Below are 72089 nucleotides of genomic sequence, written 5' to 3' on the forward strand. Positions count from 1 at the left end.
ACATTTCATGTTCGCAATTTTTTTCATTCATACAATTTTAGTTTGGCTCTTCGCATTTTTTATAAAGTCAAGCATGACTCTAGCTCTTTTTCTCATACTTACAATTCAAGAAACGTTGCGTATGGTCTACGTTCCGTTCCCCTATCTACTGCAAGACCCAGAACAAATTATGGTAAACCAAGCACCGATTATCAAATTATAACATTGTGTAATGCCTACCAGTCTCTTATTCAGATTGCTTTAGAAAGTTATAGTGTTTCTGTATTTAAGAAAAAACTGACGATTCTTCCCCCCCCCCCCGGTCAAATTTCAGCTAACTCTGTATACTTAGTTTTTTGAGTGTGTGTTTGCTTTCTGCTTTTTTTTAATGTGCATATTATGAAATGTTTTGTTTATTGTTAATTCATATTTATTATTGTCTATCATTAACTATTTTCTATTGTGATCATGTTTGCTCATTGTTCTTCATCTTTTGTCCATTCGGCCCCCGTTTCCATGATGTCTTGATCGGGGTGTAGGCCTTGTCAGGAGGCATGCTTGGTCTACCTCCTTTAGCCTCACCTCGAGGCCATATTGTATATAATATGGCCAAATAAACATACTACTACTACTACTACTACTACTACTACTACTACTACTACTACTACTACTACTACTACTACCACCACCACTACTACTACTACTACTACTACTGCTACTACTGCTACTACTGCTACTACTGCTACTACTACTGCTGCTACTACTACTACTACTACTACTACTACTACTACTACTACTACTACTACTAGTACTACTACTACTACTACTACTACCACCACCACCACTACTACTACTGCTACTACTGCTACTACTGCTACTACTGCTACTACTACTGCTGCTGCTGCTGCTACTACTACTACTACTACTACTACTACTGCTACTACTTCTACTACTACTACTACTACTACTACTACTACTACTGAAGAGTGGTTTATTGGCACGTTGAAGCGCCGGCAACGAAGACCCGGGCGCAAGTCGTTTAGGAACCAGCGAGGCGAGAGACCGGCACACAAGCAGCAGTTCTCCAGCACGAGCCTTTCACGGGCGACGCTAGCGCTTCGTCGTCGTTGGTGGCGGTGCTGGATCATCTTCTTCATTCCACTACTACTACTACTACTACTACTACTACTACTACTACTACTACTACTACTACTACTACTACTAATACTACTACTACTACTACTACTACTTCTACTACTACTACTACTACTACTACTACTACTACTACTACTACTGCTGCAAAAGCTCCCTTTTCCGTGAGCGCTGACCCTTTGTGATAAGAACAGTCCAATCTAACGATGAAGATTGATTTAATCTTTTTATCAGTGCAATTTCATATTTTTCGTTGACTGCCTGGCTGCGATAAACTCGTACTGAAGAGGAGTCATGCGCTGCTCAAGACCCCGAGTCGGTTTCTTGCTAGGGTGGAAAATGTTTGGCTGTCTATTTTTCCTGCTTGCCAGACTTTCCTTATGGTGCATCAATACTGCTGCCGCTAGGTGTATCGGTTGACGTGGCGACTGTACAGTGCATGTCAATCATTATTTCAAAATGCATCACTATTCCAGTATATGCGACTAATTCATGTAGATATTTTAGTAGAAAAACTTCACTTGTGAAGATATATTCCCAGCATTTACGGTAAACTCTCGAAACTTAACACTGCCTGCCACAGGTACCTAATCTGTAGGTGTCCACTCTGGCCTGTGACCGGCCGTGACCTCATCGCAAGAAAAGAAAGAAGTGCTGCTCGGTAGAGTGAACGCGTGCTGCAGTGCGAGACAGCATTCGGTCTGTGGAACCTGCAAAGGGAAACCCCAGCAGCGGAGGCCAGCTGGGCTGACCGTGCTTAGCTGCCCTGAATCGAAGTCTCAGCAGCAGAATTCAGCTAGGTCGTACATGCTGAGCTGCCCTGTCATGATCTACGAGGTCAGGGCTTGGACGAGGCTACTGGCTATCGCCGGAGCTACGGCCGTCGATAAACCAACCACATCCGAGCATCCGACATGATCATTCCGACCACTCTATCATGGTGCAGAATTAATGAGAAATTGCAAAATTCGTTCGAGGAGAGCTGGACCATGATGCTCGTAGTTCTTTCTGTAAATGTTCATTTGTGTTTCTCCTTTTGCATTAAGCGTCTTTATGTATCGCATAGAAGACATACCTGCCTCAAGAACTAACTCCTCGTTGCGTTATAGCCCACAGGTGCCAGCTGCAGCACATCCACAAACAGCAGTTTTTCTTACTTGCGCTTTATAGAATCCAAATTCTGTAGGTTTTCGTCCTACGGAAAGACTCTGGTGTTGAAGCTCGTGCCGAAAAGAGTAATTACACCTGGAAACAAGAAAGACTTAGATGCTTCCACAATTCTCCAGAATAGCGATCAGGTCAAGGCGGTTTTGAAAGCGGTACTTGACAACAAAGTCATCTAATTCTCATTAAGTTAAAGAGCCATTTAGTGACCATGCACTGCACTGAATGGGATATTACAACCTACCTGACGGAAATTGAACGCCCAGCATCAGAAGTTGTTTGAAGGGGCGCCAAACGGAGACCTGCAGTTGTCGTCGCAACGCACCTGTGCCCCTTTGTATCAAGAATGTGTGCGCCCAAAAATCGTGACTGCACTTCATTGCTGAGGAGGGGAGGCTTTATAGCAGTAATGCTGGCCGCAGTCAAAAGAGCAATACGGCCGCATGTACCATGTAATAACAACTCTGAAGGGAAGTTTGCCACGCCAGGAACTGAAAAAGAAGGTGTCAGAGTGGGTGGAAACTTTGTTGGGGCAATGTCTACCGCACAACAAGCAACAGGACGAAGCAAGGGCGGGCCAGGGCTTCTGCAAAGCAAAGGGAGAGCAGGATCACGTTCACGCATAGAGCCAGAAGCCGCGAAGCGACAGACTTCTAACAGAGCTGTTTCTAAACAACCTTTATGGCACCCTTTGACATAAGACTCTAAAAGAAGCTGGATTATTTGACAAGGTTTCGCTGAAATTGGTCGCTTGATCACGTCACGAGTTCCCGTTAGCACCGAGCCAGAGCAGAAATCCTCTTCATGGAAACCTGAAGACGTGTTTATCACATCACACTCAACAGACACATGCTTGCCGATACTCAACATAGGTCGGATTACGAAAACGAATAAAAATGATGGCCCGGAGCGGCTGAGAGCAGTAGTGGCGCATGAGTGCCTTGACTCTGGCTGCACTACGGCGGGCGCGGAGCTCGGCGTGCATGTTCTCCGGGACTGGCGCGACTCTGATCTTAGCTGCGAGTTTCGGCGGGATGGCGTGTTACCTCTGCTGCAAAGCAATGGTCAGGTTCGGGTAGCCTAGTCGGCTCAGAACGGTTGGACCTATTCCCGTGTCTCGAAGATGCGTGAGCAGGACGATTCTGTGGGCTTCCACCAGCTTTTCTGCCGTGTTGTGTAGGCCCAGCTGGAGAAGGCGATGTGTCGAGGTGTAGGGGGCAGTCCGAGGGCTGTCTTGACCGCCTATCGCAGGAGGAGAAAGATTCAGCTCGTTTCAACTGAGTCTTTGATAAGGTGCGTGGGACGTGTCACGGCTGGTTAGCAACTCCTGCACGACTCTCATGGTTTCACTTTCCTTGCACCACCCGCGTCTGTGGGAGATGCGGCGGATCAAGTGTGCCACCTGCGGAAATTGCTTCGGGACAGCTGTATAGTGTTGGTCGCTCGGCCGTGAGACTGTAGGTACAGACCCAGCACCCGGAGCCTATTTTCTCTGGAGTGGGAATGCCCTCGAGGTGAAGGTCGACATCGGGGTCATCGACTTGGCTTCTCGAGCGCTGCGTATAACGAGCCGTTCTGACTTCTCAGGTGCGCACTAAGCCCGCTCTAAGTCGCGTAGTTTAGCGTCACCTCTATGGTTTCATGAATATTGGATGTGGCCATCCGAGCCTGTCGTTATCCATATCCTGATGTCGTCGGCGTAAAGCGCATGGAGAACATCGAGAATTCCAGAGGCAGCAGGAAGGCCCCCGTCACAACGCTGAACAATGGGGGGACAGCATCGAGCCCTGTGGGGTGCCGCGACCTGTGAGGCGGATTGGTTCGCAGCGCGCGTCTGCTATGCCCAGCGTGGCGGTTCGACTTGAGAGGAAGGCCCTCACGTAGTATTAAGTGCGCTGCCCACAGTGTGATCTCGCTACGCCTGCCAAGATGGCATCATACGACACATTGTTGATGGCACCATTCAGGTCTAAGCGAGCACCGCACGGGCCTGGGCCCTACCAGAATGATCTATCACTTCCTCTTTCAGCTGAAAGTGCGCGTCTTGGGTCCAGAGATGTGCCCGGAACCCGAACGCGGTGTCAGAGAAGAATACATTAGTTTCAAAGTGTTGGTGGAGCCGGTTGAGCACGACGTGTTTCATCAGTTTTCCAACGCACGAGGTCAGAGATACGTGACGAAGGTTCTGGAAAGCCAGCGGCTTGCCTGCTTTGAGAATTAGGCTGATGTCAGCCTGGCGCCATTCTTGCAGAAATATGCCGGGCCACAGCGCTTCATTATGGTAATCTGTCACGGCGGTTATTAAGGCGAAAGACTTTAATGGCTCATGCTCGCGGAGTCCGTCCATGCTCGCGGTGTCTGTCCGTGCGCTGGAATTGTGCCAACTGTGGCCTCTCCTCCGCGCAGCGGTGCAGTCTTGTCCCCTCCTTAGCAACCGGCGTGCCGGTGGGGGTGCAGCTGTGCCTAGCAGCCGTGACGTCACATAGTAGCGGTAGAACGAGCGCGTGCGCGTTGACGAGGGCAGCTGCACCGCCGCTCCTTCGCCAGACGTCTCGTTGCAGTCCAGTGAGTGAGACGCATGGCTCCGAAGCGGCCCAGTGATTCTGCGCCAAGTAGTTTGGGGAAGCGGCAGTGGGTTGACCACAAGGCTTTCGCCAAGCACACTTTAGAATTTCCAAATTGTATTCGGTAATTTTTGAGCCATCGGGGATGTTCTGAAGCCTATTGTATGAAAAGGCGTGCACCCGAGGTGCTGCGCTCATTGTCAGGTTCGGGAGCACTCCTCCGACTTGAGACTCTCTAATGTCGTGGTCCAGGGGGTGCGTTCGCTGTTTTATGGTAGTCTTGATACTGGTGTCCGGGACCCGTCAGTATGTAGCGCGCCTCCAGGGCATGCCGCAGTCCGGCATCGTATTTCGCTTCCTTATGTACCAGCTTGGCAACTTCTTCGGACGTTTCCAGTCGGGTTTTGGACGGGTTGAGGAGGGCGTGGAGGGGCGACTACGTTTGGGCCGTTCTGTGCCAATTAATGCGTCAGCTCCTCCGCGGAGTGCTCTGCCGCAATAGAGACTTTGCATAATCATTGCTAAGTGCGAGCACCACACCAAGAAAGGCATTGGTAGCCCGACGATGGCTTAGGTGGTTCTCCTCATTGGCTGCGGAGACACCGACGAAGCTCAATGGACAGACCAGTCAATAAAAGCTGCACTAAAAATTTTATCATGAACGCACAAATTCCTTACGGAGTTCCTTTGATAAGGGCCCGAGAGGCAGCTTTCGTTGAGATAATTATGGGACTGATTCGCACTGCGCCAGGAGAGCAGCTTTCATTTCATCAAAATCAAGAACGGCAGATGTCCGATTCACCTAGGTAAAATAGAAATGAAGCCGAATATTTTATAGTAATGCCATCGGGAACGCCTCTGCTTAATGCAGGTGGAACCATCTCTTCTTCTGCTTCACGTCCTTTAAGATCACTTTCAGAGGTTTTTACAAAGTGAATTATAAGTCTCAATCATTTATTGGTCGAAAGTTTATAGGAATCCCCCAATGTGGAGTAGATTTGTAATAAGGCAGTAATTACTCACTTGCATCCACCCAAGCCAAGCGGCGCTTGGGTGGATGCTTGAGTGGATGTCTACTTTTTAGTGGATGCAAATATATCATACTGCCATTTAAATAATTTATAATTACGGTTCCCCTATTTCTTTTTGCTTATCATTCGGCACGGAACATATGCGTGAAATAAGACGAAGAAATTTTATAGTCATCTGGAGGGTCACGAGGAACAACACAGTGTTTCGGATTCATTGTAGGCTTCGATGCTCCATGGCTTATTCAGTTGTGGCAAGTAATCCGGATAGGAAATTGTCTCCAAAAAGCTTCTCACAATCCCAATAGCGCTGTGGAAAAGCCTGGTATCGTCTGCACGTGTGCCCTATGCAAGCAAGTCAACTGAAAACACGAGAAGAATAATTCAGATACGCAAGCTAAATAAAAACAATGGTTTAAGTTTGAGGCAAGCTCACAACTCGTTCCTAGGGCAGCAGTTCCACCTGCCAGTGACTCAAAGAGAGAAAAATGTCCCGGACTAAACAGAGAAGAAAGGAGTCTACGTTGAATCTTGTTTAACCTCTTTAAAAATAAATTCCGTGCTTTTTCTCAGCGCACAGGTTTAAAAAATAGTTTCAGAACAAACATTTTTAAGCACATCTGCAAATAATCAGAGTTGGACTCAATAAAGGCTCACGGTATTACACTGGTATCTTGAGGCATTAATCCCTGTCACGGACTTACAAGTGATTCGTTTATGACAGAGACAGGCAAAAAAACTTACGCTCGCTGGGAATTAAGCAGTCTTTCCGTGCCATTCTTCTTTACGACCTTCAAATTAACACTGTTGCACGCTTCTGATTTGCGCCGAAAAATTTTAACTAGTTCTATGGTTTTAGTTTGACACATTTCTGGAACGCAAAGAGCTATCTTTAGTTCTTCTGTAGCTACTCTTGCCATCCAAGTTCGCAGAACAATAATAGCGGCTTCCTTTCCTGACTGGAAGCGCTCTTCCATGTGACTACCTGAGAACCACTAACACTGTGAACGGAATCCCGGAATAGACTGCATGCAATTAGGGGAACGCGAAGTCAACGTAAGGAAATGTGCACTGTCCAGTAGTCATTGCCACGAACACCGATGAAGTAAGCAACTGGCAGGAGTTAATGAATTACTGCAATATTATACTGAGGCATGACTGAAAGTGTTTACGCCATGTCCAACACTATCGGGTAAAATTTTTGAAAATTGGAAAATTGTAAATTACTCTTACGGAAATATTGAAGGCAATGGTTCATTCTTCTGATATGTGGCAAAATATTACTTTTACAGTGTTTTCATCGATCGCATCGAACAGTTAGGACTGCCTTAGAAAACCAATATAATGCTTTTTATAATAGCAAAACGTTAGTAGGAAAACAAATGCAAGACTGCCGTCGGGTGATCTGAGTATATATTGATTGTTATAGTGAAATGCTGCTTTATAGAACAAAAATTGCGTTCGTAAAGGATTTCCCACTCAAAAATGTTTTTGTCCAGAATTGTTGGTTATGGCCCCAGAATGTGAAGCTTGGGCCATTGAGTAGTCTCGAATATTTTTGGTCACTGCGAGCAGTGTGAGCACTGGTTACAGTCAATAGGTCCACAGGGAACCGGCTTCAGTACGGAAGCCTCGTTCACTGAGCAAAAAAGGAAAAGTACAAAGCTTCGGTGAGTTTAAGTAACTGTTGCTGCCGTATTGGAATCAGAGACGCAAAGCTGTGTTCGCTACAATGAAACGCTTTTGTTTTAAAGGTGCACTGAAGAGGATTCTGAACATGTCTTTTTGCCGCGGGAGCTCCATCCACACGTTCCTAGCATTCTTAGAAACAGTGACTTATTGCCCTGTGTGGCCGATTTCCCCAATTAAACCGAATTAACGTCCGGCTCCCGCCTTTTTTTTTTTTTGAATTCTGCCTCGTACGGTGGGCGGAGTCGACCAACGCGTGGAGCGCCTTTCCCCCAGTCCCGTGGCGGCTTTGCTTTCGCTTTATTTTGTTTTTTAGGTTTTCATGAATAAATAGTTTCATTCGAAAATAATATAGCTAATATAATACGCTATAGATAATAATAATATATAATAATAATATAGATAATACGCGCGGCCTATTTGCTACTACGGACTACTACGTATTACTCCGCCGATGGCAGAGCGGCAAGCCGCCACGGGACTGGGTGAAAGGCGCTCCACGCGTTGGTCGACTCCGCCCACCGTACGAGGCAGAATTTAAAAAAAAAGGCGGGAGCCGGACGTTAATTCGATTTAATTGGGGAAATCGGCCACACAGGGCAGTACATCGCAGTTTCTAACAAAGCTCGGAACGTGTAGATCGAGTTCCCGCAGCAAAAAGACAAGTTCAGATTCCTCTTCAGTGCACCTTTAAATAAGGAATGCATTTAACCGCTACACTTTAAGATCCCTTGTCCACAAATATTTTGTGCGTGCGGTTTTTGCCCGTCCACACCTGTTGATAACGCGCTCAAATAAAATGCGTAGAGGAAAATTGGACTTAAGTGAGATTCCAACCTATGCCTCCTGTGTGCTACGCTGACACCCTGGCCAACCACTGGCATTATTTGTTTATTTTTTTTTGAACAAGGTATTTATTACAGTGAAGCAAAAAGGTTCTTGGTGGCGTTTTATGTGAGATTTGTGCCAAGCAAAGAAGAAACTGGAGACTGATATTATACAACTGGTCACTGGTCATAATTAAAGAAGACAAAACTTCGATGCGGGAAAACATATGAACGAAAAGCAAGGATTGCACACGTCCACAATATAAAAAGAAAATTGCACGGGAGGATACAAATAGGGTATTAAAACGCTCGTGCTGACATGAAGCGGATGAGATAAACGCCACAAGAAAGGAGGCGCTCCTGCCAGTCCTACTGGCTGGTCCATTGCGGAGCGTAGTCAAGACGTATTAAAAGAAGCTCAGCAGGCTTTGCAACGGTCCTTTTGTCTCCTGCCGCACCAGTAGCAACAAACCGCATGACCAGCTCTGACAGCGAACATTATTCGAGCAGACCTTCTGCCGGCTGTGTTCATACCTCCGACCTCATATAGGATGGAGGCCAACGCTCTGACTGTCGACGGTAGGCCAACCGCGCCTTGCGGAAAATGACAACATAAGATTGAATTTTGCTCGTACATTGTGTTTCAACTGAACAGAAAAATATTTGGTTATTTTTCTTTTCGAACGCGCAGTTTTATTTCTTCTTATGCGTTGCCTTTTATGAGGTTCCAGGAATTTTACTCCTACATTGTGCTTCAATTGAATAAAAAATGGTTAGTTATTGCTTCCTTTCGAACGCTAAGTTTTATTCTTTGGTATGCGTTGTCTTTAGTGTGGTGTGGCTACAAGAATTTTACTCGTACATTACGTTTCAACTGAATAAAACATGGCTGGTTATTTTTTTCTTTTCGAACATTCAGTTTTATTTTGTATTATGCTTAGTCTTTAGTCTTATGTGGTTCCAGTAATGTTACCTTTTGTTATTTGTTCCCTACAGCGCTCAATCGCGCGTTTATGGCCTCCCTGGCACATGCGTCTCCCCGTGTTCCACATGCTTCTCCTGTGCGAGTTCATTCTCTCGTGTGTCATAGATTTTTGTTTGTTTGGTGGTCTCGTTCTGCGCACTAAATGTGTGTGCTTATGTCTACGCTGGTTTCCACAGTGATTTCTTCATCTGGCCGACTTATCCTCGAACACCTGATGCTGTTGGAGAGGAAGATTTTTAACAGGAAAAATAAACACTCCCGCCAAGACGCCGTGAACAGGAAATTTGCTTCAAGCAGACATGACGTAAGTGTTTTGTCACCGTTGCTGCCACATTAGTAATCACTTTGACGCTGCAAAACAAGTGCATAAAAGTTTTCTTAGTGGCCATTTCGGTGAAAATACTCGCGATGTACCCATGACAAAAAAACACAAACACAGTACGCATTTATTCCTGCAGAAGGTTAATCCAGGGGCAGCACGGACTAGACCAGAATTTTTTTCGTTCTCAAAGAAAAATGCTCGTGGTATTCTAATGATAACCAGCTTCTTCCTTCAGCAATTTTTGAAGATACTTCTAATAGATGCATAAAAAGAATAGTAAAAATTATACAAATCTTCGTTCCCACACAATTGTCCTATTCCTTGAATCTAGGGAGGGGAAGATCGAGAGGTTACAGGAATTTTTCGTAGTCATAGGAAGAAACAATCAGCTCGCCGACAGAGCCCATGCTCAAAATTCACAACGTATAGGTGCCGAATCAAGTTTCTGTTGCACCCAAACGGAGAAAAAGTAACTTCGCCAAAGTCTACGCCTGAAGCGCCCAGCTAAAGGTTGAGCGTTGTAATTTAGTATACGGCTGCCAATAAACCCACTTAATTTCTGGGCTCGTGCAAAACGGTCGATAACAGAAGAAATTAAAGCTGTTTTCTATGTTTTAAAAAACCTGCAACCGCCTAATTTACGCAGAGTACACTGATCGAACTAAAACTAGCGCACAAAACAACTGCAGGGCTTGTAAAGACTTTGAGACGGATCGTATTTGTCCCGCCAACATGGATAAAATTGGGATGCGAGTGCTGTCGTAATTAAACATCCCACTCAGCGCTGTGAGGTTCCGGTTGTTAGCTAATGGTGCGATTATCCTTGCATATGTTCTTCCAGTAATTTCTCCAGCGTATAGACACCGAAATGTAATTTAGATTCGCAATTTTTGGCACACACATGGGACCTTAGGGTTCTACGTCGGTATGGCACAATCCCACAATAGTCACAAACTGCTGATATCGTCCTCTGGAGCGCGGGTCACGGTCCCGATAAAGTTTTAGGCGGGAAGCCTCCTTTCTGCATGCGCGATGTTTGTGCTAGTAAACCAGGTGCGAATAAGCAAAGTGCTTCGTGTTCATGCTGTCTTGAAGGAACCAATCGCAGACACCTTCCCGCGAGGAAATGTGCGGGGCTTATGTGAGAGGTTGTGTGCACTGGTCTCCCGTCAAACTTTCGTTTGGCGGCGGCCGAGACAGTGGTGGCAGGCTTCTTTGAAGATTCTAATAAGGTATTCTACATCACATCCAGCACCACATGAAAAACACAGCAGAGGCGAACATAGCAGAACAGGTAATCCGCCCATTATTGCAAACGGATGGTTTCACTCCAGTCTTTTGTAGGGGTGGACTTTGCCATTACGTTTCCAGTATTTGGCCGATTAGATGCGCTGCTTGGAACGCTGGGGTACGTGCATAACCCGTGCGAATGCGATGCAGAAAAGTGGTTTGAGGTCTCTTGAGTCCCTTAGCTATTAGTTGCAGCTCATACTGTGTGATCCTCCCCTTTAGGTCTTCTATTCTTGCGGAGCCGTCAGCGAAAATCTCGTTTGTTTATGTACCTTCCAGGAATATGTCTAAGGGGGCCAAGTGTGGAGACATTGGGTGCCATGGGACGGTGGCCGTTAAATACTATCCACTGCAGTCAAGCGAAAGTGATCGCGAGACAACCTGCCCTTCGAGTCTGGGCCCGCGGTGACGTCAGCACTACGTTGCAAGGCGCAGGGCGCATCTGTCTAGATCAGAGGCGCATATCGCTGATGAGTTGCACTCAGAATCTGCCTATCTCTGACTTTTTTAGCCTATATTAGGCGTTAAAGTTTGTAAATCAAAATTTTTGTCTTCGCTAGACTGTTTGGAGGACGATCTCCAATTCTGCTAATAGAGCACACACCCTAAAATAATTATTGAAAAAGTTGATTGGTGTGGTCATTTAAGCAGTGAAGTAATAAAATATTCTGCCTCATACCTGGTGCCCGCTGGAGCCTCAATATAGTTCCAGGCCTAAAGAAAGCCGAGCGTAAATTACGTTGAGTTTTGGACCTTCCAAAAACTCCGGGTATAGCGCTGTGCCGTGCCAGGGTCGAGCATGTCTTACAACCTCCAGTGACCTAAATATCCTGAGAGATGTTGATAATGCCGCCCCCCAATAGCTCATACGACGCCTCAGAACGCTGAAACACGCATTCCGCAGCATACCATACCTTAATGCACTGCGAACTAACGTCTCTACGCTCTGTAGATAATTCTGGTTGCCCTAGTAACCCCCTACAGAGAAAGTGGAATAAGCGAACACGTGTCTGTAGAACGTTTAGGGCCTTGTCAAGATTTACTGACATAGTAGGAGAACTTAATAGGAAAGAGAATACCAGTAAAGATGATGTCTCTGTTTCACGCTGGCTTCGGTAATCTGAAAAAAAAAATCTAGAATATTTGGAAACATTCCTTGCGGGTCGTTACCACTTCAGAAAAATATACCAGTATTTAGTGAATTAAAATTAACAGTTTTACATACTTGCAGTTTTACTATGTGGTATCATCAGTAATTACCTGCAGGTGGCGCTAGAATAAAAATTGGGTTTATTGTAGTTCATAGTCGACAGCACACTGCGCACATCAAGCAGAACAAAATCATCCCTCCATGCAGTTTAGCTTTATTATTCTGCATAAAAGTCTACCTGCAATGTCTGTTAATTTGGAGTCATTGTAAGAATTCATTACGTACGCCATGCCACTAGGAATAGAACAGTCACGCCAGTTGATTTTGACATGGTGTCAGCCCCTGGAAAAACACACATCGGAGAAAAATTGCCCGAAAATGTGAATACAACGCCACTCTCACTATAAGATACCTGCTGCGGTCTCAATATCCATGTACGACATATATCAAATATCCACGGAAGTGTTCCGTCACCTATGTGGTAATCTGATTAAGCCATTTGTGTACTCATGCCTAGCCTCACGACCAACGGAAATGAATTTAGTAGAGGATGGCTGCTGCAAAAATAGCTACGTGCCATAACGTTGTCTGATTATAACACAACTACTCGTTTCAACCTGAGCAGTAGGCCACATACGCTGCAGAGCTGATAACAAAGTTTTAATAGGGATAGTACATTTCGGGCCATAGAAAAGGAGAATTGAACGCGGTCTTGATTGTAAAAACATCCTTGAAAGTGTTGAGCTGTGCTGAATTGCCAGGTCGATCAATATTTTTGAGAGATCGAAAACAAGAGCTTTCCAAACTGCGCTTGCATTCTCGATCGTGGGCTTCTTAATTGGCAGTTGACTTTAGAGAATGGTATTTGCAGACGCGTACCACTAACCTATGTTTGCCGACTTTACAATTTTCTGTAGCGGTTACGCTTCAGCTTTGCGAGTTTAGAGCAACCGACTCTCCTCGTAAAATGCCTGCAAAACGCTCTTCTGGGTCATGACACGTGAAAAGTGTTCCCTATCCTCAGCAGTACACGCTTTTAGGCCGCCATCTGCAGCATAAAATATCAATAAATTTGCGTCGCACGGCTCTTTTATTTGGAAAACGGCAGAAACGAAAGCGCCCGTAGCTCGACTCTGAACTGTTATCCTGCCAGCTGTGAGGTCTGTCACGTACATTAGTGAACTTTCCTGCCGCCGGAAACCGTTATATAAAGGAGGGAAACAGAGCGAGATACATTTCTATCCGGACGTGCTTTATCGCCGGCAAAAAAAGAATTGCCCTAAATATCCGGCCAAATACATATGCGGCACAAAGAGAGTAGCAAGAAACAATCGGACTACGAGACCAAACTGCTCCTTATATGGCGCTCTAGGTCTGCATTTTATTCCTTCAAAGCAAGACGAGGGTTCGATCCCGGCCGCAGCGGTCGAATTTCGATGTAGGCGAAATTCTAGAGGCCCGTGTACTGTGAAATATCAGTGCACGTTAAAGAACCCCAGGTGGTCGAAATTTCCGGAGGCCTCCACTATGGAGTCTCTAATCGTCTTAGTCGCTTTGGGACGTTGAACCCCATAAACCAAACCAAACAAGAAAACAAAGAAAGACATTTCTCCGGCAGGTGACGCTACATGGAGATGGCAACAGATACGATCAAGTAAAACTCTAGTTTGGGCGAGTTGGTTCATGATGAAATAAAAACTGGTATGGCGCAAGAAACGGGGACACAGAAGGCACACAAGAAGGCGTCAGTCCTGTGTTTTGTGTGCCTTCTGTGTCCCCGTTTCTTGCGCCATACCAGTTTTTAGATACGATCAACCTTTCTCTGCGAAAGCACTACTCCAGGCCCACTAACCTCGGCCAGAATTTTGTCGTGTGAGCGGAGTAGCTCCGGTAAGCTCAGGTTAGTTTGGAGAAGCGTCTCACAAGCTGCCGCTAAGGGGAGGGGGGGGGGGGGGGGGGGGGTTGGGGGGGGGGGGGGTTGCTCGGGAAAGTTAGGAGTAGCGCCGCGCCAGCTGTAGCTAATGGATAGACGGCGTCACGCCAGTTGCCGCCTAGTGTAGAGGGTGATGAAGAGCAAGAAACGCTTTTGGGTGCACATGAACTTGCCGGAAAAAAAGAGAAGAATGAACACATGCTTTTTCAAGTCTGCTCGGTTTAACACGTTAAAACCATATCACTTTAATTTTATATCCATCAAATATGACAAATCTACAAATTTTAGAAGTAAATATTGATTTTGCAAGTCGAATTTCGTGTTACTCTTTCGTATGATGTCAACATTACTAAGATCCACTATGTTAATTAAATTCTTTGAAGTAGCGGATCGTTTGAAATATTTAATTGAATTAAAACAAAGCAACGCAGTTGTTTTAATCAGTGTCTGCAGAGGAGAGAACGAAAGAGAACGAAAGAGCTACGTCCTAGACTGATGCATCCATCTTTTGTTCCGACAGAATTTCTTCTTTCGCGCTTTCTTGGAATCCTGATGTCTCTTCCGCGGTCAAGAGCGCATTTGCTGCAGGGGAAATTAATGTTAAAATTTCAAGTCGCAAGCAGCTTGCACACGGTGTCCATTTTGGCGCAATGAAACACGATGGTACGAAAGGCAGAAATTGTACCGGCGACATTTACAACTTATAAGGAGGCGCATAATTTGCAGCGGAATTCGAGTTATCGGTGAAGCATTTTGTTGCAGAACATAAGGGCAACATAGTCACTTTTTCCGACGCGTTGCAATTCTGCGGAACTCATAATCATCATCATCAACCTGACTACGCCCTCTGCAGGGCAAAGGCCTCTCCCATGTCTCTCCAAGAAACCTTGTCCTTTGCCAGCTGGAGCCATGGTATCCCCTCAAACTTCTTGATCTCATCCGCACACCTAACTTTCTGGCGCACCCTACTCCGCTTGCCTTCTCTTGGAATCCACTCTGTTACCCTTAAAGACCAGCGGTTATCTTGCCTTCGCATTACATGCCCTGCCCAAGCCCATTTCTTCCTCTTGATTTCGACCAGGATGCCATTAATCCGCTCTGGGGCCCTCGCGCTCTTCCCGCTTGCGGTCTGTTAACGTTACACCGATCATTTTCTTTCCATATCTCGCTGCAATGTACTTAACTGATGCTGAATCCTATTCGTTAGCCTCCATGTTTAAGCCAGTGAAAACGCCTGGTTTAGGCAGGTGAGTACCGGTAAGATATGGCTGTTATATACTTTCCTCTTGAGGGATACTGGTAAACACCGACTCATTATCTGAGATAGCCTGCTATATGCACTACACCCCATTTTTATTCTTTTAGTTATTTCCCTCTCATGACCCGGATCAGCACCCACCGCCTGCCTTAACTAAAAGTATTCCCATACCACTTCCGGCACCTCGCTATCATTTGTCAACTGCTGTTTTCTTGGGAGGCTGTTGAACATCACTTTGGTTTTCTGCATGTTAATTTTAAGACCCACCGTTCTGCTCTGACTGTCTGGCTCATTCATCATGCTTTGCAGTTCATCTCCTGAGTTACTGTACAGAGAATGTCATTAGCGAATGACAGATTACTTAGGTATTACTTAGCCATTCTCCTTTAACTGTTATCACCCGCTGTTCCCAATCCAGGCTTTGGAACACCTCCTGTAAACAGGCGCTAAATAGCATTGGTGAGATCGTGCCTCCATGCCTGACACCCTTCCTTATTAAAATTTTATTGCTGAATTGATGAAATACTATGGTAGCCATGCAGTCGCTATGGATATCTTCCAGTATTTTCACATAAGACTATTCTACAAAGTGATTCCGCAATGCCGGCTTGAATGCTGACGTTTCAGCAGAGTGAAATGTTTTCTCGTAATCAATGAACGCTATATGTAGGGGTTGGTTATATTCTACGCATTTCTCTATCACCTGATTGATAGCGTGTACATGATTTATTGTCGAGCATACTTTACGAAAGCCGGCCTGAAGTCTAAGGTTATCCTGATTCTATTTGCGAATACCTTAGTAAATACCTTGTAGGCCACAGACACTCAGCTGATCGGTCTGTAATTTTTCCAGTCTTTGACGTCTCCTTTCTTATGAATTGAGATAATGTTATTCTCAGAGTTTTTGGTACGCTCTAAGTCATAAGGAATTTCGTATACAGAGTCACTAGTATTTATAACACAACCACCACTCCATCCTTCAAGAGATCTGCTGTTACTTGGTCCTCATCAGCTGCTTTCCCCTTTGCAGGCCTGGGGTGCCACCTGAACCTAGTTACCAGAACCGACAACGCACTCCATCACCAGAACAATATTTGGCCACCCTGGTGTAGTACTGAGCTGCAACCTTCTATGAAGAAACCAATTAACACTTCAGAACTGACAGAAGTCCAGTTTACAGCCTCAAGTGCATGCCAGTCTAGCTTTCCTTGCTGAACCTCTCAGCCTCGTCAGTGTCGGTATAAAATTTCAGCTCGGAAGCGCGAGCACTGGAAGCATTTTTGCAAATCATTTTCGCGCCGCTTAGTTAAAAGCGCACTGCACAATCCACTGATACGTCGCAAACGTCGCAACTAAAGTGTCGCACTAATTAATGGTTTCCTTTCGCTTCCAGCGGTCGCGCGTTTAGCGGCGCAGTTATATTGTAACGTGGCGGCCAGCCGAAGAATGAGGCGTAATGAACCATGAACAAGAGATTATTTAATGGCCGTTGGCCTAGCGAGAGCGCTCCGTCCCGCGCCACTGCCAGCTTCGTCTTCGTCACACTACCCGGGGCCACCGAGCGATCGTCCCGATGGATGACGAACAGACGCGCGAAATGGCGATGGTCTTGAGTGGAGGGTTGAACAGTATGTAGAAGATGGTGCAGTGCTGGCCGCCACGATGAAAGATGAGAGAATTAGTCCTGGTCCACGAAGCATGCGGGCCGTAGGGTGCCAGGAGCTGACGGCCGAGCTCTTTGGACGCACCGAACGGCAGGGGCAGGGGGGCGGTGCCCTTATGTGGGGACAGGGTCTTGGGTCGGTCGGGTCTTGGGTCGGTTGGGTCTCGGGTCGTCGTGTCTTGTGTTCTGGGCGGGGAACGGGGCAGGGGTGAGCGGCGAGGTCGGTTCAGGTCGGGCGGGCTGGGGCACGGCCGTACGGGGCGGATCAGGTACTCACGGCCGACGTCCACGGCAGGCGCAGGACGCCGAAGCTGCGTGACCAGGATGGCGATGAAGGGACCCCAGCACCTCACACCAAATGTAACGTGGCGGCCAGCCGAAGAATAAGACGTGGTGAACCATGAACATGAGATGATTTAATTGCCGCTGGCCTAGCGCGAGCGCTCCGTCCCGCACCCCTGCCAGCTTCGTCTTCGTCACAATATTACAGAGTATGAGAGACCGGAGCCAATTCCCTGCTTCGGAAGCAGTAGTACTTGTGACTCAGGCGAAATGCGCACACATACTTTTGTGTGACGAGGAAGTACGTGTTTTTATGTTACAGCTGATTTTTACTTTTTTTAGACGAATTACAGTCACAAATAATTATTTTCGCTCCGCACGGGAAAGTTACGGAAAAATTTTGCCGTTTTTTAGCTTCAATTAAGAAGATATGCATATATTTGCATATTCAAGGTGTCTTCAGCGATAAATTATAGAAGAAAAGAGCAGTGTCAATGTTTCGCCCCACCAGTGCTAAAAGATTTAAACCAACCCATTCGCTTGTGCGGCCCAAAACAGCGGCGCGACCGAGAGGGGGCACCACGCGTGGCTTTTCCCTGGACACGAATTGCATTGAGCACACGTGGCAGCCAACATCGCTTGTTATGCACAACCTTGGCTTGACGCGTTCCTGTTAGTTTAGTTCGTCCTGTTTGAAGACCAGCGGTGGCGACGGTTACCGTTCTCGGCCGAGAACGTCACATGTGCAGCCAGCAATCAGCTCCTGTGTGGTTAAGACTGCTGTGAAGCCAATTCTCTGCAGCTAGGCAGTAGTATGATAGGTAATGGTGTCCGCGTCTACATTGGACGTTAATTTACATCACCATTCATTCTGCTGCTGAATGCTGTTAGCCAGCCTAAGCAAATCTGAATAGCCAAGCTTGATCACACGCACCAAGAAGTGGACTCAAGTGGACTCATACTGCAGTAATTTACGTTTTTTGTTCATTTCAACACAATATACATGCTATAGTTGTGGCAGTCGGCAGTACTACGTGGAGGAAACACGGAATTGTAATAAAAACACGGGACAGGGCAAAACATTCAGCTCTTTATCTCAAGAATAATAAACTAAGCAATTCCCCTCATTTACCTCATGATATAACAGCTAAACCTGACAGAACACGACGCCCTACGTTGCTAACAGTTCAATCATTGGCAATCCAAAAGTGTTAGCTGGCTGCCGCTTACCTACACTGACACCTTTTTAACGAACAGAACTCCTTAAAATCTGGAGTGCGACAGTAATATTTTTAATGTTTTCTGGTCTAATGCAACTGAGTAGATTTGCTCGACGCAACATCTACGTATATAATAATATTTTTTAACTTACTTGTTAAGAAAAGGACCGGCTTGAGAGTCCGCCATGTCGCCAATATTAAAATGGCTCTGTCCGATATTTTATTGGCCATGTTTTGTTTGCGCGAAGCGACAGCTTCTCGCCTAAACAAACGATTATCATGTCCCTGGAATGCGAAAAACAACAGAACAAACTGAAACTAGTTTTTCTCACCAGGAATGTGGCTTTTTTTGGAAAAGTCGTCACCTGCAATCCAAGCAATGTACACGTGTACCCGTCTCGCAGAAGGTGGACAGTTACTATAAACCTCACAGCTTTAATTGGGATGCATATATTTTATAAAATGAACTTTTAAGCACTACGATGGTGTTCAAATGGTATTAAAATGAGACGTTTTGCGTTTATCACAGATACCAGCAAACGTGATCTGCCAGCAGTAGCCATGTCTGCGAAAGCTGCAGTGTGACCATAAAGGTATTCTGCCATTCTAAAATATTCCAGGAGACGGTTAGAAAGGTGGTAACCAAAATAGCAATTTTAGCAACGCATTGGACGAATATATATTTCGTTAAGTTGCCTCATTTTGTATTTCTTATTGTTGTTTTTTTCCTTCCCCTTGCTATCACCGAATGATGCTGTGTGTTGTATTTTCGTTTTTTTGTGTGTGATTATTATGTTGTATGCCCCCCCCCCCCCCCCTGCTTGGGCCGGATAGGCCTGCAGTATTTTGAAATAAATAAATAAGGAACTCTGATTAAACGCAGGATAAATAACGTGAAGCGTGTGAAGTTAAAACCAGAAAAAAAAAACATCTGTCTTTACTGCTCTCAGACCTGTGAACTGACAGCGCTCAGTCCTGTCCTGTCGTTTCTGCTCTCAGTCTAGGCAAGAATTAGAAGTAAATTTTGCGCTCTCATATTAATGTTCATGCATCCAAGACATTATGGTGTCTAGTGGGGAGCGAACATCCTCTGCTAGAACGCCGAAAATCTGTGGAGCTGCATTTCTTAAGCCCAGTTCAATTATAATTGAACATTTCCTTCGTCCTTTTAGTAATTAAAGGTTTAAAGTGAACACGGAAAGTTCGTTCCAAGAATAAGTAAATGAGGAATCAACTTTCCAATTTTGCATATAATGCCACTAATACCGGTACATGGCTGAATGATTTCTTTTAGCAACATGGTTCACTTGACTATGAGGTAGAAAGAAGGACAGCATTCCCGTATTCCGCAGTTGTCAATCATAACCGAAATAAACCAGACTGCGAAAAACACTGGTAAATCCAAAATATCTCCGGTTTCTCCTCACGTTCTTGCGTTGTGTTTGAAAAATAGGAGCTTCATTTGAAACATCGTTATCTGCAAGCTAACATTTCTGGAAATAAGCCAAAAACATGCGTAGAATTATTGAAGACTGTATTTAAAGCTCGTTAACAATTGTGAAATTAGCTGTTCAATACTTAGTACATCGTTATTCACGTCACGAGATCCACAAATGTGTAGCTAAGAGGTTATGCTTTTTCTATCCGACCTAAACTACGTTATATACTTGAAATCGCATTCGTCTAATTCGGAAATAATGTCAGTACGCGAATGGCGTCACTCCGCTATAAAAGGCAAAGCAAGGGTAATTTTAGTTGTGTGAGATAGCGGGCGCCATTATTGCCATATTCACAAACCATATTCCATATGCCATTGCCATATTCCTCAACAGCGCCGGAGAGTTTTCATTCCAACGTGCAGATAGCTGCAGTTTTCAGGTGCAGTGACGCGTCCACATATAACCCGTCATCGGAAAAAAAATTCACAGCTAATACCTGCTTTCGGATACCGGAAACTTATGGTAATTCACATGGCACGCTATAACTCTTTGTCTTTCTGTATGAATGATTCCTCTTCGTTTAAACCCGCGTAGAACCCGAAGTGAAGGATCGTTCATCCCACTATCCGGATGGTTTCAATGAAGCGATTGCTGCTGCACATACCTCACCTTAGCCCAATAACGAGAGGAAGTTCTCACGAGAAGACCGGTCATGGTATGACTGAACAGATAAATATTGAATATTACAGAGATTAGTGCTCACTTTTTGGCTGTCAGGCCTACAGATTTAAAATGGGCTATTTTCGTTGCATAATCTGTTGCGTTTGTTTTGAACAAATTTCTGAGCGCGTTTAAAGTTTAAAATTTACGATTTATAGACCAGATAAAATTAGCACACTGAAGCTCCCAAGCAGCAATTACTTCAGCATTTAGAAATGGGAGAACAAAAGAGCCACCCCTGTATATTGCATGCCGACCCGCATATCCAGAACCGTTATGTCTGGGAAATATTACTTAATAACCCTCTAGAAAACGTCTCAAAACTTTTGTGTTCCCTGAAATTTTTGACAGAAATAGGCTTGCTTTCTGGCAATGCGGCACTCTCAAGTTTCCACCAATTCATCTTAATGAAAGGCGAATATTAAGGCCTTTTCACACTTGGGGGCCGCAGCGGTTGTTCGAATGTTTTGGTCAGAAAACGAGAGTCGTAATCGTTTGCATTGGTGGAAAGCTACATCCGCGGGCCAGAATCCGGCAGTCTTATTTCCTTCCTTTGCGACTATGAGTTTCAAACTGCCAACCAATCAGTGCCGCCGCGGTAGTGAAAGGAAGCTTGTTCCACATCCGTATACTCGTTACCAGTAACAGCCAAGATTCAGAATTCTCCATCCGAAAGAGACCAACTCGTAACCGGGATTCATGCCTGGCCCTCTCTATTATCAACATCGCTAAATTCGAGCCACTCTCCTGTCGCAAGTGACCGCCGGTACCACACCCTGTGCAATTCGCAAGTCTGAAAGGCCTTTTACATGGGGAAGCTTCGGTGGTGGTCAAGGACAAAGGCGCTCCGCTGGCTCCAACCACGCCAGTGGCAGCGAAGAGAAATACGGGGAACTCAGTGGAATACCCAGGAAGGGTAAAGTTTAATCGGGATCTCATAACTGTCTGGTTTCCTCTGGAACACATGCAGCATGCTTCTAGCTTTGTTACGGCCGGTGCGGATGTCTAACCGCCGCTCGCGGTCTCTCGCAATAGCTGATCCCAGCCCACACAATAGAGCTTTCAGGAGAAGAGAGGCGGCTCCTTACGAGACGGTGTCGCTGTCCCTGCTACGATGCACCTTACAGATATATTAGGGGACCAAATGTACTGTGAGTGGAGCAGGTCAAGGCGCAAGGTATGGAACCCTGCTTCCCGACCAGGCGAAGGTAGGAACTGATTGCCGAACACCTAAAAATTCGGTATAATTGTGGCTTCGGAGGTTAAACCAGGTTTCGGAGCTTATAACAGTATCAGGTAGAACGTGCACGTGAATGGAACTTGCTCTTTCTTGAAGAAGCCCACTAGGCTATTCTAGGTGATGTTCAGTTCAGAAGAGGAAACGGTATTTAACTTTCAGTCCTTTATTAAGGCTTTGATATTTTGTATTCGACGAACTTCTTTCGTTGATTCACAGCACTCTCAAATTTGAGACGAGAATCGTCATACACATTTAATACAATTGATATTCAGACCCAATACAATAATAAAAATGTTTTAGGGTTACCAATATCCCTGAAGAAAAAAGTGTGCAGCCGCTGTATCTTACCGGTACTCGCATGGCAGAAACGTGGAGGCCAACGAAAAAGGTGCAGCTTCAGTTAAGGACCCCGCAGCGAGCTATGGGAGGAAAAATGATATGCGTAACGTTAAGAGATCGAAAGCGGGTGGAGTGGGTGAGGGAACCAACGCGGTTTAATGACATTCTAGTCGAAATCAAGACGAATAAATGGGCTTGGGCTGGGCCTGTATTGCGAAGGCAAGATAACTGCTGGTCCTTAAGGGTAATGCAGTGGATTCCGAGAGAGGCAACCGTAACAAGGGGTTGCAGATAGTTAGGTGGACGGATGAGATTAAGAAGCTGGCGGGGACATAGTGGCTACAGCTTGCACAGAACAGAATTCGGGAGACATGGGAGAGGCCTTTGCCGTGATGATGGTTCAAGGGGGTAAAACGTCTTAAAGCGACTCATGCCTTGAGGAACGCCGTAGTGAAGGCTTCCAGAAATGTTGACCACCTGAAGTTCTTTAACCTGCACTGACATCGCACAGTACATGGGCTTCTAGAATTTTGCTTACACCAAAATTTGGCCGCCGCGGGCGGGATCGAACCCATGCCTTTCGAATCAGAAGTCCAGCGCCAAAACTACTTAGCCTCCTCGGATTGTTAATGATACAACTGATAAACAAGAAAAAATATCGAAGCTTTAACGCCATTTCTTTATTTCCCCTAATGACAATGCGCCCTCCAGCACTTTTATTGCATGCTGTTCTGATTAAGGAAAGTTATTACGGTTCGTCAGACTATCTGCTTGCGTATAAAAGTGATATATTCCTTACAATGGCCAAGGAGTATCCAAAAGGGCTGTGTTCACAAGTTGAAGTTTTTTGCAATAGTACAGGAGATCTAAACCTATAGAACCTGCTTTAACGTGAAACTGATGGTTTGTCGTCTACTACAGACGGAAAAATGTATTAGAAATGCTTGTTGTTAAACGGAATTTCTTAAACTTCACGACGCTGAAGTGGGGTGATTTGTTGGAGCCTAGGCTCAACCTACATTACCTCTTAAAAAACAATCATAATTTTTTCGGCATTGACGTCACGCGACAAAATAGAGTTGCGGAAATAGCAGCCTGTATATTTCAATTTTATATTCCCAGCAAGCCCTGCGTTAATGTACCCGAGTTCTAATAAAGCTCAAAGGAATGGTACTTTGTTTAGCAATCTGAACATTTCGTCAGTAATAGGATTGGTTGCCTAAAAAATATCGAGCGGTTTAGAATTAGTAAGCACAAAATATCTTGCTAAAAACTGGCTTTTGAGGAAAAGAAATGGCGCTGCAATAGTCTCACATCTCGGTGGATCTAGAACCGCGCCATAAGAGAAGGGAGAAACGTGGGAGTGAACCCCAGCAGCACAGGTAATCGTCCCAATGTTGGAAATTAATGATTTCACTCTGGTTCTTCGCATGACCTGTATTGCCAGTGCACTGCCAATATTCGGCTGATTAAATGTGCTGCTTCGGAAGGAACAAAGAGGTGCTGTAGTGGAGGGCTCCGGAATAATTTCGACCACCTTTAATGTCCCCTGACATCGCACAGCACATGGGTGTCTTCGCGTTTAGCCTCCATTGAAATGCGGCCGCCGCGAACGAGTTGGAACCCGGGAACTCCGGCTCAGCAGCCCAGCTCTTTGACCACTGAGCCACCGCTACTGGATCGTGGGAAAGGACGATTTTTTTTTAGGTGGACGCCACGTACCTCAATGCGCAATGCAGGTATCTAGCCAGCCAGGTAGCCAGTTATGCGCCCTTCCTTTCCTAAAAATAAAAAGATTTAAACCTTCGAGTGATTTTTATAAACGGAGAAGCGCATAACTGCCATGTAGGTGGACGCTGCCGTGTGCTCACAGCGCGATTGAGGTGTCCACTGAAGCATTTCTATGCCCGGCAGCACTAAAAGACTTTGACCCCTCCTTTCACGGCAGCTGCCCGCACTGTAGCGCGTTGTCTTCTGACATCTATCCAATGGTGTGGGCCTGCCCCTCGAACCCGGCTATGGCCCCATCCTGAACCCAACCAGGGAGGAGTAGGAGGCGACCCTGCACGGCTGCCACGACTTAAAGACCCAACAAGCCTTAGTCGGACGTGCACGTCCGGGCAGCGGCCACCGCCACTGGGGTCCCAAACTAGGGACTTCCACCTATGCTTGTAAGGGTCGGTCGCTTACGGGCTGATCCAAGCATACCTCCTGTCCCTTCCTAGTAAATGTTTTCACCACCACCCACAGAAGCAGTTGGCCAGTTATGCTTGCCACTCAGAGACTTCACACACACAGACACCACCGCTCAACCTCAGGGGGACGGGGTAAAGCGATTTGTTACTAAAACTCCGCATCTTAACAGCGCAGATATCTTACAATACGCTACAGTATGTCAGATAGGAAGACTGTAGTTCAAATAATATCATGTTTTTACTAATTAGTCGAAGAACACCAATCTTGCTTTATAATTGCGTTCATTCAAAAATAACATTCACTACTGAACAATGGAGTCCTGTGTGACCTTGCAAAACCATATCCAGTGGAGGAAGCTAGCGCTCTATGATCGCAAGGGTGATCTTGACCTGCAGTAGTTTTTTACTTTATTGTTTGGCCATTAAAGTTGCGCGTATTTATTAGCAATGGTATGGGGTGCACCACGAGGATTTTCAAGGATACTTGGCGCATTCGGGTGTAAAGCTAGCCTGTGCCGGTTCGTTGCCTGCATTCAAAGGATTTCGAAAGGCTGGAGCTATTCTACCTCAGGCAATAGAACTGACTACGGCGGGTATGATTAATTAGCGCCAAGCACCAACCCCTGTCGTTTCCGGCGTTACGCTAGCACAATGGGTATTATAGTTTAGCCATACAAGTTTATGCTAATTCATGTTGTAGAAGACGGATCGTAAGTGAATAGTGCAGTGGCAAGCGAATGTTTCGCTGGTGCCGTGACCTGTGAGAGCTCCTGACACGTGCGTTGGTCGGAACTTCGGGTGCTATATAAGTTACGGGAAATGAGCCGTACCTGGTACGGGAGAACGGTAGGTCGTCTACAGTCACCAGCTTCAGTGTGCTGAGCAAAACTCAAGAAGCGATTCCTCAGCGGCATCAAACAACCAAGTATGAGGTAAGACATGTTATTTCATTTCCAACTACTTTTTAAACTCACCTCCCTAATAAGACAGCCCTTCTCATTAGTGCAAGCGAAATTAGCTTTATTTTAATTTCGACATGATAAAAACATTTATTGATTCGACAATTCCACTACCGCCGACAATTTTTCGAACTTTCTTGTTCGATAAATATTACTTAAATAATAGCCTGTGGCAGGAACCAATGTAACCTCGCCAGAACTAGTGGGTCTCGAGGGTTTAATGTTCCAAAGCTACTTATGCTATGATGGACTTCGTACTAAAGGACTCCGGAAATTTCGACCACCTAGGGTATTTAACGTCCACTAACACGGCACAATACACGGGCCTCTAACGCTTAGCCTCCATCGAAATTCGACCGCCGCGACCAGGATCGAACCCGCGTATTTCTTGTACGCAGCCGCGCATCAGGACCACCGGTTAACCGCGGCGATTAACCGCGGCGGCAAGGTGAAACCATGCAGATGTTGGGTTTAATGATATATTAAATTTCTTTCGCTTTTACGTGACTACATACAACCGAGCTGCAATCTCAAATGCATCTGGAAGGCTACATGCACCCCTACTTGCATGCGCTATAATTAATTTGTAATAACTAGTGCGAAGATTTGAACTTTTTCTGAGGAAAACAAGCTCTACTATAAAAAGCGATGATTTCCCATTATTTGTTTTGTGCTAAACATTGCTTACAAGCAGTGAAATATAGAGACACAAAATATGCATTTTAGAGTCAAAAACAAGTGTTCTTAATTGTTGGCGCTCAAGAAATCTTTTGTACGTTCTAAGCCAGCACTGTCTTGCTAAAAATGTTCGCATGCTATGAGATGTAATACACTCTGCGAGCTGATTATATTTTTAATCAGAAATAAATATTGATCCCCAAAAACGGCAGAGAAAAAGGAGGTGTCAGCATTAATGGTAGTCTTCCACCCAGTTAGCGGTTCCTACACTGTTCATCTCTAAACTAGGCTCAGAAAGGTCTACAAACAGACATTACTTTTTTCCACATTTTTCCTGCGGGCATTAGGGGGGCACCCAGCGTAACCTGCACTGCGCTTCCAAAGTTCTGAACCTGCGTATGCTATCAGACGTGGCGTTTAGCAGTATGAAGCCGCACGTGGGCTATAAGAGATCGTGAAAAGGCTGATACTAAAAGACGGCAAACGTAGCAATGGGCGGAAAAAAGCCAGGAGGGCAATTGAGATTAGGAACTTGGGGGGTGTGTGAGGACCACAGCTGGAAGCGGGCATGTGTAATCGAAGAGATATGGGGGAATCCTCTATCCTGTAATGGCCTTATTTAGGCTGGTGATGATAACGAGGACTAGAAGGAGCTGGGGATCTAAAACCCACAGCAAAAGCCACTTAGCCACCGCGGCAAGTCGGTTGGGTTCTTGAGTTTTTTTTTTTTTTTTGTCACAGGGTTTTCTGTGTTTTGCAGAAGAACTACAATCTAGCTGCAAATGTTCAGCACGCCTTCGCTCCTATTGTGCACGTAGATTTAACCTTTTCTTTCTGTTTCACAGACGGGAGGAAGAATTTTTTGAACATGGAGGCCCCCAAAGAGCTGGTTTTACTAGCACGTTTTATTTGTTACCGAAACTTTGAACCGTGCGAGGGTCAACTTTATATGTAGAGCACAAGCTCTGTTCTGTGAATCAATGCAAACACTTTGGCAATAGTTTTCTTACGAGAATTTAATAAAAGGAGGATTTCTGCTCAGTGTAAGAAGAACCTCACAACAGTGGTTCATATCTTACTTGCAAGTGGTAACTTTAGAAGTGGGCAATATTTTTCAACAATTGTTATCGGTATAAATGGGCAGATGTTCCGATGCGACTACCATAGCTAATGTGTTTCCTCACCGGCCTGGCACGCTTTGCGGCATTAGGTAGAGACATGGCTGTGGCATCGGTTATTCTGGCCCTGGCCCTTCTGTCGGCGTCATGCAGTACTGCAGCGAGCGCAGGTAAGAATTTCTGTTAAATATCTGTACCGGTTCCTGCTTTGTGCAAGCTTTCATTTTTATTTCAATATTTCTATTTGCGAAATAGCTAGCACAGAGATGCGAGTTTGGTATTGAGCTTATGTGAGTACACGACAAAAAATAGATATTTGAGAACCAGTACCTTTTGCTGGGCTAGTTGGTGTGACATTGTGTTCAGAAAAGAAAAAACAGCGCTAAATTCTACATAGACCACAAAGAAAGACGGACAGGTCTATGTAGAATTTAGCGCTGTTTTTTCTTTTCTGAACACAATTGAGAACCAGCTTCATGCAAATTCATCTCTCATTTCAGCTGATACTTTTGTTTGGGTAACTATAGCGTCCACAGTTACAGTGCAATCCTAGATAGAAACGTAAACCCTTCATAGAGATTTCCACATTTGGAGCTGCTGAGACACTTAACTTCCTGCTCGTCAGGCTCTATTTTTAGAATGACTTGTGTTAGGTTTGCTCTCGCTCTTAGTGAGTATAAGCTCATATGAAGGAGTAAAACATATTTCTCACTGTGAAGGTGAGGTTCGTGAAAAACAATTAAGATAACTTGATAAGTGCCACCGCTTTGTCTTTCGCGCCAAAGTGACATAGCTAGTACGTGCTTCACTTTTCAGCCGTGCCCACTCCTGTTCCTCCCACGACGACCGCTCCTGCAATGACTACTGAGGTCGTAGTAAGTACTTGTTCCAACGTAGGTTACACTGCTAGGCACGATATCTATGCTGGCTGTTGCAACCACCGCCTCGCTTCAGGTATCCGCGTCTTCTGGTGTGACCACGAGTTCGACTGAAGCCGGGACGACCTCGGCATGGACAACTACAGATGGAGTCACGACCGCCACTCCGGCTGCGGAGATGACGACGTCCGAGGCAACAACGATGTCTTCGGACTTGACCACTATGGCTCCTGAGGCAACTACTACACCTGCGCAGGCAACGACATCAACTTCACAAGGTTCCTGCATCCAAGCGTCGGTGCCTGATGTTTTGGGCCTAAGAGCGGTACGGATATAGATCATTAGTTGTCCTAATACATAACGTTTAAGAATAAGAATTGACAGACGAATACGATAGTTGCTAATGTTAGATATGAACGAAGCTCTTCACCGCCACCTGTCTCCGTTGGCAGGTAGCGTGTTACGCTGTTAACTACCCAGCGGGATATTCTCATGGCAGCCATCTTCCAGGTGGCGTTTTCCTCTGCTAATTGTACAACCGGTTACGCCGACAATGACGACTACGACGCGGAATGCGGGAACAGGAGCCTGAGGGCTTTGCTCTAAAACATCTGACAACTGTATTTTTACTACCTATCATAGATCTCTAAGCTATTATTCTTAAACTTCTGTGGAATTCATAATTTAGAAAAATGGAGGGATGTGGGCTACGTTAGGCACTATAAGGTGGTGTTCTCCCGCATGTATTACAGGTTTATATAAAGCCAACCTCGTTAAATCAGGCAGTGCAGTAAGTCTTTAAATTTCAATTAGGAAGTGTTTGACTGAATTTTTAGGCCAGAATGGTGAAATATCATGCGAGCGACAGGCTAAGAGTACCGCTATCCCAGTCTAGTTTTGTAATAATATACAAAAGCTTTGTTCCTTTCGTCAGCAACTGCCTGCGAAACAAAAATTTGATATCGCTATACTTCTTTTGCTCGAAAGGTTCTCGTTTCGAAGCATCGCTGCGTCCTTGTTTAGCATGCCTTTGCCTGACTTTTGAACATCATATACGTCGCTTCATAGAGCCGAAGAACTACCTTCAAATAATTATCATTTGAAGTATGTCCCATATGGCATACAAGGCGCTTTCCGTGCAGTTTAGCAAATATTTAGAAAATACTGGTTGAGAATAAACGCATAATCACCGCTTCAGTGTATTTATTATTTCAAAACTCTTATCTTCTTACAGTGCCTTCAGAACAGGCTCGATTTGTGCACGGCTGACAATGTAAGTAACCCACCAAGCATTTATTGTTACTAATGAAATCGTTCGGCATGAACTCTTGTAAAGTATGTTACCTCGACAGACTTCAAGGCTCTTAAAGTTCTCTAGACAATCCCGCATCGGCGTCAGCGTTGTGGGCAAGAAAAAAAAACGCGGGCTTGGCTTTTTCAGGTAGTCCCAAGGGGGTAACCTAGGAGTAGGTTACCCCCTAAGTAGGTAAGTAGGTAACCTAGGAGGGGGCCACCTAGGTCCCGTGACCTTACGGCGCCATCACAACCTGCCCTCCCTAGCAGGGGGCAGTTATATTATTGATTGTTCGTTCGGGAAGCGCAACCTGGATTGCAAGAAGACCACAGATGCGAGGACCTGCCATGGCAGGGCAGTGTGCATCGATTAAACTCTGCACCACTTCACTAGGAGGGGTATGAGGACACCCAGGGAACTATGAATGTAAAGAAGACAATGACCCTCTGCTCATATACGGATTAACGAATTACACTCTGGCATCCCAGCCTTTTTACCTGTATTGCTTTCGCTCGGCATTTTACATTTATGAAATGATAGTGCCCCAGGCAATATGCATATTTTGGTGGAAATATTCGATCAGGAAAAACTCGACATTCGTCTATGTCGCAAGATCATGGCATACTCTGGTTGTGTTATGCAAAAAAAAAAATGAAAAAGCTGCCAGGAATTCCCGCCAGCTGCTTGAAGATTTTCCTACTTTTCTTTGTAAGCGCAATGTGTAGCTTTGCGAAGCCGTCTTCATGAATGTTCGCTGATATTGTCATAGTCGCCAGAAGTAGCTGAAAGCTTATAACAATTTTGACTTCGATTTCATATGTATTTCTTGGGTCTGTGTGGTTTGGAGCACGTTATGTACAGGTAAAGAGGGTAGACTAAATTGTTTAAGCATGTATTATAAACCAATGTGCTTTCATAATGTTAAAGAAAGCCGTCGCTGGTCTAATTATCTGTTTGCACTTCTGTGATGCCTTCTTTTTTGGTATTTTCTAGAATGCACTCAAAGCAAAGATGGCACTAATAAACGTACGTATGACCGATTTCTATCGACATCACTTTACACCCCATGTCCGGTTTCCTAAATTTCAGCTCGACTTTGAGTATGCTTACAAAAACTTGAAGCCATTACAAGTGGCGCGAACTATCCGTAGTTGTAAATGAAGACGATGATGAAATAAAATAATTTACAAATTGAAGAGTTCAGCACACTGCACTACTATGAACGTTCACTACAGGGCTCCCGAGCCCTTAGCTTTCTGCTGAACTCTGTGAGCCAGCTGTCTGATCCTTCAGACATGAGCTGGACAGCGGGGCCTCCCGCAGTGAGACGTGTTTAATGTTTGAGACAATTATGTGCGGGTAGAATATTTACGCACTTGAAACTTCAAAATATCCAAAAGAAAATTCTGTGCTTCAGATAGAGATCAGATGCTTCAAACGACTTTATATGCTGGCAGTTCATGCATGACCTTCTCGAGTTCAATTATTTAACACGGATACCTAAAAATGCTTTTTGACCGAAAGTGTGCCAGTTAAAAGTCGTGTACTTTTTGCCTCTATTGCAAAGCAAGCCCCATAGATGGCATATAAATGGCATCACATGTTTGCTGAGTACTGCCAGGTATTTAATAGTGTGAAGAGGTGATGGTTGCTTCTAGTGCGTATACGGAGTTTGTACAGTCATGCTGTAGAGACCTTAACACAATGTAAATGATTGTATCATGGAAGCCTTTTTTCTTATCGAAACCATTATGCTCGGTTGTTCTCCATCCTCATTAGCTGAGGCCTCTTAGAAAATATTTTGCCATAGCCATAGCAGAAAATATTTTGGTACACCGGGTATATATATTATCGGCGAAGCTGACGCAACTCCGGATAAACAACCTTTCTTTGTATTCAGACTGCTCCAGTGCAACGTAGAAAAAGACTAGGCCGGCTGCTGCAAAGTAATATTTTATTTATTTAGCATGAACAGTGTTGCGCTTCTTGCGGTGACTACTGCACTTTTTCCGCAGCGGAGCCAGCGAGCTATGTTTCTCTTTGTAGGTCGAACGTAACCCACAGTCTTCAATTAATGCTAAGATAAATGTTGCTCGAACGTGTTAACTCTTAATTCTCACAGTACTGATAATGTACCCACTGACTGCTGCCTGGAATAATTTTAGGATTTTTAACTTTTTGCAGTGCACCGCAAGCTCGATCTTCAAAAATCTTAGCCCATTGAATGCTCTGGTTACTCTACGAACTATTTTCGTAGCCATCGTGAGCAAGCTATCTCCCAAGTGTGAGTCGCTCTTTTCTTTCTCTCTTAAAAAAAGGGTTCAAACGACTTGTTAGCCAAATACTGACGAATTTCAGCGTTGTAGCATGCCATCCAAGTAAACAATTTTCTTGGCAAAGTTCCCACATTGTTAAAGGTCGCGAAGCGAGGAAAAACATTTTTGAAGTTTTGAGTCTTAGTCTTACATCCATAAGACCAAAACTATTGCAGAGTACTAAAACGTGGTTTCACTATCAGAAAAAAATGCTAAAAAACATGTGGTGGTAGGTGATAACTGCAGTTTGAAGCGCTAAACATCCACGTTGGCTGCAGAAGATGCCTTATGGCAGTGCAACTAGCTATTCTCTATAATGTAAGGATCTTTATTAGGAATCCATTGAAGACCATTCAGAATTTTCGAGCCTCTCATTCGTCATAATCTGGCCGTCACAGTGCTATTTTGACCACAATTACATGGGCTCAGCGACCGAATTTCATTGCACACAGCATCGCGGATTAACGGGCGAGTACGGTTCCCCAGGTGGATCAGCAGAGCGAAGAAATAAAACTGAAACGTATTGAAAAAATCTCTGCAGTACTTAATAAAGAGGTGATAGGTTGTGAAGTACGGTACCAGGCGGTAAAGCTCCATACAGAATTGACTAAGATTGTCAGTGAGTCACCATAGTTTCAATCAGATGTGGCAGTAAAAGATTTGCCACAAAAAAAATCTGAACCAGCTGCATTCAAATCAGAGAACCAAAACACTCTTCGTTTGAGGTTAAATGATGGGCAGAGATGAGTGTCACCGATATTTTGCGACTTTGGTGGATTGAGCCATCTGTCACCCTGTGGCGAAGAACTCTAGATAGATATAAAAATAAGGCAACTTGCCATGCTCCGGAAATGTGTCTTATGGAGACGCAGTTGGCGACAAATTAGCTTATTGAGAGCTTCGAACACTGATGGCTGCCTACTCTGGCTGTTGTATTACAGCAACGTGGATGAAACTGACCGTTCTTGAGGGCAGCCCATATCTGAGGTTTTTAGTCTGATGTTCAACATGTTGTTTTTCTTTGTTGAAATATCTCTCTCTTCATTCGCGCACACAATTTTAGGTGTTTGCTTTTTTTGCTATTTAAATACTGTCCGACCCCATGCATTCTACTTAGGTTTGTATACCCCTCACAGGAATATTTAACTGCTGCGTATTTTCCTTTACCCAAACATTCTTTCTCTGTTCAATGTGCTTGTTTTTCACAAAAAAACGATTTTGCTCGACCCTTATTTATTGTCCTCGTGGCTTGAAGTGAAAAATAAATCAATTTAAAAGGGCATTGAATGCAGTGAACTAAAATATTAAAAATAAAAAAGCAAATTGAGGAAGAATCACGTTAAATGATGAAAATTTTAGCGTACACACCAACAAAAGTTTGCTACAAGGCTACAAACGCCACTGCCGTGAAGTGCTTCGAACTGCGAAAAAGTTTGTAAGGAACAAGTCTGACCTTAATCCCTATGCAGGGCTGTAAAACACGAGTTCGCAAGACTTAGATCAAGGTTATTTTCTGAACTAATGGTAGGGATAAAATATAGTGGTGCGTAATGCATGCCGCCTGTGTGGACGCATTGCTCTGATGATGCAGCACCTGCCTTTTGCTCTTTGGCAATTCCTTGTAGTGAGCTAAATACTGTTCCTGCGACTGTTCTAAAGCGTGTTCACCCAAATGAAGGGTAGAAGTCATCAGGAGAACCTGAAGTCGAACTGCACGAGTAATCAAAAGCATAATTGCGTTTCTAGCTCAGAGAATCGATCTTGTGTCACACTGCATAAAATAGTGCCATTTGAGATGAGAGACCTAAATTGAATACAGGGTGTTCCACTTTCGCATACCGTTTCACTTGGGCCTGGTAACGAGTGTTTCTTAATACGCAGCTCCTGGATATACATGGTGGGGCAGGTGCCTTGTATAAAATCATAATTCTTCATTCTTTTGAAAAAGACGGCGGCGTTAAACAGCGTGCCCTTTGCAATTTCAGTGGGCACCTTACTGGATCTTTTCTTGAAGCCTCTGATTCCTTCCGGGAGCAGTGTTGCCGACAACGTGTGCCATGGGGAGATAAAACTTGGATTTCCGAATAGCATGGGAAAGGTAAGTAAAGAACCGTGCTTCGTATCTTTTCAGAATGATATGGTCGCTAGCGCCATCTTTCTGCAAGAATGCAAACGAGCTCATCATAATATAAAGAAAAGGTTAATGATTTGATTTGGTTTATTGGGGTTTGACGTCCCAAAGCCACTCAGGCTATGAGGGACGCCGTACTGAAGGCCTCCGGAAATTTCGATCACCTGGGGTTTTTTAACGTGCACTAACATCGCGCAGTACACGGGCCTCTAGAGTTTCGCCTCCATCAAAATTCAGCCGCCGCGGCCGGGATTCAACCCGCGTCTTTCGGGCCAGCAGCCGAGCGCGGTAACCAACATTTATTTTATGAATTACAACACACCAACGACTAAGAGTGGAATAATTTCTTTTCGTTTTATGGCGGCAAATTTTCTGCGTACTAATGTCTTGATTCTAGCAATGTAGGTCTCATTTAAAAAGGAAGATCAGTTTATCATTTTTTTCTGGCGTTGTAGAAGCACCCAATGGCTACTTTGCATTTCGTGTTACTATCATGGGTTAAATGAAACTGCGCTGGATGATGTGTGATCATCATATTTAGAAAGCAGGTCATTCAACACCCAGCTGGGGAGGCATTGAAAACTGCTTTTTAGTGAGTGCTTAGCTTCTGTGCAAATAAAATAATCCTAGTGTACTTCATTCATGGAACTAATGCGCGTAATAATTTTTGGCATGCAATATCTCAGAATGTCTGACAGTTTCTATTCGAGAGTGATGTATTAAGGCATAGGCAATTTGATTGGTTTATTGGTGTTTAACGTCCCGAAGCAACACAGGCTATGAGGGACCAGGCAACTTGAATATACCGCAAATTTGTCTGAACGTGCCTGTTCCAAGGAAATAAAGGTTCCAAGCTGCACGCTTTGCCAGCAATAAGAAACTAAAGAGCTATAAAAAAGTTGCCGAAAGTTTACGCGCTTCACAGAGGAAATGAGCCAGCGACTTGAAAAAAAAAAATGCTATATGAGTAAATTCCCAAAAACTGGTTTGAAAACACAGAGTGAACCAATGAAGGCATTGGACTTCTAGGGAGAGAGGCAGCATGATGCTGTAGTTTTCTCGGCGCCGCGGAGATAGAATGCTTTCCTTCCAGCATGAGGTTTTCATCAATAAGCAAGGATATTTTGTGCTGTATTCTGGGCAATGATTTTTTGGTGATTTGCTTACGGGAGCTAACTCTTCAAGCCTCAAGTGGATGCGTAGTTTTAAAAAAATATATATGTTTTCTTCCCCAGTGCCTGGACAACACTTATCAGCTGTGCAGTAATGGAACAACAATCAAAGTGAGTGTATCATCGGCTGTCCACCGTACAGCCGACAGATCTACTCTTTATAGCCGACACCGAACGGTTACACCAATCAGATGAATAGGCTTAATAAAACTCTCTTGCTTATAGCAGATTAAGTTAAACATATTGCTGTATAAATTTGCATTGCACTCTCATTTTAAAGCATCGCTATGTCTTTAATATCAATTCATCCATCACGTTAGAAAACATACCGGCAGCCAAGTATTGCAAATAAATTCCCCTTTTGTAATAGATAGTCAGGATCGGAGTCTCTATTTGCAGTTCAATTAAGAATAGTTGGGATCGCCATGGTTTTGTTAGTGGGTGAGCTATGTTCAGGGTGATGTTTTAACTCTCTCCTCCGTAATTATTAAATGTCTCAATAAGGCTCTCAAATGGGCAGTCGCAGTAGAAATACATCGCGTCAGTTTGCGGACAGCGGGCTGCCGAAAAAAGTATATTTAACGGCACACATTATTAGAAATCGTAGAAAACACAAACGTTCACTTTACCCTTCTCTGAAGCATTGCCTATGACCGAATCTACACTTAGAAATTTCTCGGATGGTTGAAAATGCCGGTAATTTTAAAGATTCGCTTTACGAACATAGGAAGCATATAAAACATACTGATCCTTTCTGAAGGGAAAGCTTTAGCGGGAACTTAAAAAATATTCATGGGGTAGGGACACATCCGTGGCATAAATACAACAATCACTTAGCCTTAGCCTCGTTAACAAGGGTAATGTAATCTAACTTTAAGCGTTCTGTACGTTGAATTGTGTCGTTTGTAAAAGGCCAGTAAGGAAAGCAGGTTCGTGGAGGATAATTACTCTCGGTGCACTCTGATTCTTCCCTTGGGCCGTTATAATGAGGCCAAAAGATTAAAAATAGGAATACTCGCAATGAGTACGCAAGCATGTAGGGGTGAAAGTAAGTTTGTTTTTTTTTTTTAATTTACGTGGCGCTAAACACAAGGGTCGCCCTTTCCAGCACAAACACCTCGTGTACTTACCGAAACGCACACAGTAATTTATTGAGCTAAACTTGCTGAATCTTGCACAGACTGCTGGCGTGTTAGCTTTTGCGCGCTAAAGAAATAGAGGAGAGCATTTTCTTTGTGCTTCTGGAAATTCTTGCCAACTGTGAATATTGCAGCCGTAGAACAAATTGAACTGCCTTTCATATTATACTCAACGTTTAATTACTGATAACAAAAGGATTAATTATCATTATATAAGAAACTTTGATGACTGTTGTTGTGACAGCTAGGTCCTGTAGCAAAATTTGTCTACAAGAATAAAGTCATGTACTCTCGACTCTTGTCATATTTTTCAGATGCCCCTTGTACAGTCCCTGGTTTCTGATTGCGCTGTAAGTACACGGCTCTAATACATTTAAGACATTTTTTTTTTTAGTAAATAAGTGAAATTTTTGTCGAACAAAAAAATGTTTCTCTCGGTAACTGGATTATTCTTCTCTAGCATCATGTGATAATGGTGTTCTAATTCTGATCAAAATGTCGGTTTTGGAAGTCGAGCGGCCGTGAAGAGCAAGCTGTTCGGTAATAGTTTTTACACAACACTTCAGGCCAGCGCTTTTATTTTTAAAAATGCACCCTATTTCTGGCATTTCGAGTCCATGGTTTGCTTTGCGTGAAGCTTCATATTCGCCATTGCGACCCAGGTCATACATATGTTAATATACACACGACACCAATTAACCATGAACTTGATTGAAGACACTCCGCTTTTATTATACGGTTGGCAATGCATCATTGCTGGCAATCTTAACCTGTTTTAAGTGTCACATAAAATATGCATTGTTTGAAATTCCCTTTTATTATTTCGGCGCAGTGGGGCAGTTTGAGCTACTGGTCCAATGCTGCTCTTTTTCCCTGGTAAAGGAAAATTCCAGAAGCATTTCTTACATGACGACCACAAGGCTTACAAACGGGTGTATTTATATTATATGCCTTCTGCAATTTCTTATAGTCCACCCATTCAAAAACGCGATGGGTAATCGTCAAAGGCAAAGGCTCCACTCTCATTGCGAGCACGTTATCTTATTATAAGGTTTAAGAATACCAATTCTATAATTCAGGCCTACAACTTATTCATGCATATGCTTAAGCGTAGATCCCTGTTTAATATTTCACACTTGGTGTGGTACAAACATTGGCCTTGTTAGAATGTATCTTTAGCACATCTTTCATAACTATTTTTTTAAAGCTGTAGACTTTAAAGGGGCCCTGAAACATCTTCCGAAGAGAGCACATCAACTCGCTCAATCACTGCACTGAGTTCTTATGAACACCTGAGACAAAAAATACACTCCTATACGCACCAGAGGACGCACAATCACGCGCGAAAGTTGGCGAGCCCTTCCCGGTGACTCTTTCATGCTCGCATCCGCCTCCATCGCTCGCACCCGCGTGTACAAGTTGAGAGGTGGCTGTTGGTTAAATTCTTTCAGAAGTCAGGCAGCTGTCATGGTCGCGGCCAATTAGCCGCGTAGCTCCGGCGGGTAAGGAAGCTCCGCTCCCGAAGAACGGGGGGGGGGGGAGGGGTCGGCTGAGAAGAGCCAACCTTCCAACGTGCAAAAAGTGACGAGAGGAGAGGGAAAGGCGCGAAGGCACTCAAGTTCAGATTTGACTATTGATAGCTCAGCTTCTACAAAGCGCATTTAAAAAGATTCTTGCTGGTGGATATTCGTGAAGCGGCGTGCTTTATCTTCCCAGGCAGACCGACACTTTATTAGAGCCCCTTCTATAGCCCCTTTAAGTGCAAAGAGCTGTGGCATTCAGTTTTGGAGGCAGTGCAGGCGTTTCGCAGGTTGACCGGTCGCTTTTGAAAACTCCCAAACCTGTTTGTGAGCTTATATTTCATTGTGCCTAAGAAATTCATGGGGGTGCATGTGTTCTTCACAAGAAAGGGGTGAACTAGTATAATAATTAATTAGGCTGCCTAAAAATGATGCGAATTGCGGTAAAAAGCTTCTACCACAGTTTCTGTAGTGAGAACCAGCTGAATACACCAAATGCTTGTTCAGGAAAAAACAATTGTGCGCAATAATTCCGTAATCAATGTTTGTTTTTTCCGGGAAGCAGCTCAGATCGGTATATCCTTCCTGGCCCACAACAAAGGAGAAATGTAATCTCCTTGGAATATTGCACTGAAATGGCACATTAAATGTGACAAACTGAGTCACTGTTCATAAATAAAAACACGATCATTATGAGGGCTCCTTACTTAAGTGCATGAAACGGGATCAACAATGCTACATGACTCCTTAACTCATTGATCTCTATAGCCGACGGGCTCACAGCCACAGAAACCAGGGCCGTATTTGCAACGCCGCATTAACGGCAACCTTCGATTTTAAGTGCTTTTAAGCCCACCTGGCACAGCCTTCCAGAAATGGTGGGTTTTGCAGCTTTTTTATATTTTTCCTGTCTACCGCTCGAGCAATTTCATTTTTTAAAAGTAATTATGCTTGGATTCAGTTATATTCGTTTAGCTCTCTAGTCCGGCATGCAATCTTATAGCTGCAGAAAGAAGCGAAGGGACTGTTCTTATATAGACATTATAATACTCTTTGAATTGAATAGCATTTGAGTTGTCTTCACATAACCATTGGACTTTGTCACAACCTGCCATGATGGGCAGCACTGATAGGTCGTGAGAGACCACATGACCTCATGGTGTCATCACAACGTGCCGACCATGGCAATGCGATGGAAAATAATATATGATTGTTCGATAGAGGTACGTCACACGACTTTGTGACATCATTTCAACATTCGCACCGGTTGGTAGCAACCTAGTTTCCAGACAACAATGTCGATAGAGAATCGAAACGTAAAATCACGAATAAATGGGTTATTTGGAAATATCGCCATCGGCACAGCATAGCGGATGCGTGCTACTGCAGCTAGCTGCACAAAATGTGGCGGTTTATGGACCGAATGTCACAAAAAACTGACGCTAACAGACTTAGAAGTTGCAATATAAGCTCCGAGAATAATAAATCTCGTGCTATTGCACTGCACCCTTATAGTCACTTGGGCGTCCCAATAGTTTTTTGGCAGGAGTGATGATGCACAGGGCAAGAGTAAAGGTACTTTCCACGCGTTATTGCAATGGCGGATCTACAGCTGTGATGCTGAGCCACGAAAAATGAACCTGCATTGTGGAGGTCTGCCAGACTAGAAATGAGGGGCTTAAAGCTTGAAAATATTGGATTCAGATTCAAAAATTTTACTTTTTCAGTCTTCAACATTTTCCTTGAGAATAGCCTTTTTGTAGATTAAAAAAACTATTTACTTGTGAGCCCTAATCAACTTACCTCACGTTCACAACACTCACGCGGGAGAAATATGAATGCACTTGGTTTCCCACAACACGGTGTTTAATATTCACAGAGCTTGTTGTAGCGCCATAAATTTTACATCAAAACTTCTTCTCACTTCCAGTGCATCGTTACCGACCTCCTGACCACGTCTCCACTGGAACAGATCCGCTCCCTTACGTGTGACCTAATAAGAGCGGCCAGAGCTCTATTTTACAGCACAATTCTCGGGGCCGCCCCTTATGAAGCCCTAATGCTGCTATGTAAGTACTGGGGAAGAAATGTACTGAGCAGTTAATTTTTCTCGCCTGGATGTCAAGCAATACTTAAAGACCATAAATACTAGATACCGGGTGTACTAATTACACAAAAAATCAGGTTTTACGTTTGGAGAAAATAGGAGATCAGAGTGACCGAATAAACTCAAGGTAATCTTCACAGTCATCATCAGCATGACTACGCCCACTGCAGGGCAAATGCCCCTTTCATGTCTCTCCAGATTACCCTGTCCTTCGCCAGCTGAGGCCGCCGTATCCCCGCAAACTTCTTTATCTAATCCGCCCACCTAACTTTCTGACGGCCTCTGCTACGGTTGCCTTCTCTTGGAATCCACTCCGTTACCTTCAAATACGAACGGTTATCTTTCCTTCGCAACAAGTGCCCTGCCGACGTTCATTTATTTTAATTTCGACTACGATATTAGTAACCCGCGTGTTTTCCCTCACCCATTCTGCACGCTTCCTGTCTCGTAACGTTACACCAATTATTTTTTTTTCAATAGGTCCCTGCGTTATGCCTGACTTAAGCCGAACCCTTTTCGTTAGACTGCATGTTTTTGATTCTTAGGTGAGTGCGGATGCGATACAGCTGTTCTGTATTGGTAAACCACCATATATATTGGTAAACTATCTGAATTTTTTAGCACCAATCGCAAAAGTCCGTTTTGATTAAAGGTATGTTTCTTTTCAGGCAAGTGAAGATAACCAGGCTGCAGCTTCTGCTTCTTGGAATAAGCATTTAATCAATCAACAACACATGAAGGAAACGGTGACCGTTACATTCTATGAAATAAACTTAAACATGACCTGTCAAGTACGTTCCTCTTACACGCTTATAAACCAAAGTGTACGGCTTCTTTGATGTCAATACTGGCCATCTGCAATGCCCCTTACTTCATTTCAGTTTTTGTTTTCTTGTAGCGCCAGTGCGTTTTAAATGTCTGCTTCCACCTCTCAAGAACAAATTTTTACAGCACACGCAATTTTTCCTTTCGTAAAAATGCCTGTTATAGTAGAATCATCGTACATTGAGCTGTAATTGCTCAGTTCAAATACTACATTTTCTCCCAGAAATGGAATGCAATGTACAACAGCGTTTGCATGCGCTCGTGGACTTGATTTGCCTTCCTCCGTCAGAATTGTGGCACACCGTGGTCCGATGTGACAAAATTACCGTTCAGCGACTATTCACAAATATCGAGGTACCAGTTTGTTTCACATTACAAAAGCGCAGAAACTATACCTCAGGAAGCAAAACTAATGAAAGCTAGACTTACGGCTGCAAGGGAGGAAGTCACCACTTTGTGGCTGGCAAACAACGATTAGTGCTACAGCCTCTTATCTTTCCTGGATAAAAATAACCATCACGACTTCTGTCGTTGTTTGTCTGCCTCCAAACATGCTATACCGGTAGTACTCAAAGCGAAAGAAACACAACTATCGAAAGTTTCACCAATACCTTCTACTAAAAAACAACCTACACCCGCCAAAAGTAGGCGTTGATGAGGCCAGATGCCACAATCACAGGACAGCGACATCAACCAGATGGCCGTTGACGCATACCTGCAATCTCGCCTCGGGTCACTGGCTGGCTGACTAGCTAGCACATGTGGATTTGAAACATTTAGTAGTACACAGCTGGTCTAGTTTGAAGCCTAAGGCCTCTCAAGATAAAAGCACAGTGCTACTCTCCTGAAACTTCCCACTTCATCTTTCTTGTGCCTCAGTCCAAAAAAATTGGCTGTGGCTTAGCTAGGGTTAAGCCTGGATATCTCGAAGCGAAAAGCTGCGGCGATGCTCGTGGCTTAGCTTAAGGTTATACCTACAGTCACACTTAGTGTATAGCTCTCTGGCTTTTCCGAAACATATTGTCTTACATGCTGTGCGATGTCAGTGCACGTTAAAGATCCCCAGGTGGAAGCCAGCTCTACCCCCCGCCGCACCCCTCCCTAGATAACAAACAAGCAACACTTGTATGAGCTTGGTATGAGCAGGGGCGCTATGCTGGAAGGCCCGAGTGTGCTGAAACTCGGAATCTTCCCGAGTTCTGGCGACGCCCTCAGATGAGTGAACTAATGGTAGCAAGACAAAATCCCACCCTCGTCCCGCATCCAACTTCATTGGGTTATCTGGATATATTCCGTGCTTTATCATCAAATCGGCGCCACCTCATGGGCTTCTTGGGCTGTCTACAAAGAACGGGTCACGTGAGCCAACCGCCGGTGCACTTTTCATTTGTGTGCCGCTCCACCAAGTGCATTGCGTGTGCAATTAGACAAACGAGGCTTGTTGGATTTTATAATGCACTTAGTACACCTTTATAAGCATTTTATAGTGTCCAAGATTTGGATTTAAAGCGCTTTAGAGTGATTCATGCATTATTAAGTTTTGCTTCGTACCGCGACGGAACGCTACCAACGCTACGGTCCCGTCATCAGCTGACTGCCAATGGCGAACAGGTAGATAGCGTAAACGGCGCGGCGTAGGGCGTCAACAAGCAGGCACTGCATTACTTAGACAATAAACCAAAGGTCGCCACTGTTCCTCGGGTTCTTAATTTCCTACGTGAGCTGTCATCGTGTGCACCACGCAAGGCCACAATTGTTTCCGGCGCTTGTGCTCATAGATCGCATCGTGCAACGTGTGAAAAATGAAGTATCAGTGTTGAAGAAACAACTGTTAGAAGCTCGGTGCTTCTTCATGTAACATCTGTGAGTGTGCTAACAACCATTCTGTGGGAATGCGAACGTCACAGAGTTTACATACAGCGTGCACAAGGAAGACAGCCTGTACGCCTACGATGTTACAATGAAGAGGCGCTGACGATGGAGCATGGACGATGGAGCTGACGAAGGCATCAGCAAACTAAAGGTAAGTTTATTTGTATCGTTTCATATACTGCATTACGAGATCGCGTGGGTTAGATGAGATTCGTAATGATCTTTCAGAAGGCGTTAATAGACACATGTCTCAAGTTAGCCCGGGAAAATTTGAAATGGACCGCGAAAATTTAAACCCGTTAGTCCGTGCTTAGAAGCAAGGCCACGCCTCCACCGTGGGCAATTGCTGTAGTAGTAGCATGGAGGAAAGCAGCTCCTCACCACATCCGGCGAAAAAGGCTAGGTCGGGACGGCATGCTTCCGTTCGCCAGAAATTACAGCTGCTTGACTTTCTTGAGCAGCGTCCCCGTTTAGCAAGACCGAGCAGCGACTTATCGTCATCTTTTGCGGGGTGCGAAGGAGAGCGGTTGTGGCAAGAAGTTGCAGAGCTCCTCAATGAATTGGGGCCCGCAGTAGATGCAGCAGGTTGGCGACGGTTTTGGTCAGAACTCGTCGAACAAACTAAGAAAGACGTGAGCGTCGTGTCGGCCGCTACCACGTAAGTTAGACTGCTGTTGTTATTTGTAAACAAAAAACGGCAGTTTTTTTGCTGTTCTACGTTATGTGCGCAATGAAATTCATTTCATTCGTTGTACTCCTTAACTGTGCCAGCATACAGTCGTGAGGCCGCGCTGTCAATTTTATTTTTAGCAACTTTTGTTCACTTTAAACGCACTGGAGTAAATGGATGACACAAGCCAACAGCCACAGAAACCAAGGGGCACAGGGGATTTTTTTTTATTTATAATTAATTTATTCATTTTGTGGTGTTGATGCAATTTCGAATATTACTGAATATCTCATCGCTTAAAGCTAATTGATTAGAAAAGCAGAAGAAAAAACAACCACATGCCGCCGGTGGGATCCGAACCCACGACCTCCGAATTACGCGTCCGGTGCTCTACCTCTGAGCTACGGCGACGGCTGTCAAACCTTCTGCTTTCGGGGGTATTTATGTTTACAAATAACCCAATCTTGAGAGTGTTCATCAGCGCCACCCACGTTCATAAGCGGCGGACGTAGAACGTCCTGAGTTACCGCAGGTGTGACGTAGAACGTCATCGAACGGAGAGGGTGGAAGCTTTGTGAGAACCCTCTTATGCTTCCTATGGCGTCAAGGCTACCAGAATCGAGGCCCTAGCTAAGCAATTAAGCAAACAAGGAAGGGGAATGAGGGGCTCGTTGTAAATATGACAGAAGCCAACAGCCACAGAAACCAAGGGGCACAGGGGATTTTTTTTTATTTATAATTAATTTATTTATTTTGTGGTGTTGATCAATTTCGAATATTACTGAATATCTCATCGCTTAAAGCTAATTGATTAGAAAAGCAGAAGAAAAAACAACCACATGCCGCCGGTGGGATCCGAACCCACGACCTCCGAATTACGCGCCCGGTGCTCTACCTCTGAGCTACGGCGACGGCTGTCAAACCTTCTGCTTTCGGGGGTATTTATGTTTACAAATAACCTAATCTTGAGAGTGTTCATCAGCGCCACCCACGTTCATAAGCGGCGGACGTAGAACGTCCTGAGTTACCGCAGGTGTGACGTAGAACGTCATCGAACGGAGAGGGTGGAAGCTGTGTGAGAACCCTCTTATGCTTCCTATGGCGTCAAGGCTGCCAGAATCGAGGCCCTCGCTAAGCAGTTAAGCAAACAAGGAAGGGGAAGGAGGGGCTCGTTGTAAATATGACAGAAGCCAACAGCCACAGAAACCAAGGGGCACAGGGGATTTTTTTTTATGTATAATTAATTTATTTATTTTGTGGTGTTGATCAATTTCGAATATTACTGAATATCTCATCGCTTAAAGCTAATTGATTAGAAAAGCAGAAGAAAAAAGGTAGATAGGCGGGAATAGCGGCAGTGGTGGTCGTGTAATAATTTTGCACGGGTAACTTTTCATCTGGGGATTGCTTTTGCATGACGTCCACTCATACGCGTTTTGTTCACGATTTCAGTGAAACGGGTGGTGGAAAGCTGCCCAATATTGGGGGAAGGGTGCTTGCATTGGTTGGCCTTGACTGTGTGGTGGGTTGCGGGCCTTCAGTGCTCTTGAAGGACCCTACACTGGTGAGTGCAGAACAGTGTGTGCAGCAATTTTAATGTGAATTGTTCTTTCCGAGTGCAAAGTGGTTTTCTTTGCCAGGCATCTAGGCACTTTTATGAAGAAGCCGGTAAAGATAAATCCAGCTTCTGAATATCAGCGTAGACCAGTTCTGCCCGAATGAAATTAAAAGGAAGTCAACATGCATCTTGAGAAGCTGCTTTGTATCAGAGGCTGGGAAACCTTGCTGCATATTTAAAGTTCTACTTGATGGCGTTCAATAAAGCACCTTTAGCATGGTGTGTGTGCCCATCACACACACGTGAGGGTTTCTGTATCTCCTCTTTGGGTTTGCCCATTTATTTGGCCCCTATCCTGTTCAAGAGCATTATTTAGGCCAGGCATTGCACTAAATTCGATCAATCAACAAGGATGAGACTGACGCTAAGTCGTGATTACAACGTAATGAAAATGGCTTGACGAGGACGACGTGATGGTTATGATGTGACAGCACCAGTGTGAGGGCAGCAGTGCAATGCTTGACAGCATGGTGAGGTCAGCATGCAAATTAATGTTTGGCTGTTGTCACTTGTCCTTGCCATTTCGGTCATTGTTGTCTTTCCTGAAACAAAAACGCTTCCCATCACGCAGGCTTCAGCTGAAGTTGTGTCGCCACCCAATTGTTACATATGTGTAAGTTCACCATGCAGGCACAGTGCATAGAGAGCATAAACTCTTCCATTTTCACTCATCGACAAAATGGCATATATAGGGATGAAAAAGCAATTAACTCATCGCTGCACAGCTTGCACTCAATAGAAAATTATGATCAAATGTAGCGCTTTAATACATTTTAAACAGATTGCTACATCTGCTTTTCTTTATGCATCTTATGCACTTCTTTTGACAATGTTTTGCAGGAGCCACAGCCCTCGACAGGAGAGAAAGCCCTCGTTTTGCAGGAGCCAGCTTCTGCACAGCCGCGTCGATAAGTGCGTCGGAGACGTTCCTCACACAGCGGCTCACAGTCCTTTGGTGGCGTCCAGTAAAGCAGTCTGCGCCGACGCTCCCCTGGAAGCTCCCGGTCGCGAAGAACCGGAGGCCGCAGTGGACTTGCTCTTCGACCGAAAGCGAATGAGGCCCGGTACGCACTCTCCGCAGGCTTGGGTCGTCGCCTAACTCTTTACACAATCATCGCACAGACGTTCTGGAGAGGCGAAAATGTCGCTGGAATTCGTCGTCGGCCATGGCAGTAAACGGGTCCAGCCGGCCGTACTGACATTTGCCGTCAGAGGAAGCGATGACCCAGGCTGCTGCTGCTGCCGCCATGACAGTCCTGAGATTAATTCGGGGCACTTCACAGTTCACGAGTTTAGCTCCGAGTTCACCTGTCAATCAAAACCACTGGTCACGCCCCCGGCGTGCCGTACATAAATTATAGGCGTACGCGCTATGGGTGGGCCACTCCCGACATCCCTGCCGGATACAGGTATGCTGCGTGGCTGTGCTGATTGCTGACAGACATCGACGATGTTGACCATCGAAATATAATCGGCAAAGCGGACGTCATCACTGATTAATCTAAGCACCTCTGCGAAGGACGCGCAACGTTGCGACAGCCGCCAATTTCTTCGCTCGGATACCAAGATTGCACAACACTATAGCGTGTTGCAACCATGTAAGCGACAGAACAACGCTGACGGCGCGTCACACCTGCTTGCAAGGCGTCAAACACGGAGCACAACGACGAAACGGTGCTTGGAGCACGCCCTACTCCAACAATATCGTATCACAGGTGTTTGGCTTGGCCGTCCTTTCATCGGTGATAAAGCTCAGCATCAATGTGTCAAACACATCCGGGATCGACAAACGGTCACTGCTCTAGACCCAGTGCAATAAAGAGTTTGTAATTTCCAGCACGCAATCACTGCGTACTTCACAACCGTAACACCTTTCTCTGTTATAAGTTCGATTCCATTATTACAAACAGGATCCCTCATCTGCCCGAACGATATTATTGTGATGTCACTGCGGTATACAACGGCGATCGACGTTAGTGACAAAACCAGTCCGCAAAACCTTGAAGTGCGCGACGTAAACAAACACTACGCAGATACGCGCGCCCCCACCTTCGCAGCTTTTAGTCCGCGTCTGATGACATAGGATGAGTTGTGTCGCTGGGTACCACGCTCTTCGCATCCGCAGTGCACTAAAGAGGCGTCACACACAACAGGCATACGTAATGAATCATTGAATAAAGCCAAACAGCAATTTTTTTTCTCCCACCACATCACAGCCGCTCGCACGGCCAATTTCTACCGCTGAGATTCGCCAAGAGCGTACTAAAAGCAATGGTTGGCCATAGCGGAGTGCGGCGCGGCCGTAGCAGCGGAGAACTCCACCTGAGGTCCACCTGTAAGTGCTCTTGCAGCAAGGACAGTCATTTCTCCTTCCGCGGGTATAAAATACGAAGCTTAAACTTGTCCCTTGAGTCAACGCATAGTTCTTGGCTCAAATTGCCTCTGACAATTTCTCTATACAGCCAGCGCAGGCATAGGTCACACATTATACGAAAATAATCAAGAATAGCACGTAATGTATTCGAAAAAAGAAAGATGTGCAGAGCGGGCCGAAATTTATTGACTCACTAATGTTCGTGCACAATAATTTTATTGCAGCGTTTTAACTCTATGTTCAATCCCGACTTAAATTCACAAGGATTATAAAGTGATGTTTTTGAAATGCGATGTTTTTAAAGTGATGTTTTACTTTTCGCCAAGAGAGTATATTTTTCTCTGAGTGCCGTTTCTCCAGAGAACACTTAAGAAAGTGCCAGCTCCTTCACTCGCGCGGCATCAGCATTTGAAGTTATGTTTCCGCAGCTGTATTCGATGTACGTACAGTACATACAGTAACCACACCACTGCCACACCGAACAAGGCAACTTTTTGGCATACACTTCCTGCTTCAGCATTCGTTCCCTCCACGCCACATTTGCGGTTTCTTGGAACGCAGGCAAAACCATGAAAGCAAACTTTTCTCATATTTTATTCCATCACTCTACCTCCGATCTAGTCGCCCAGTGCAGTTTCTTGATGTGCCAGAAATCGCAGTTCTTTATTGCAGAATCTCTCGCTGCGCCTTTGCCTCATATTCTAAGGGTGCTGTTGTATTTGCACTCAGTAACCACGAATGCTTGCTAGCATGATGAGCGGCTAGATCGCATCTGGGTATTCCCTTTGGGCGCTCTCGTCTCGGCTTCGTCCATTAAGGCCACCCAACAAACCGGTAACGGTACCAAGCAACTCGGCTGCTTCGGCTGTAGTTGCCCATGATAGCCAGGAAGCTGCGAAGATAGAAAAAAGATTTTCAGAATAGAAGGCATAATAACTACCACACTGCTTCCCTTTGTGAAAGGGTTACAGAATGTGCGTCATCACTACCAAGTCTTACCTACGTTCGAACCAAACACCGTCGGCTAAACACTGAATAAAAAAATACTTTCTGTGCCGATAATGAAATAAGGCTTTCCACACTTCTTTGGCACTCCAAACCCGCAAAAAAATGAAAATAGTCACCTCAGGGCAGAAATTTATGTAGTGTGGTCGCGTATATTAGACTACCGTAATACAGTGTTCGCTTTATTTTGTAGCGAATATTGCGATAGCATTTACGTTTTCGTCATGCACTTTGCGGTTACATCGTAACAAAATTCTATGGTTGGTCGACAGATGTCACGTGACTTTGTGACGTCTTCACAACCTGCCCACCACGGCAGGTGGATGGATGCTTTGCACTGGACTATGAGCAACCTGCCTACTATAGGAAGTGGCAGGCGGACCTGACAATGTTTTGGATTCTGACGCACCCCAAACTTTTGGAAGGAGTCCCACCCCCCAAAATAGATTAAGGCGAATGAATGGAAATTTGTCGGTACATTAAGGTAGAGTAGTGGCTCAGGTTAGTATAATCCTATATGATAATCCAATTGAAGGTACTGGAACATTCAAGAAGGTGTAGACGCATGCACACCATTTGAGGGCAATGAGACTGGTAACAACCGGAGTTTTAGCGAGAAAACTGCAAGAACGTTAAACACTCGCACTAAATACTATAGAAGGCAACCTAAAAGCGATCGCATTTTTTGTCCGTTTTTGAATGGAGACTTGCAGCCTACAGTGGTACTCATTTTGAAATGTATACCACTGGTGTGTAACTTACTGGCATTAATTCTCTTATGGAATTATGCAGCCTTGATTTAGAAGAACACACAATAGCATCAAGCTGGGTTACAGACGCAGTTTACTCATCCCTTTCCCTATTTTGTAACTGAGCTGAAACTATGACATATAAAACAAAACACAGTGTTGTTCTGTGGTTTATCTCAAAGGCTAATAGTCAGTGGGGGTGATGATGTACTACATTAGCAAGCGGGTATGCCTTACAGTGGATTGTCTTGAAAACGTAGCAGCACAAAAAAACGGGGACAAAATAGACACAAACATGACAGGACATATGCTGCATATGCTGCATATTCGGCAATTGCTTCGGCGCAATTGATTCGGCAATTGCTTCGGCAAGTGCATAGTCGGCAATTGCTTCGCCTGAGCCACCACCTCCAGCCCGCTTAAGCCAATACAGGCGTTACAGGCGTTCCGTACAGTAAAGTACACTTCTCTTAGCTCCCGACGTGTGTTGCAAAATTATTTGGGGGCCAATGACCTTTACAGAAAATAGCGCATGTGGAAGTCAGCTCGCGCCGGCCGTCCTGCTTTGCGCAAGGCTGTGCCCAAACTCGGTTCGTGCATGCCAGGCAAAGTTATGGCGAGAGTAACATTTCCTTCTTGCAGAATAATCTGCCATTACATAATTGTTCTTTTAACAGATTAAAAAAAATGAAATGAGTGGAGATAAACTGCACTGTAGAGAGCACAGGATTTCTGACGAGAGATCTCTTCAGCTTTTAAGCCATTATTGAATTAAAAATAAAATTCTTCTATTCCATCACTGAGCTAGCGGTGGTTAACTCTATGCTTACCGTAGAGTCTGTATTTTAGACCTCAGACTATGTTAGTATAATGATGTTCACTGGTCGCATACTAATGCCGTTTCGCGAGTGCTGCGCCTGACTTGTTCACTACGAGGCAACCGGCTGGACGTCCCCTGCTTTTGTAACACTTAGCAAAAACAAAACGCTACCAAATGCAACAAAAACAGGATCGTCCAGCCGGTTGCCTCATTGTGAACATGGCAGACGTAGCACTGCCGAAATAATATTTGTTTTTCACAATGGTCACAAACCAGTGAACTGCAGCAGGCATTATCGACTACATTTTGGTGTAATATTTTTAAGCATGAAATGTCAGTGCACGTTAAAGAACCCCAGGTGGTCGAAATTTCCGGAGCCCTCCACTACGGCGTGTCTCATAGCCTTAGTCGCTTTGGGACGTTAAACCCCATAAACCAACCAACTAAGCATGAAATGCTTTTAGCTCCCGTTGTCGGCAGTGTGGTGACGTCACGCCGACACCGAGATCCACTCATCCGGGCTGTGAAACGAGAACATCCGGGCACCGTACGAGACTTAACGAGATTTAACGAGACTCTCTAAGCCCTCCTACGCGACCGGCATGCAAGCGCCGGTTGGTCTCCAAACGAGTCACAAAAAATAACTGCTGCCAGTGCCTTCTCAATGTTTATCAAAATATCAGTCGAGCTGTCGTTTGATAATGCACGGAATTATAATTTCCGAATTCTAATAACGCGTGCAAAAAGCACATATATGCCACAATATTTAAGCATGAAATGCTTTACGGTGCGGTTCGGGTGTCCACCGCTATGACAGAGAATTACTGCTCCTTTTCCTCTCCTCAAAAAACGTTTCGTTCAAAGGGCAAGGCATCGCGCCGAACGGGTGGTGGCTTTCCTACCTTCCTGTAAGGTGCGGCTCGGGTGTCCACCTATATGGCAGAGAATTACTGCGTAATTTCCTTTCCTCAAAAAGCTTCGCGTTCAAAGGACGAGGCATCACGCCGAACGGGTGGTGGCGTTCCGCGGACTGCCTGCCAGCGCTACAACACGCTGTCGCGTTCCACTCCTAAAGGCGAAGCTTAAGCGTCATTAATTAGCAGTTTATTAGTATTTAGTCATTAATAAGTCATTACACACTAATCAGTAATTTGTCATTACTTCGTCATGAATTATGTGTGACGTAATCCGGTGGTAACATCACCAGTGTCACATACGCAAAGTGGTGCTGAAAATGCTTTCGCCTCTATGCACTTCGGACAGTTTCGAACGCGCTGCATATACATTCTTGTCAGGCCTGCGTCTCGTCGTGTCGGCGCGCGCTTCGCATTATGCCTGTAAACATTTCATGCTTACTCTACTCTCGGTTACGGGAGAGGCAGAGTTTTTTTTCTCCGGGCTGAATAATGTTCTCAAGTTCGAAAATATATCACCTCCTCAAAAATCGTTACAGCACAATCAACTGCATACTCTCTGTCAGCCGAAGATCGCTTTACAGGGTTCAGTTATATCAAGATCTCTTTAAATTCACGATGAGCCCAGCCCAGTATTTGCCATGACCGAATAGGACACATCCTATACTTCCAGTTTAATTGTTTTCACAATTGTACGCTGAATGATGGTAGCCATAAGTTGCAGGAAACTTACCAAGCATACCAAGCACGAAGGTGTGAAGGCCAGAATTCGAAGCCATTGCAGTGGAGCTGTAAACAATAAGGGTTTCTTCTGGCGAGAGCTAATACACAAGCCCCTACCTACAGCGCCAGGAAGATGCGTTGGCTCTGAGGTAGTCGTGGAGAATGGCTGGGAAGGAATGAATTTAACCACAAGCTTAATATTGAGATTTATGATCGCATGTTGACCTGGCCGCTTGGTTAACTAACGGGATGTACATTCTAAGTTTGAACTCGAAACTCTAACAAAAATGTAAACAGAAGTTTCCAACATATTCGAATGTTACCTTGCACCGATGCAGGCAACCATTCGATTAGTGGTGGAGAATAATTTTATATCGAAATTGGAAAGTATGCAACGTCACTTTGAGTCTGATGTATTTTTAGAACATCAAGATGAATATGTGCTATGTTGAGAGGCATACCCCGCGAGCATTTATGCGCTCAAGCCAGCTAGTTGTTTCCGGACTCATACAAGCTTCACCGGTCCGACTTGCTACCACGTGGGCTGTATTTTATTGCAGAAGAGTGGGTTAAGCTGGCAGCACAAACAGCTTTGTGTGAAAGGCCTTTCTCTAGAGGTTTCATAAGCGAACAGCACGAAAGCTAGATCCTAAACAGGCATTATATCAGGGGAAAGAATTATTTGCCCTAAAGCTTAAATTTATTGAATAATCGTTGCCGAGTAGTAGGTCATAGATCCAGTTATCAATTTAACGGATCTGTCTTTCTTTATCCTAACACGTATGAAATAAAACTGCGGATTCCGGGCCCCAGATTTCACTGCAATTTAGGAATACCTACAATGCGACTCTTGAACTACAAAGTTTGGGACAAACCGTTACAGCTTTCCTTTCTGGCCGTATGGTTGCGCTTGGGTGTATCTCAATCAGTAATTCCTCTCTTATTAAACATCTACTCCACCTCAGAGGATTCCCCTAAACATTTTATCAACGCCGTCCCCACTTCGGGTTATTGGTGATTTCGCTTTCGCACTGCGATAAGCTTGCCGTCCCGGATAGCTCAGTTCATAGAGCGACCTCTCCGGTGAAGCGGTGGTTCCCAGTTCAAACCACGGATCAGGACGAAGTTTTCTTTAACTGTGATGTTTGCCAGAAAGCTGCATAACTTTCCTTTGTAGCCGTATGGCTGTGCTTGTGCGGATATCAGTGAGTAATTACTCCATTATTAATTATCCAAAGCATTTAAAAATATTGATCGCCGTGTCTAATTTACCATACTTGAATCCATAGGCCGTCCCGCACTAGAACTACTAAAATATTACCTAAAGGACAAGATCCAAACAGTAAAAGTTACAGCCGTCCGTTCTAAAGCATTGGCATATAGTACTGATGTGCTGAACGGTCCGTACTGCGGCCACTTTTTTTTTAATCTAGGCTAATCACTTGCCCAGTTGCCGACTTTCTTTAAATAGTATGCTTCTCGCAGATGACGCGAGGATAATCAACTCACCTAAACATTAGGAACCCGAATTTTTAAACTTGATAACGACCACACCTGTCGTCTGAATTGGTGTCATGTGAACCAAAAATTTATCTAAAACTAAATTTGTTTTCTTTACATCTCACCACCGATCTCCTACTTCCGCGCCTTTCATCTCTCTCGGTAGTCATCCATGCCTGTAAGTTCCAGTTGCAATGAATTAAGACTTGAATTGAACTACAATCTTAAATTCATTCCTCATATAGTCAAACTTTCCTTACCTTGCACTTTGCATTCAACCACTCACGCGTTTTTTTTTTTTTTTTTTTTTTGGGGGGGGGGGTTAGGCAGGGGCACTACACATGAAAGCCCTTGTATTCCCTTGTATTCCTTACAAGTCTTTCAGAAACTAACTATGTGATTAGAACAGACAGTTTTCAGTTCACATTGAAAAAATGCTCAAATATAATCAGCAACCCATGCAGTCTATAAAGCAGAAACTTGTTAAATGTAGCGTTTACACCTTTTTATTTATACCGATCAATAACCCTGTCTCTGACACTCTGATAACTCACTGCTTTTAGGATTAGTAATATCACCAGATCGCTTCAAACAATAATTACATTTTGCCTGCAGTTCATACGAATTATGGTAAACAGTGTTCATTTTTCATTCGTTGCATTCGGTAGTACTCTCCCACTGTATAATAAATCGCCACCGACTCAGTAATTTAAAAGAAATCTAAAGTTATATTTTATGCTCTGGTATTGCTTATACATCAACCTTTGTGCTTATATTACTTTCTCTTCCATATTTTTAGCTCTTCAGAATGTGTTTCGGTGTACTTCCTCCTCCCCGTTTTGTTTCTTCTACGTTTCACAAAATTCTGATTTTAAAATGCGGTATTATCCATGTCTCGCCTAATTAATTTCGATCCACGCTGTTGTTTCCTGACATCTTGCGTCTTTTTTGTTCGTAAATTACAATTTCTCACTTTGGGACCTCTTGCCGTGTATGAATATGTTGCACTATTTTTAGGTAGTGTTTACATCCTTTGCTTTGTGGATGCATATCAGTTCCGCCATCAATCGTAGCTGCCCTGATATTTCAGACTAGCAGTGGTGCCGTGGCTAAAAAGAATGCCATGAAGTGTGTCCTTAAGAAATTAGTCGCGCGTCCAGGTCTATTATGCCAACAGTACGGCCCAGCTACGAGGGCCGGATCACGTCGTGTTTCAACCACAGAGAGGAAAAAATAAGCAGCTAAAACAAATTGTCAGTGGCAGGCTACAACAACGCACTGCTCGCCATTTCGCCGAGCAGGAGCGCAACGCATTACAACGAGCGACTCGGCATTACAACGCAACGAGCGTGAGAAAGAAAGGGTCCGACATCGGCTTTGGATCCTTGATACTGGCAGTATGTGGCGCTCTGATGCACTTTCCTCTCAGGTCACTTGTGTACACCACGTTTTCTCCGTGCAGCATGCTATATTTTCTTTTATTTCCTCGCTTTATTTTCTCCGTACAGTATAGCCATATTTCTGATACAGTCACTGCAAAAATCAATCGTTTTTGTGCACTTATGATAGATTTAAGCGTTGTGAAGGCAACTTGTTTTCTAAATAAACGCAGAAATCGTCATCCTACGTTCAATGCAGGCAAAAGAACAGGTGAAAAAATGAAGTAAGAATAGTAGAATAACATAGCCTCAGTTTACATTGCCTCACACTCTACTTTTGGCGAGCAAATCAATTTGAAACTTTCCGAACCTCTGCGAACATGCTTCAGCTGCTTGTTAGGTGTCCTGACTTGGCATCAAGAATACCGATTTTAATCAAAATCCTTTCATTTTCACTTTCATTGCGAACCAATCATCAACTATAGCAATATTTGCCGCAGCGTGACCGTATTGATTTGAAAGAAATATATGGTTTAGTTTAATGGTTTATTGGGGTTTAACGTTCCGAAGCAAATCAGGCTATGAGGGAAAATGTGGGTCTTTATTTTTTAAATACATTTAAATACATGTTGCTCAAACATTGGTTTGGTTTGGTTTGGTTTGGTTTGGTTTGGTTTGGTTTGGTTTATTGGGGTATGTTTAACGTCCGAAAGCGACTGAGGCTATGAGAGACGCCGTAGTGAAGGGCTCCGGACATTTCGACCACCTGGGGTTCTTTAACGTGCCCCCCAGGTAGTAGATTCCATGCTCAGATATATTTTCAGTTAGTTTCCACCAAACACAACATTTGTTCTTCAGTGCACGCACCAAGCATATAGTAACCCGCATCCACTAAACTGAGGGGAAACAAAATAAAGCATATTTCACTGTAGAATTCAGAATCATCCGTTTATACATAGAAATATTTTACTGAACACCGGCCTTTCAATAGTACTAAAAAAAGATATCAATCAAATACACTACCAACTGCCTCTTTGCAGAATGAAATACTCTGACCGGCCAGACGAGGGCTCGACCCTGCCGCGGCGGTTGAATTTCTGTGGGGGAGAAATTCTAGAGGCCCGTGTACAGTGCGATGTCAGTGCACGTTGAAGAACCCCAGGAGGTCGTAATTTCCGGAGCCCTTCACTACGGCGTCCCTCATAGCCTGAGTTGCTTCGAGACGTGCAACCCCCCATAAACCAACCAACCAACCGAAATATTTCACACCAGAACAAGTGCAACGCTTCTCTTCAAGAGTGCTCGTTCTTTCATGGGAATGCGCATATACAATTTGCTTTTCTTCAGGCACCACTGTGTATTCTTCGAGGTCAAATCTCTTCATTGCTTTCGCGCACATCGCACAGAACCAAAACGAATGCACACAAAAGCTTTCACACGAAAGGGTTTGAGCCTCTTTAACCTAAGCTAGCGGATGCAAAGTTTTTATTCTACAACCAAAAATAGTCTCTGCACAAAAATAGATGACCTGCAGGAGGAACCCTCCGCTTATAAGGCTTTAAATCTCAAAAATTTGCGGCAAATGGTCGATCGGTAAACGAGAAAACATCCCTGAATAGGCTAAAACCGGATTTCCAGGAAAAATTGTCGAAGTTTAGGCTCGGAATCTCAATCACTAACAAGCTCACTAAACAAATAGAAGCAGTGCAGAGGAAGGCGGTCAGATGTATATTTAATAGACACAGGTTGACAGACTCACCAACAGAACTAATCAAACACGCAGGACTACTAACCCTTCAAAACAGAGCAAAACTAGCGCGCCTTAAAACCATGTACCAATTCGTACACAATCAATTAAAAGTCACCACTTCAAGATACATATCACAATCACAAACGCGACAAACACGTAATAAACACATACACACTCTAAACGAGTTTTCATTCCGTACTGACACTTTCAAATATTCATACTTCCCTCGTGCTATACGCGAATGGAACACCTTGAACACATCCATTGTTAGTAGTCCATCATTGAATTCCTTTAGCACACGTGTGGAAAATCAACTACTTATATCTTAGTATTTATTGAGTTCATATATGTCATTACCAAGTTATTCCTTCCGTTGTGTTTTCACTTGTGGTATTATTGTCCGACAAAATCATGTCACATGCTCCTCATTCTGGTTTATTTGTTATTCGTATCTTCTAATGTATAATCTCGTGTCATATTTTTTATGTACTTTGATTAATTACCATTGCTATTTTTTTGTGTGTGCCTCTGTACTTTGAATGCCCTCCCTGTTACGATCCCTGATGGGATTGACAGTATCGAATAAATAAATAAATATAAATAAATAAATAAATAAATAAAGAAGGCTCATTTCACAGTCTTAATCAAACCTTCTGCAGGACTACTTTATATAGCCGTTAGTGCCAGATTCCTTATTCTTCGTATTTATTTTGCCTTCTGCAGAAGTTCTGTACTACTTTCTTTCTTTCCAGTTAGTGTTCATGCACTTCAGCACCACATTAATGAACATACATGCTGCAAAGTACTGGTTTTCTGAAAGCTAGCATTTCGAAGCAGCATTGGAAAATCAACGAGAAATCGCTGTCTTCGGCATGTATCGGGAAAAAAGAAAGCACCTGTAAGTGTTCGTAAGCACCGAATCAGTAGTCTGCACGGCGAGTTGCATAACACGTCGCACCATGACAAAACTAGTAGCGCCATTACGCTCATAATTGAATTGGTTAAACACCGAAACATTTTTCAAGGGATTTCAAAAAATAAGTCGAAGAAAACCATATTTCTGTACACACCTCATTTTCCTTTTGAGGACAAAAACACCTTTGGAAAAGATACTTCCCTCAATCGCGCTCAAGAAAAGAACTAATTGTGGCTAGCGGAATTTCTAAGTCACTTCCAGCCTAAGCACTAACGCGCCGTTTAAAGAATGTTCCTCTGAAATGCTCGCATTTTTAAGGCTGAATGTAAAAATTGTTTGCTTGAAAACTTTTAGTACTTATATACTACTCCATGAGCAGTATTATGAATAACAACTCTTGTTCTTTTGGAGCATCTTTAAGTTCTCGGCTTGAGGATAACCATTGCTGCCCGATTGTGCATAACAAAACAACTTGCTTCTCTCTTTGTTTGGGCCACTTGGAATTGATAAACTGAGAAGAAAGAACATGACAGCGTGTAGCCGTTGCTTACCTGTTCTCCCTGTACCGATTCCACTCGCACTTCCAGCTCGGAATGTGAAGGAAAAAAATCGCTACTCTTCTCTACAAGATGAAAAATTTTTATCAAATAAGAAAGATGTGTGTCCCAGCTCTTCATGCAGGATGACCTTAAAGTGTGTCCTTATTTCAGCTTGCTCATTCCTTCTAGGAGGGAAGTGAACTTGGTCATTTCCTGTGCCTGTCTGGATGTCCGGATGCGCGTGTGTGGTTGTCCGGATGTGCTTGTCCGGAAGGTTAGTGCATTTTGCGTCGTCGTTAAAACAGTGAGCCCTCGTTAATCTGCAGGCAGGGCAGCATTCCTCGATGGAGGATGCCAATTGCAACACGGCTTCGAAATTTTATTACGACCCATAAACCGTCAATGTCTTCTCGAGCACACACCTTAACGGCCCCGTTTTTTTTTTTCAGTGATCACCCGCTGGTTCCGCAAAGTTCAAAATTTTGTTCGCTTTAGTTATTTGAGGCACTTACCAAGCACCGGTCGCATTTGCTTTTGCTCCAGGTTTGTGTGTCCATCGTTGGTTGGGCGACTACAAAGAAAAAAGAACTTCTAAGGCAGCAAGCCTTTTTATTTCGGCTCCCATTTTAGCAGGTTAAGTTGGTAGAGTGGTTGACTAAAAAATAGTCTCCATATTTTTTTTTGTACACGGAATCCTAATTTTAACAATGAACGCAGGTATCCGAAACGTACAAAGAATGTGAAACTTAATAGATGGGAAAATTGCTAGCCCATGTGTCGACTCCTTTATTGGAATAGCCGCCGCGGTGGCTCAGTGGTTATGGTGCTGGCTGCTGACTCGAAAGATGCGGGTTCGATCCCGGCCGCGGCGGTTGAATTTCTTTGGACGAGAAATTCTAGAGGCCCGTTTACTGTGCGATGTCAGCGCACGCTAAAAAACCCCAGGTGGTCGAAATATCCGGCGCCCTTCACTACGGCGTCCCTCATAGCCTGAGTCGCTTTGGGACGTTAAACCCCATAAACCAAACCAAACCTTTACTGGAATGTGATGATGGCGTGCTGAACATCATGGAAGCAATAAATAATGTCGCATTAGCCACCTGGGCATTGAAAAAAAATATATACACTGTCTTTTTAAAGCGTGTACAAAAGACGGTCAATATTCGATCCTCAGTATCGTTTTTGTGGAAAGAAAATTGGGTAGAAATCCTGCGAACGGTAGCGCCATTGTTTACTAACGGAATGAGGTCTTTGTTACATATACGATAATTCCTACGCTGAATTCCAAAACGTGCTTTCATAAGATGCGTCTCTAGATAACCGGTATCCTTAAGTAAGTTGAGCGATTCAGATCACTTCGTGTGAGATCTCAACCTCTAAAAAAAATTCCAGTAGCACCCTTCATTCGAACGGTCTGGTATAATGTGAGTAAGCACGCATCATTTTTTAATAAATAACTGCTCAATATCATTAATTTGTGCGAGATAATTTCGTACAAACACAAGGCAATGAGATGAACAGCCAGAAATATTTACTTTGCTGAAGTGTATTTTAAAGAGCAACAACGAGTTTAAAGTGCAGATTTTATTTTGGTGGTCGCGTACTTAGGTACTTCAGGAAATCGCTCCCGCACACATGTTTTAATTTAAAACCAAGCAGAGAAATCACTGAATTCTTCCTGGAAGAAGCATTCATGTTGTGGTGTCGTCTTTTTGCTCTAAACATGGATAATGGCAACGTAATTAAATCGCCTTCATGCAGGTATTCTGCAAACATAAAATCAAAACACAGCCGAGTGCAGTGCTGGAAGAAGCGCCGTTGAGAGCACAGATATCTCTTCAAACTGCTTTGAAGACCGAGCACATTGTCATATCTACTGGAATGCTATCATCATCTTCCACTGGCTCAAACCTGATTCCATAGGTGTCTATTGTAAAGCCTTCTTCATTGCCCGTTAGATGATAACCCAGGGAAACCTGGTAGAGTTCCAGCGTTGTCATATCGAGTAGACGTGTGAATACATGTGTTTAAACATGTTGGCTAATGGTTTTGCTTTGTTGGGTCATCGGCGCGTATGGTAACGATATCAGAGTTAGGTTAAGTGCTGATAGAAGTGGAGTTGATCTGATCAATTCACGCCGCAGATGGTAGTTGATGAAGACGATCAACGATGTGCAATGCTAAGTGCGAGAGTGTGTTACACTTTATTGCAAGGCGTGATCGGCTGCGTCAATAGTATAGTACTCTCTTGTAGTTGCTAGCGAATCTGTTCTGTTCACCTCGTTGCAGGCTGGAAAGCCAGTCACGGCAATGTTTCTTTCAATTTTGCGCCGTGAAAGTGATGGACGCTACAAGATTCGTGGTTGAAGATTCTTGGAGTGAGTTTGACCCTGTGAAGTAGTGCTTTCAGATCAAAATAACACTTCGAACATCCTAAAAAACATGCTCAGATGTTTCGAGCTTCGAACAGGTCAAACACTGCGTCCCCAAGGCACATAAAACACTTTTACCTCAATATAAGGCCGTACTTCTAATGTTTTGTACTGTATAACAGATCACCTTCCTAGTTTCTTTCATTTGTATTCTTGCTGTTTTTTGTGTACTGTCATGTGATACAACATTTAGAAACTGTCTCTTAGGTTGTAATCATTCATTCTGTTGTATGCCCGCGCACTTAACACTGTTCCAGTTATACTCCAGACACTCACGTTATTTGTTACTTATATTGTGAAATTTTTGCTGTGTTCGTATATATCGTTGTAATAACCCACTCTCCACTGTAATGTTCCCACCCTGAGGGTATGAATAAATAAATAAATAAATAAATAAATAGACGTCATTTAAAGAAAAAAGAATTTGTTCTCACCGGTAAAGCACATAAATTCGCACCTGTGAGAACATTCTGGAGTGAGCCTTCATACCCCTGGGATCTGTAAAACGGGATTACCAAAACAACACCATACACATCCTTATGCTACATTTTCTTTCCAACAGACACTGTTTGATACTCAAGAATGAAACGTGCTTGAAGGAAACGGCAGGCTAAACACAGTTCTATGAAGTAGCTAAAACAGGCACCTGACATTTGCATTGCTAAGACAATTAAATTGAGCAAGTGTTCGCCCGCCTTGGTTGACACACACTTCGAGAGAATGTAGCCCGGCTATAGCCCCGTATCGTTTGAAATTTAGGGCCAGCGCCAATGCACCTTGTTTTCGGCTATGTTTACAATATACCGGCTATGTTTACAATATATCCGTGTTTTGTCTGGACCGTGACAGTGTTGTAAGTGTGATCCAAGTTATCGCAAAATTCCCTCCTGCTAGCAGTTCTGTGTCATCGCGGCAGCCGAACATCCCGCCTGTTTAACTCCCGTTTTCTCAACTTAAGCCTCATGGCTACCTTCTCGAATAACAAAAAAAAAAAAACTGCCAGTCTCTCGCACTGTGTTTTGGCTGTCGCCGTTTTCATCGACTTTCATCCCCGCGCAATGAACGCGAACACAGAAACCTAATGCTTGTGTGCGTAAATATGAATTGGCCTGCCCGGACTAAATCATCCGTCATTTTATTTCCGTCAGGCGCTAAAATACTCAATTCGAAACGCTCTCCTTCAAGGGCGGAATTTCTGCGCAGTCTAAGCGCGTATGCTGATAGTTGTTGTGCAAAAACAACCACATGCCGCCGGTGGGATACGAACCCACGACCTCCGGAGGTCGTGGGTTCGTATCCCACCGGCGGCATGTGGTTGTTTTTTCTTCTGTTTTTCTAATAAATTACCTTTAATCGATAACATATTCAGTAAATTCTAAATTGATCAACACCACAAAATAAATAAATTAATTAAAAAATCACCTCTGCCCGTTGGTTTCTGTGGCTGTTGGCTTCTGTCAAAGCGACTAAGGCTATGTGAGACGCCGTAGTGGAGGGCTCCAGAAATTTCGACCACCTGGGGTTCTTTAACGTGCACTGACATCGCGCAGTACACGGGCCTCGAATTTCTCCTCCAAAGAAATTCAACCGCCGCGTCCGGGATCGAACCCGCGTCTTTCGGGTCAGCAGCCGAGCACCATAACCACTGAGCCACCGCGGCGGCCCAGTGATGAAGTATATAGCTTTCAGTAAAGGGCTCAGTTTTTACCTGCCGAATAAAGTGCATCGCAGCCACGAAACGCTTAACCGTCTGTGTTTACCAGGAGCAGAAATTTCGTTGCGCTTGCCCAACGCGCCGGCCCTCCGTAATCGCCAGCGAAAGCTTTGCGATATAAGGTGCTGGCTTGAAGCGGAAACAGGTGCGGGAGAGCACAAAACGCACTTGCGCTTCGGCAACGCATCCTGCGTCGGTAGAGTATAGAGCAGTTTTTAAGAGAACACAATGCTGTAGCTCTGCAGCAAAGCATGGTCGGTTTCTCGATAAACTGTGTATGAGCAGCAAGACCGCATACGTACAAAGCCGGTGTATTATCTCTTTCAACGTTCCCTGCAATGCACAACGTGTGGCAAAGGCTTAGTAGACAAACGATTAAGAGCCTAGTAGAGCTTTTAAGCCATGGATTTCACGTGCTATAAAGAGGGCGGTGTACTGCGAATGTTTTTTCTCAATTTGGAGCTCCGTATGGAAGCGTACTGGTTTACCTTAAAGCGTAAAAGAGCTGGTTTACTCCGAAAGTGTACAACACATATTGCGCGCTGAAGTAGGCGTCTTTTAGAAAGTTATGGATGCAAAAGGTTAAAAAAGTATTTTACTTGTGCTGCAACAAAAATGTTCCCGTGATCTAATGATGCCCTTGGAGCCGACCAGGCTGCCTGCTCACATGTGTAAATGCCCATATCTCGATTCTCTCCCAGGTCTCCTAAAGTCACAGTACGTTGGTCGAGATTTTTCGTTTTTAATCTTGCCAAGAGCCATCTTTTCTTGTCGTTTTGTTTTTTTGTTTTAAAATTTTGGGAGGTGTAGCTTTCGCGGCTGATTGCCATTGTAAATATTCAACACGTCTTCATTTTATGTCATATGTGCCACAAATAACATTTTTCTTGCGTAACATGGCAAAGCATGTGGCCGCAGCTTTAGGCTTCTAATTATATATGCCTAAAGAACTTACAGCACACACCAAACTGATAAGTTGGTGGGTACTACTTTCCCTGCCATTGATTTATCATCAAGGGTTGTCTATTATACAATGGTGGTGGCATACAGGTAGCATTCACGGAAATTGGTGAGGCAAAGCAATGCGGCAAGCTCTGCAGTGCGCGTGAATATTCTTAAAGGCGTCTCTAGGATTATCTACGATACTATCGCCAAGGTGCAGAAAGAAATTACCTTCCCAGCGACCGAATGGAGCCCCGGAAACCCGGTTAATGGAAGCCGATTTAAGGATCTCACTGAAGCGCATATATCGCATGTTCAGGAGCGCTCATTATGGCCTGTACCAACTTTGACTTTTCTGCGAAATAACTGCGGCAGCAGATTATCTAGCAAGCAGCCGTTGGCAAGCAACTCACTCGAACGCGACGGTCGTCGCGTTAACTGGTGATAGCGCGAATAGCATGTGACCTCACTGTTTTCAGCGTTATTTCATCGGTACGGATTCCTGGTAGACGTATGTAAATGCACAGACAAACTGTCTTCATCGACGCAGGACAACGCCTGCAATTTTCATTCGCAAAGTGAAACTAAAAGCCATTTTTGAAAATATAATGACACCCGGCGACCTTATTTCCGTCCAGCCATTACCTTATCATTATTACATGAATAAATTCATACGATTTTTTTCGTTCTACTCGTTGTGAACTATGCTAGCGATGGGTGGTAAGCGAATTTTTACCCACACGAATAATAAGTGCCCATATTTTCTGAACATCATGAGGATTCTAATTTTATCGCGGAGGGACATCTGGGCACACAGCGCTAGGACAAAAGCATAAGCTATCGGCTATCAGCCACACAGCGCCAGGCAAAAGGATAGGCTATCAGCGATAGCCGATAGCCATTTATTGTAAAGAAATGGGGTGTGAGAGTGGCAGCCGTCCAGGAAACCAAGCTGTCCTCTGATGAGGAGATTGAAGCTGCTGTCGAGCCTTTTTTGTCAGAATTCAATATTATGGTTCGTCATTCGAGAGGCTTATCAGGAGGATTGATGCTATTCCTGGCCAATACACTGGAGATAACTGCCGTGTCGTATCCCACAGATGATAACGGGTCACTTCTATGATGTTACCTCGGAATTTCGGGTGTACATTGTCGAATGTAAAGCCCCCTCATGTAAACCCCTCACCCGAGGGCCCTTGAGGTACTTGTAATAAATAAATAAATTAGTGTTTATGCCCCGGTAAAGCAGCGTGATAGAAGGCTATGTTTTTTTTGTCACTAGTCGACCATTATGCAGTTGGATAGTGTCATTGCAGCCACGTGAATATTATGCGGATCGTCGGCATGGCCTCAAATCTAGTGTATACGCACAGGACAGCGGTATTTTGGGCAAAGTTCTTGAATGGATTGTGTAACTTGGAATGTGCGCCGAACAGCCTTGAGCTGCTTAAGGGCGGCAAGGGAGTCGGTGTAAATGTGAACAATATCGAAAGTGGGTATGAGTGGAAGGGAAGCAATTGCATTTTGTATCCCTTGAAGCTCCAAGGAAATGGGGGAGCATGTGTTCGCGCTATATGTAGCGCGGGAGTTAAGATGAGGATGGGAGAGACTGTAAACTGCGGTAACTCCCTGCAGTGCTGTGTGTGACGCATCAGTGTATATTACGCACCGTGAAGGAAGATGCGCGGCTGATATCGGCGTCGAAGCAGAGGAGCGATTGTCTGTGAGTTGACAGTATGACCATGGAGGAAGACTCTGTAAACGATGAATCTGAAGCGACATCTTGTGTGCTCTGTTTGCCTCACGCTGGTGGATGATTTCACTTAATGTATTAAGTTGAGTGTACTCTTGCAGAATGGGTATGGGTGTGATACGAGGAAGATAAGTTATGGCACGCATAGCCTCTCAATTGATTGATTCAAGGGAGTCCCACTGTCGGCGGATGAGGCGATGAAATTGGGCCTGGCACACTATCCGCGGCTGGAGGATGGAGCGCACGAGCTGACGGGCAGTATCAAAACGCGCTCCGCCAGAGCGCATAGCTATGCGTCGAATCAGACCGAGAGGAGCGTGAGCCGACTTACGGGTCGCGTTTAGCCACGGAGTCCTAGTCACAGATGTATGAAGTAGAAGACCTACAACACGCACACTTTCCCCTTGAGGTATTTGAGAATTATATAACGTAAAGGTAAAACGGGCTGCTTTCCGTAAGCCACATCTATTTCCAAAGGGAATGAAACATGATTTATAACATGATACGTTCAGACCCAAAGAAAGTAAGTAAGTAAGTAATGAATTGATCACACAGAAATGTACTTACAGATACTTAGGTGTTATCCTAACAGATGTTACACTACTCCTGGAGTGCTCACATGGATCATGTGGTTACCAAAGCCGGTAGGTAGCTAAATTTCATACAACGAAGTTTAAGGTTTTCGCAGCCAAACCTCAAGAAGACTGCTTTTCTCTCTTGTGTTCCACCTATCATGGAATATGCGTGTATTGTATGGGACCCTGCACATCAGGTGTTAATTTAAACACTTGACAAAATTCATAGCAGAGCAGCAAGGTTCGTCTTGGGCAGGTATGGGCGAAAGGATAGTTGTACAGCAATGTAGAAATAATTGCAATGGGAACCACTCGCTTCCCGTAGAAGAAAATTGAGGCTAAAATTGCTGTACTGAATAGTTCACGGAAAAACGGGGCTTGATTTTGAAAGTTATTTAAAACAGCCCTTTTACGTTCCTCAACGACATGACCATTCCCGTAAAATTAGAGAGTACCGTACCAGGACGAACTTCTTTGCAAATTCATTTTGTGTTAAAACAGTGCAACAGTGGAACCGGCTTTCCGAAATGCAAGTGTGTTCTGCAAGTGAAGATGTATTTTTTGCCAATATGTAACCACCCTGCTATAACGCCTTCGGGCAAAAGCGGGGTAACTCTTGAATAAAGAATAAAGGGGGTAGTCATGATGTTAAGAGATCCAGCGCTTGCTGGAGCGCCGAGTGCTGCACTGACGCATCTGGATGACAAGACCACACAGTTATGTCGTCGGCTTACGCAAGGACAAGTACAGAAGGAATTTTCTCTAGGACGCGGACAAGAAGCATAAAAGTTACGTTAAATAATCTGGCGGTGAGGACAGAGCACTGGCGCACACCACGGTTCGAGGTAAAGTGACCAAAAGGCTTCCAGTCGACACGTACGTTGAAGGTTCTGTTTGTTAAGAATGAGTGAATTGAAAGCCAACACCCATGCGGGAGACCGAGGTCTTGAAGGGTGCCAAGAATTGCAGAGTGAAGGACGTTGTCATATGCCTTTGTGATGTCAGTAGCGATCACCATAAGAAAATGATGACTATGGGGAGAATGGTTCAGTACGCCCGCAGCCAAAACTTCAAGACCGTCTTCTGTTCCAATTTGAGGGCGGAACCCAATTTGATGTTCTGGATAACAATAATTCGATTCCAGCCACCCTGACGAGCGAGCTGCTAGAATGTGTTCATAAAGCTTGCAGATAGAAGGCGTAAGTGAAATAGGGCGGAGGGCCGAAAGAGAAACCGGCGGCTGACCTTATTTGGGTTTTGGGACAACGATAGAATGTTTCCACTCTGCAGGAATAACTCCAGAATGCCATATCTCATAGAACGTATTAAGGAGGGACTGTAGAGCAGGTCCTTCAAAACTGCTAAACAACGAGTTAGGTACACCGTCATGTCCGGGAGCAGTGCTTGTTCTGAGGCGATCTATCGAGACCCGCAGTTCTGCCATGTTAAAATCTGTAACAACTTCATCAGGGGTCTCAGAAATCGATAATATGGGAGAAGGGGTAGGAAGGCGGTCATGATGTCGGAAAAACTGACGGGCTGCTTGTTGTGCAAATGAAGATTCATCCACATTCAGAGCCAAGCGAATGCTTTCCGTACAATCAGCTACTTGAGAAGTGCCTTCCATGCTGTGAAATACCCGCCAAAGATGCCTATTACACTGTGTGGAGGAGAGGGGGGCACACCATGCAGCCCAGCGTTGTCTGCTAAGTCACTTTGAGCAGCGCCGCGCACGTGCAGTAGCCCGATGAAGAGCTGGAAGAGCTGAAAGGTCATCGGGATTACGAGATGCACAATGAGCCACCAGGCGACGAAGAGCCCAGAGATTAAGAAGGTGCATGTCCAGGTTCAGATAATCCTCACTTACTGTAGTGGAGAATGTGCGAGTCGACAAAGCAGCTGAGAGTGTAGACAGAACAGTAGATGGGTGCAATGCAGACAACCGATAATATGCGGGTATAGAATCCCACGATGTAAAGCGCACGCTGCGGCGTTTTTCCGGAGACGCGAAGTTGTGATGGACATTAAAATAGGACTGTGATACCTGTCAGACCAGTCAGACAGACGCTCGTGATGGTGACCGAGAAATGACCCCTTTTAATTTTCTGTCGGGAAATATATACAGCCAGAACGGTCGCATGACTTATGTGAGAACTGGGTGAGGGAAAGGAAGGCATAGCATAGAGTAACATAAAAGTAAAGAGCGGACACTCGGGCCCTTTCGCGGCCGAGTTCGGCGCTTCCCCGTTTCCGCCAGATGGCACTGAACGTGCAAATAAAAAAAGGAAAAAGAGTATGGTCTTGGCATATCTTGGCTTGCAGTGACGTGCGCTGCGCGCCTACGGCCGCAGTTACGTCAGCAACAGCGGCGTCTTTTAAATGCGTCAAGCCAACGGGCAAGCACGCCCAGGCGGCAGTGTGCGACGGACCGACGGTGTGAGCGGCTGTATTTTTTTGCGGCGTCTGCAAGCTTCGTGGGCACGTCCGTTTTGTGTTCTGCTGTGGTGCTGCGACGGTTGTTTCTTCCACCCCGTGAACTGTCCAACAAGAAGCTGCAGCTGTCGGCCTTAAAGGCGGCGGCGGCGGCTCTTCCTAAGCACTTCCAAAGAGGCAACAAAGCTGCGTCAAGGGCAGATGCCCACCACCAGGTTTTGACAGTAGAGCCTCCAAGATTCCTGTTTATGACTATCATCTCTGAGGCCAGTGCGTTTCCCCGGGTCCGCTAGGTGCGCTGTGCACAAAAGTCGGCCGCTGGGGCCTACGGGAGTGTCCGCTCTTTACTTCTATATTACTCTATGGGCATAGCGCATATCTCAGCGCGTATCAGTGGGACGGCCGCGCGCACAGTGCTTATCAGGATGACTGTCACAATACCTGGCCCAAGTATCTGTTTCAACAGTCCAACGAGTGTTGCCAGGGCCTAACCACCAAGACAAATCAGGCGAATACGGACCCCCCCCTTGGGCGCGTTGAAGTCTGCGATTGATTTAGTAGTTAAAATGAACGACCTAGAAAGGTGTCATGAATATGAGCACCCGGGAGGAATCCAAAGAGCAGCCCCACGAAGTGTGAGCGCGGCTGATATCTCCGCCAACTAAAGTAGGGGTGCCCGAGTAGTTATTGGGGAGGAAGCGAATTTAACCTTGGTTGGGAGCTACTGTTCCCGGAGGAACTGTACACACGCAATCATGATCAATCAAGAGGTGTATGAGGATATAAGGTCACGTGACGCAATGGGAACGGCAAATATACCTACACAGCAAATCATGACGAAAGAGACGCAGCAAACATGAAGTGTTCCGACATGTTCTATACTTGGCTTGCCGTGTATATTGTCACGTTGTAGTGACGACAGTCCAGCAGTCAGGAAGACACCAACCAGTCTTGGAGACGAAGCTCTTTATTTGGGCTGACTTGCGCCCGCAAAAGAACTGAATCACTCGGCGGCGGCGTAAGCAACAAACGTGCTCGTCGGTCGTCGAACTACGACTGTCCGGCGCTCGCGGCATCGCTCAATTTAAAACCGGCAAGGAAACTTCCAGATAACAGGACAAGATCATCTACAGTAATCTGGAAAAACCTAGATGCAGTCTTTCATGGCTGCGATCAATCGAGATTAGTCTGGTCGCTTCTCGCGCCACGAACAAAAGTGATAACAATCTTTTCCTGCAGCCTTGAGCGTGAACGAACGAACACTACAATGATACGTGGCATTACCCCGCTTCCAAAGAAGCATCGTCTCGATGCTTTAAAATGAAAATAAACACAGAGAATGAAAACTTCGAGTCCTTTAGCGTTCATAATATGGCTTCAGGCGTACGACATGTACGACTTCCGGGCGTGTGCGGCGTCGCTGAGATGCTGTCATGCCGTCGGGGATGACTTCATAGTCGAGGTCACCGATGCGACAGAGAACCCTGTACGGGCCAAAGTAGCGTCGCAGCAACTTTTCGCTCAATCCACGGCGGCGAACTGGCGTCCATATCCAAACCCGATCCCCTGGCTTGTAATGCGTGTCTCGTCGGCGCAGATTGTAGCGTCGGGCGTCGGTGTACTGCTGGTCTTGAATGCGAAGCCGCGCAAGTCTTCGGGCTTCCTCGGCGCGATGAAGGTAGGCGGCGACGTCGAGGTTGTCTTCGTCGGAAACGTGCGGGAGCATTGCGTCGAGTGTTGTCATGGGCTTTATTCCGTATACCAGCTGGAATGGGGTAAACCTGGTTGTCTCCTGGGCGGCAGTATTATAGGCAAAGATCACGTAGGGCAGAATAGAGTCCCACATCTTATGTTCGGCGTCGATGTACATAGAGGGCATGTCTTCGACGGTCTTGTTCAGACGCTGTTTGAGTCCGTTGGTTTGCGGATGATAGCAGTTGTCCTCCGGTGGCTTGTCTGGCTGTACTTTAAAATGGCTTGCGTCAGCTCCGCTGTAAATGCCATTCCTCTGTCTGTGATGAGCACTTCAGGGGCGCCGTGTCGCAGGAGAATTTGTTCGACAAAAAATTTTGCAACTTCTGTTGCGGAACCACTAGGCAACGCTTTTGCTTCAGCGTAGCGGGACATGTAGTCGGTGGCCACGATGATCCACTTGTTACCTGATGATGAAGTCGGAAAGGGGCCGAGGAGGTCCATTCCTATTTGCTGAAAGGGCTTAGTTGGCGGTGGTATGGGGTTCAGGAGTCCGGCTGGTCTAGGCGGAGGCGTTTTGCGTGGCTGACACTCACGGCACGTTTTCACGTAATGGGAAACGTCGGTAGCTAGCGCCGGCCAATAGTGCTTTTCCTGGATTCGGTGCAACGTGCGAGCAATCCCGAGATGCCCTGCAGTCGGCTCATCATGACATGCCTGAATAATTTCTTGCCTGAGGTTTTTGGGCACGACAAAAAGATGCACTGTCCTGTTGGGCGCGAAGTTCTTCTTCAGGAGGACATTATTGTGAAGGACGAAGGACGACAGTTGGCGCTTGAACCCCCGGGGAGGCGATGCGGTCTTGCCTTTCAAATAATCAACTAGGCTTTGCAACTCAGGATCCGAGCGCTGCTGCTGCGCGAAACTGATGATGATGATGATGATGATGATGTCCTCGGGCTGAATGGCACGTACCCACGGCGGGGGATTGGCCAGGGTGCACTGCTGGCGCTTACCGGTCCTAGAAAAGCGTCGTCGTCTTCCTCTTCCGGTGCTGCGTCTACGGGGGCTCGCGATAGGCAGTCTGCATCGGAATGCTTGCGGCCAGATTTATACACTATATATATATATATGTCGAATTCTTGAAGACGCACGCTCCAACGAGCAAGGCGGCCGGAGGGATATTTCAAATTGGCCAGCCAGCACAGAGCATGGTGATCGCTCACAACCTTGAATGGTCGTCCGTATAGGTAGGGGCGAAATTTGAACATGGCCCAAATAATGGCGAGACATTCTTTCTCTGTCGTCGAATAGTTGGCTTCGGCTCTCGAGAGTGAACGGCTAGCGTACGCGATAACTTTCTCCTGTCTGCCATTTTTCTGAACGAGGACCGCTCCTAAGCCCACACTGCTTGCATCGGTATGAACTTCGGTTTCGGCGTTTTCATCAAAGTGCCCAAGCACAGAAGGGGACTGTAAGCGGCGCTACAGCACGTTGAAGGCTTCCTCTTGTGGCCTTTCCCATTTAAAAGGCACGTCAGCCTTGGTAAGTTGGGTCAAAGGTTCAGCGATACGCGAAAAGGTCTTTACGAATCGCCGGTAATAAGCGCACAATCCAAGGAATCTGTGTATAGCTTTCTTGTCACTAGGCTGTGGAAACTCTGCGATCGCAGCCGTCTTCTGGGGGTCTGGGCGAACTCCATCCTTGCTTACGACGTGACCAAGGAACAGCAGCTCCTCGTAGGCGAAGTGGCACTTCTCTGGTTTCAGTGTCAGGCCGGAAGACTTCATCGTTTCCAGCACTATCCGAAGCCTTCTGAGGTGGTCTTCAAAGCTTGAGGAGAAGACAACAACGTCATCTAAGTAGACTAGGCAAATCTGCCACTTCAAGCCTGCGAGCACCGTATCCATTACTCGCTGGGACGTCGCTGGGGCAGAGCAGAGGCCGAATGGCATCACCTTGAACTCGAAGAGTCCGTCTGGCGTGATGAACGCAGTCTTCTCGCGATCTCTTTCGTCGACTTCAATTTGCCAGTAGCCGCTCTTCAGGTCCATCGATGAGAAGTACTTAGCGTTGCATAGCCGATCCAGTGTGTCGTCGATGCGGAGGAGGGGGTAGACATCCTTCTTCGTAATGCTGTTCAGGCGGCGGTAATCGACGCAGAAGCGAAAGGTGCCGTCTTTCTTTTTCACTAGGACAACTGGTGCTGCACAGGGGCTCCTTGATGGCTGGATGACGTCGTCACGTAGCATTTCCTCTACTTGCTTGCGGATAGCTTGGCGTTCTATCGGCGATGCGCGGTAGGGGCTCTGTCGCAGTGGTCGGGCGTGTTCGTCTGTGACAATGCGGTGCTTGGCAAGCCGGGTTTGTCGCACATTCGATGCTGATGAGAAGCAATCGGTGTACTTTCGAAGAAGACTGCGTATTTGGTCTTGTCTGCTCCGTGGTAAGGCTGGGTTGACATCAAACGTTGGTTGATGGCCTTGGTCAGATGGTTCTACGGGTTGGTCGGGTAGGGCAAATATGTGTCTGATGTCTGCCAGCTCGTCGAGGAAAGCGATCGTGGTACCTTTGTTTAGATGCCGGTATTCTTCGGTGAAGTTGGTTAGCAACACCTGGGCTTGGCCATTTCGGATTTGGGCGACTCCCCTTGCGACACCCAGTCCTCGATCCAGGAGTAGCTGGGTGTTCCCCTCGATGACGCCTTCGGCAGTTTCGATGTCTCCTGTACCTATGCAGGCGAGGACACTCGATCGGGGCGGCACGCTCAATGCTTCGTCGAGGACGTTTAAGGCAACGTGATGAGTTGCGCTCGTCGCAGCAGGTATGGCTTTGTCCATGGAAAGCTTGATCGACTTAGATCGAAGGTCGATGATCGCCTGATGTTCATTCAGGAAGTCGATTCCCAAAATCACGTCTCGCGAGCATTGCTGTAGGACCAGGAAGGTTGTAGAATAGGTTCTCCCGTTTACAGTGACTCTCGCGGTGCAACGTCCTGACGGCGTAATCAGGTTTCCACCTGCGGTGCGGATCAGCGGGCCATCCCAAGTTGTTACTTTCCTTAGTCGGACAGCGAGTGGCCCACTGATGACGGAGTAGTCAGCTCCGGCGTCCACCAAGGCAGTAACCGCGTGACCGTCGACC

General features: G+C 45.1%; 2 protein-coding genes across 2 annotated transcripts; both read left to right on the forward strand.

Annotated features, from left to right (window-relative positions):
- The first annotated feature begins 26774 nt into the window (after nucleotides 1–26774).
- LOC149347189 (uncharacterized) lies at nucleotides 26775–28409 on the forward strand. Its single transcript, XM_089541519.1, has 3 exons — nucleotides 26775–27364; nucleotides 28011–28069; nucleotides 28149–28409. The coding sequence occupies exons 1-3, from the start codon at nucleotides 27247–27249 to the stop codon at nucleotides 28407–28409; spliced, it is 438 nt and encodes a 145-aa protein (XP_089397645.1). The 5' UTR covers nucleotides 26775–27246.
- A 1866-nt stretch (nucleotides 28410–30275) lies between these two features.
- Nucleotides 30276–40541, forward strand: LOC149347190 (uncharacterized). The gene is made up of 7 exons (XM_089585519.1): nucleotides 30276–30392; nucleotides 31551–31650; nucleotides 33667–33779; nucleotides 35048–35095; nucleotides 36438–36473; nucleotides 39574–39712; nucleotides 40419–40541. The coding sequence occupies exons 1-7, from the start codon at nucleotides 30378–30380 to the stop codon at nucleotides 40424–40426; spliced, it is 459 nt and encodes a 152-aa protein (XP_089441645.1). The 5' UTR covers nucleotides 30276–30377; the 3' UTR covers nucleotides 40427–40541.
- The last annotated feature ends 31548 nt before the right edge of the window (nucleotides 40542–72089 follow it).

This window comes from Amblyomma mixtum, chromosome 4 (assembly GCF_055824585.1).
Source record: "Amblyomma mixtum isolate Tamu chromosome 4, ASM5582458v1, whole genome shotgun sequence".
Classification (NCBI taxonomy): Eukaryota; Metazoa; Arthropoda; class Arachnida; order Ixodida; family Ixodidae; genus Amblyomma; species Amblyomma mixtum.

Bases quoted from the DNA above. Each gene is read 5' to 3' on its own strand.
- LOC149347189 (XM_089541519.1), top strand. From the start codon at position 27,247: ATGTGTTTCCTCACCGGCCTGGCACGCTTTGCGGCATTAGGTAGAGAC. The intron at 27,365-28,010 runs GTAAGAATTTCT...TTCACTTTTCAG, and splicing joins CAGTACTGCAGCGAGCGCAG to CCGTGCCCACTCCTGTTCCT. The intron at 28,070-28,148 runs GTAAGTACTTGT...GCCTCGCTTCAG, and splicing joins CAATGACTACTGAGGTCGTA to GTATCCGCGTCTTCTGGTGT.
- LOC149347190 (XM_089585519.1), top strand. The intron at 33,780-35,047 runs GTAAGTAAAGAA...TTTCTTCCCCAG, and splicing joins TTCCGAATAGCATGGGAAAG to TGCCTGGACAACACTTATCA. The intron at 35,096-36,437 runs GTGAGTGTATCA...CATATTTTTCAG, and splicing joins GTAATGGAACAACAATCAAA to ATGCCCCTTGTACAGTCCCT.